General features: G+C 61.1%; 2 long non-coding RNA genes across 2 annotated transcripts; both read right to left on the bottom strand.

Annotated features, from left to right (window-relative positions):
- Positions 1 to 47,429: 47,429 nt before the first annotated feature.
- On the bottom strand, positions 47,430 to 49,367 carry LOC125159054 (uncharacterized). Its single transcript, XR_007149670.1, has 3 exons — positions 49,316 to 49,367; positions 48,825 to 49,218; positions 47,430 to 47,535 (listed from the first exon to the last, which is right to left on the bottom strand). It is a non-coding gene; the product is annotated as an uncharacterized LOC125159054 (long non-coding RNA).
- A 3,628-nt stretch (positions 49,368 to 52,995) lies between these two features.
- LOC125159097 (uncharacterized) lies at positions 52,996 to 58,029 on the bottom strand. The gene is made up of 3 exons (XR_007149692.1): positions 56,286 to 58,029; positions 55,217 to 55,324; positions 52,996 to 53,485 (listed from the first exon to the last, which is right to left on the bottom strand). It is a non-coding gene; the product is annotated as an uncharacterized LOC125159097 (long non-coding RNA).
- Between the last annotated feature and the right edge of the window lie 11,430 nt (positions 58,030 to 69,459).

The raw sequence follows: 69,459 nt of genomic DNA, 5'->3' as shown, positions 1-69,459 counted from the left end.
TGCGCGGGGACTCACACCCCGGCCTTTGCGGACCCCTGTGTGCCCCAGGCGCTCCCTCAGGTGAAATCTGCTGTGACTGGTCTGTTCTCACGTTGGATTCCGCATACTTTTCACATTCTAAAATTTTTTTTTTTAACGTTTATTTATTTTTGAGAGAGAAACCGAGGGTGAGCTGGGGAGGGGCAGAGAGAGAAGGAGGCACAGAATCCGAAGCAGGCTCCAGGTTCTGAGCTGTCAGCACAGAGCCCGACGCGGGGCTCGAACCCACGAACCGCGAGATCATGACCTGAGCCGAAGTTGGACGCTCAGCCGACTGAGTCCCCCAGGCGCCCCCCACATTCTAACTTCACTGAAGCTGGGGAGCTTCTTACAACAGACACGCCGCCTTGCCTCCTCTGCCCCCACCCCCACCCAGTAACTGGTTTTAACACTGATGGCTCATGTCACCCTGCTGGTGGCTTGGGACCGCGGGGGCAGAGCACCATTGTTTGTAGGCGCGGTTACCGCAGACCCTTTCCCCCATTTCCGCCCCCCACACCAGCTCTCCAGAGAGCGGTCACCAGAGAGCAGGATGGGATGGCTGGTGCCATAGCAGCCATCTTGCATCAGCGAGGCGAAGCTCTAGAAAACTACAGAGACTTTGGTGATGAGGGCATTGACCTGTTAAACCCCAGACAGCGACCGTCTATCTCCGGATTCTCACGATGTGACTTTTTATAAAAACTCTATTTGTTTAAGCACCTCCAGGTTGCTCCCCACCGCTAACTTGCAGCGGAGCACATTTCTTTCTGATACTTGTGGAAACCAGATAGGAGGTGGCTCGATTTCATCGGCTCCTCTGGAGGAGATCATTGCACATTTCAGAGCCGGTCTTATTTTCACGACTTCGCATGAGTCCCCAACTGCAAACACGTTTTCTAAGACAAGGGCAGCCTGGCCGGGTCCTAGAGTCCCAGGGCACAGAGACTCAACCCCGACAGGTGCCAATGCCCTCCAGACGTTGGAGATGGCGCAGTGTGGCCAGGACCGCACAAGCTGGGTGCGAGGGGGAAGTGAGGAGTGGCCACGGACTCTGGCAGGAGCCCCTCCTGGCCTTGGTTCCATGCGTCCCTCAGTGCTGCAGGCACGGCCCGGGCCCCAGGCCAGGAACCAGCATGGAGGTCTTGTATTGTTGACAGCTGGCAGGCTCTTGGAGAACATCTGGTCCAGCGTCTCCCTCTTCTCTAGAAAGTGAGGCCCAGAGAGGTCCAGGAGACAAAGCTGGCGAATGGAAGGCTGTGACCTTTTCAACACCTCCCCCTCTGGCCCCTCAGGGAGCCAGCAGACTCTGGGCTGAGACATTCTGTGCCATTCCAGAAGCCACCGGAGCCGGGATCCTGTTGGGGGAAACGCCTGTGACAGCAGGGATGGGGTGGGAGCGGGGGGGAAGCCGGGAGAGCCATGCGGTGCCCCTGCAGACCTGAGTCCAAGTGAAGGGGTTGGGGACAGCAAGGGGAAGCTTCGGCCAGGCCCCAGGAAGGCCACCAGGCATGCTTGGCTGGCTTAAGAATGCTGGGTCACTCAGGGATGTGCCTGCCTCCGTATCCCCTCCATGCTCCTGCGTGGGGCCCCGGGGAACCCACAGGAAGTGCGTGTGTTCTTGCACAGGGTCTCGGCGAGGCCGGCGCGGCCGGTGGCCCCTTGGCTCCCGGAGACAGAGGCTGACATCACAGCCGCAGGCAGCGCCTTACAACCCCCGGTGCCAGCCCTGCTCCCGGGGTTCGTGGCTCGGTGGCCTTGCTCGCACAGCGTGTGAACACAGCTCTGTCCGCAGAGTAGACGTGTGTACCCGTGTGCTTTCTCTCCACAAGCGCCCTGTCCTTTCACTGCCTTGCCGGGTCCAGGAGCCAAGCCCTTGACGGGACTGCATGTCCCCGTCACCTGTCTTGCACTAGCTGCTGTTTTTTTCATGTGCTGTGCCCGCGCTGGCTTGCGTCACTGCCCGGCTCCCGCGGCTGTCTCTGCAGTCCCTGCTCTGACTGCAAGGTGCGTGGGGGCGGGGACTTGGCTGGTTCTCTGCTGTGTCCCTGGAACTTTGGACAGCGCCTGGCACACAGAAAGTGCGCACGGAACGCATGACGGACGAATGAATGAGTGAATACATGAACGAAGGAATGGACAACGGAGGAAGGGAAAGCAGCCGAGGGCGGGAGGGGTTCTCAGAAACTTCCACCAAGAGGACGGGACCCTGGAGACAATACGGGTCACCCGCTTTCTCCTCGGACTGTGACCTGTCTTCCGCTGTGACTCAGGCCCCTCTGCTCCCGGCCCTGCAGGCGCTAAACGTCCAGTCCTGTGCCGCGGCTCGCCAACAAGGACACGAGACCGGGGTGTCCTGCCAGGGATCGTGCGTCCTGCCTCGCCTCCCGTCTGGCCCTCCCGCCCCGGGCTGTGGGCAAATACCTCCATACCGCTTTTTAATGGCCTGCTTTGTTCGCCTGGCTTTGCCCTTGCAGCCAGCCGGCCAGGCCGCTAAGCGGCCACATGTCGGTCATTAAGGCAGCAGGTCACCCGTGGAGCTGGACGGCCTCCGGCCACCCTGGGGGAGGCCCGCCTGACACCGGCGCGGGCCCGTTTCCGGGAGGAGGCGGTGCTGGGGGCACAGGAGCGTCCCGTCGCCGCATTTCCCGCTGCAAGTTCACTCAACCGTGGCACCGCCCAGGAGTGCCACGAGGAGCCCCACGGGTGCTGTTGTGCTTGTGAGGCGGGGCCCGGACGGAGCTGGAGGGAAGGGAGCTGAGGGGTGCCTGCTCCCCCTCCGCAGCCGTCCTGACCGTCACTCCGGGCAGCGTCACCGGGAGGCGCAGGCAGGTGCCCGCACGGCCACGGGCCAGGCCTGCCCCTGCATCCACTGGCATCGCGCGGGGATGGTGACCCTGGAATGCCGACCTACTTGGGGCAGGAGGCGGGTCTGCCCACACACCAGGGTCAGGCAGGAGCTGCCCAGCACCCAGATTCCGGGGCCACATCCCATGACCCTGCAGAGGCCCGGGGGGCGGGGGGGGGGCTGCACCTTCCCCGTTATTTTCTGTAACTTCCCGGGACTGACCTGTAGTGGGGCTGGGAGAGGGGCAGCTCCAGGCAGGGGTGCGGCGGTACTCGCGCCTCACTCTGGGCAAGGGTCCCTGCTGCTGGTGCCCTTCTGAGCTCCTCAGCTGTCTAAGCCGCTTTGAGGAGCGGGGGACCACTGCAATCCAGAGGCACAGGGAAGTTAGGCAACTTTTCCGAGGTCACACAGGAGCTGGATTAGAGGCCCAGAGCCCTGGCCCCAGAGTGCATCCCTCGTCACTACACGCACTGCCTGTGCAGCAAGCACGGCGATATGACGGGCAGTGACAGGTGCAGCTCTAGATGGGAAGGTCAGGGAGGACTGCTCGGAGGGGGCGACAGAGCACAGAAGCCTCCAGCCCCTAAGCCCCTCTCTAGCCAGAGAACCTGGGCGCCCGCTACTCAACAGCAGACAGGCCCACAGAGAGCCCCCACGGCGACAGCACCACGGGGAAAGGACAAGCTTCGGGGAGGGGGGCGCCCCGGGAGGCTGCCCTGGGATGAACCCTGGGCCGTGAGCTCAGCCTGGGGCTCGATCCTGGACATCCTCTTCCCGAGGACAAGTTGACCACATCCGTTGTTGGCACTGGCCGGGCCGTGCGTGCTGTCCCAGGCTGCCCCCCCCCCAAAAAAAGATCTGCACACTGGGGGGAGGGACAGGGGGCCCTGCTAAGCCACCCAAACAAACAGAATAAAACAAACTCTGATCGTCCCCTTCTCCCACCTGGAGTGACCACTGTCCGTGCCCCTTGTGCCTGGACACAAATCTTTCAAGCCACGGAGCCTCCAGCCCCTAGTTTGTGTGAATGTCCTGATTTGGCCACGGCCAAGTGCCACCCACTAGGGGCTTAAACCGGAATCTATTCGGTGACAGTCTGGAGGCCGGAAGTCAGATCAAAGCGTCAGGCCTGCTCTCCCCGCTGAGGCTCAGACAGACGGTCTTCTCTGCCTCTGTTGGAGCCTGGTGGCTGTCAGCGTTCCTGGCCGGGGGGGCCTCACAGACCACGTGGCCCCTCCCTCTGTCTCCGTATAAGGGCACGTGGGAGGGGCAGTGCCAGGAGCCCCAGCCGTCATGGAGCTGAGACCCTGACCTGTGTCCCCCCAGCCCCTGCTGCCTCCCAGGGAAGGGCAGACCCTCCCCCACCCGGTGAGCTGGGGCTGAGACAGAGCGTTTGGTCCCCAGCAGCGTCCCCGGATGTCCCTGTCTGGCTACAGGCTCCAGGGCACTCAGTCAGCAGTCAGGGTCCCTCCCGGCACAGGGACACGGCACGCTGCCTCTGGTCAGGCCACGAATTCAACGGGAAGCAAGCTGAGGGGTCACAGGTCCCCATTCCCACAGCTCGGCGGGCCTCAGGGCACTCCCACCTGTGTCCCCATGGCCCCTGTGCTCCAAGCCTGTGAGCCGGGCCCCATCTCACTTGGGTGCCTCCCCTCCCTCTCGGCACGACCGTGTGTGCACGTGTATGCATGTTTCTGCACGTGTGTGTGGGCAGGTACCCAAGGCCCAACCATCCCCTCCTCCACGGGTGGACCTGCCCTCTCCCCCAGGCGGGGCTCTGAGGTTCCAGATACTTCCTTGTACACCCTGGGAGGGAGGGTGCACCCACGGTTACACAGGCATGCACACACGTGGACACACACACACACACACACACTTGGCCGGGCGATCGGAGCCACCGGCTCTCCTTGACCGCAGTCCCAGGCTCAGACAGGGGTCCGGCCGTCCGTGCCGCGTGCTCCTCTGGACAGGCACCTGGGACGCGAACGTGCGGGACTCTGCAAAGTGTTAGGAGGTCTCTGCACCCCCTTGGGGCTTCCCCGCCCCGTGCCTGCACCTTGTGGACAGTGCTGAGTATCGCCGCGGTCTCCGAGTCTGGGGGGCCCGGGAGGGGCCCTCAGAGCCCCTCTCAGCCCCTTCACCCAGGGCTTTTGTACCAAAGGGGCCTCGTTCTGGACTCGCCGCTGCCTCCGCGTGGGCCGGGAGAGTGTGAGTCCCCACGCACGCTGACGTCAGCCTGGCTTTCCGGACAGGAAGCCTGGAGCCGGCATTGGGAGAGTGTGTCACAGGCCCGGCCACTGCTGGTACCTGGAGCCCACAGCGCTGAGCGGGGGGTGGCCGGCGTTGCCCCTTTGCCCAACGGAACTCTCGGGGCCGCCGCCCTGCCCTCCCCTGGCGGGCAGCACGCGTTCTGGTTCAGCCAGAGCCGGGGTGACCTGGGTGACCGGCCCCTCCCTCTCCCCAGGGACCAAGATGGGGTCAGCATCGGGCCACGCAGGGCAGGGAGCTACCCTGTCCACCCCCCGATGGCGAGTCTGGCTTCAAGTAGGCGCTCAACTAAGATCCTGGGCCCCGAGGAACCTTCTGGAACCACCAACTGGGTGTGTGGCCTGTCTCCTACACGCTGCTCCATTATTCTTGGGAACTCACAGGACGTTGCTGTGGACAGACCTGTGTTCAGATCCCACCCTGTTCTCTTGGGAAGTCCCCACTTTGAGGGCCCAGGAGTCGGTGGGGTGAACGTCCTCAGCAGGGCAGTTTCTAAGCCCAGATACCAAGGAGAGGGAGCAGGCACTTATTGGAGTGAGTTTGGGGTGGTGGGTGGGTTTCAGGCCCTGGGCGTTCTAGCTCCCAGTGGCCGTCTCCCTGCAACCACAGGCTCTGGGAACTCTGGGCCCCTCTGACCTTGAGGTTAACCGGAAGCCCGTCGCCCAGGGGCCGGTCCATGCGGATTCCTGGGCTCTGCCCAGGCAGATCTGGGGGCAGGGCCCAGCCAGCTGCATTTTTAATAAGATGCCGGGTTTTGCGGGGCCTCTGGGGCCTGTGTCTCGGTCTCAGGCTTGGACCCCGGCCGCTGCGCACCAGCTCGTCAGCTCAGTGTTGCTGAGCTCGTTTCCTTTCTGCAAAGTGTCGTTTATGTCCACACTCACGCGTAGAGCTCTGGCTAGAATGCTGGGGCTGTGGCGGGTATCAGACAAATCCCACTAACAGCCACACAGCCAATGTGGGAAACCATGCAGAGCACAAGTAAAAATTACCCTCAGTTCTACCCTCCGCTGTGTTTTCTTCCAGCTAACATGATATAATAGAACATCACATCACATAATTACAAATTGGGATCACACTAACGTCCTTTGTCACTGTCCTTTAGGAAATTTGGATCATTCTCAATTTTCTCCTCTCCCACATTTAGAACCATGGTAGTTATTACGGTGTGAAAGAGTCTGTGCATTTGCAAGATAATTTCCTGAGGCTAAATTTCCAGTCGAGCTCCGCGGATGTCTTCGGGTCCCCCTGCTGCTTTCCAGCACTGTCTGTCCCCTCTCCCAGGCCCGCTGTGTGGCGTCCCAGTCACCGTAGAGCGGGGCACTGAGCCAGGAAGGGTCAAGCTCCGGGAATTCTTTTGGAGTGGCTGTCCGCCTCCAAAGCCGGCTTGTGGAGTCACCGAGCCGCCTGCCTGCTGTGCCGTCCTTGCTGGGAGAAGCCGCATGGGACCCGGGACAGAACACAGGAGCCAGCGGGCAGTGACAGAGGGGGCTGGGAGTGCGGAGTCCGCTGGTCCCGGGCACAGGCTGGTCCTTGGCCTGCGCGGCTCGAGTCGGGATAAAAGGAGGGTGTTTGTGGCCCAGGCATCCGGAAGCCCCGGCCACTGCTCCTCCGGGCCGCACCGTCTCTGTGTGAAGTCTCCACCTCGTGACCTCTGCCCCGGGTTTACCCGGGTCCTTCTGGGTCAGGAAGTCGTCCCCGGAGCTGTGAGCAGCTGGCGGCCTGCGGAGCAGGGATGCAAACGGGGGCAGTGGCTTCGTGTGCGCAAACCGAGGAGAGAGCCCCGGGGACCAGGCCTTCCTACTGTGCTCACCAAAACCGCCCAGGACCACCAGCCGCCGGAGAGGCAGCGCCCTCCCCGCGCCCAGCGCTCCCCCTCGTTCCACCGCGAGAATGTTCACACGTACAGGAAGTAGGAGAACGTAAAACTCCTCGTCTCCATCAAGAGATGAACAATTCCTGCTCTTTTTCTGGGTTTGCTCTATTGTTTGAGTTGTATGTGAAATACGTTCCAGGCATTGTGCCCATCACAGCATCTCTGCACGGATGTTTCGGACACACCTCTGACGGGAGCACACGGCCCCTTCCGCGGCCTCTGCCCGGTCGGTGGGCACACCAGCCACACGGCAGTTTCCCGGACGCCGTCCGGACCAGCTCCTCCATGGTTTGTCAGAGCGACGATACAATTCCCCACTCGGCATTTGCTTGTTGGGTCTTTTCCATTTCTTTCTTTCTTCTTTAAATTATTTCTTTAATGCTTATTTATTTTGAGAGAGAGAGAGAGACAGAGACAGAGACAGAGACAGAGAGACAGAGCACGAATGGGGCAGGGGCAGAGAGAGAGACACACACACACAGGCAGAATCAGAAGCAGGCTCCAGGCTCTGAGCTGTCAGCACAGAGCCCGATGCGGGGTTCGAACTCATGAACCAGGACATCATGACCCGAGCCGAAGTCGCATGTTTAACTGAGCCACCCAGGCGCCCCAGGTCTGTTCCATTTCTTGTCATCTGGAACGGCCTCCCTCTGCTTCTCCCGGGCCGAGGCCTGCTCGAGAAAGTCCACCCCAGAGTCCCTTGCTCAGATGTCTCTTCTTGTCCTTGATGACATTTCACTGTCCTCCCCCTCCCTTTCCCTGTGATTCCCCGTAATTGAGGACTTAGATCTGAAGGCTCCATTGCCTCCAGGCTCACCTGGCTTGGGCCAAAACTTCCCCAGCAGGGCTGTGTGGCCCGGAGGCCGCGGGACGCCCTGCCCCGAGCAGGGGTGGAGCCGGGTCTCTCCCCGGCAGAGCCGCAGCCCGCAGCATTCATGTAATTACTTGTTGGCATTATCTTAGAAAATACAAAAAAAATCTCAAATAACGATGTCAGAGTTAGTATTAACAGTAAGACTTACCGAATGATATTTATAATTTCTTTATCATCTTTTGTCCTTAAAAAAATCCCATTGAAAACAATCTAAATACTGTAATACAATCTAAAGAACATAAATTTATATAAATTGGTTGTTTTCTTTTTGTAAGGATACTTTCTTTTTCAGTTTAAGCTTTTGAATACGAAAACATTTACATAGTTCTCTTTCTTTCTTTCTCTATTTATTTTTGAGAGAGAGAGAGAGAGAGAGAGAGCATAATAAGCCAAGCAGGGGCAGAGAGAGACACACGAAATCTGAAGTAGGTTCCAGGCTCCCAGCTGTCAGCACAGAGCCCGAGGCGGGGCTCAAACTCATGAACCGTGAGATCATGACCTGAGCTCAAGTCAGACACTTAACTGACTGAGCCACCCAGGAGCCCACAACATTTACATAGTTCTGAAGTCAAACACTGTGAGATCATGGGAAACATTTGTACCGGTCTCTGCCCCCATCCCCGGCACAGAGCTCCCGAGGGCCCTGTAATTTTCTAGGTCACAAGGGCACTGGGAGCATCTTTTGGGCTAATGAGGTGACTCAGTGGGCTCCTGAATCGGCCCTGGGTCTTTCCGGGGACCTGAAGCTTGGGACTGGAAGCTCGGAACTTTCAGCCCCGACCCCCAATTCTCCGGGGAGGGGGAGGGGCCGGGTATGGAGGTGATGAGCCGCCTCACTTCTGCGTGAGGCAGCCCCGCAAATCCCAGCAGGTGGGGCCCAGAGAGCTGCCGGGCGGGTGCACACGTCCCCGCCGAGAGGGTGACGCACCCCGAGTCTGCGGGACAGAAGGTCCTGTGCTCAGGACCCTCCGGGACCCGCCGTACCCACCCCTCCATCCGACTGCTCATCTGCAACTTTGTCCCCTCCTTTATCACACGATGACCCGGTGACCGTGTTTCCTGGAGATCTGGGAGCCGCTCTAGCAAACTGATGGAAGCCCAGGAGGGTCGTGGGAACCCTGGTTGCAGCCCGTGGTCAGAAGCGGTGGGTCCGCTGGGCCCTGCTGGTCGTGATTGGCACCTGAAGGGGGGGTGTCGGGGGTGACAGGGGTAGGGTGTCGTGGGACTCAGCCCCTAACCTGCGGGATCCGGCGCTGTCTCTGGGTGGATGGTGCCAGAATTAAATTGTAGGACACCCGGCTGGTGTTGTGGAGGATTGCTTGCGGTGGGGACCAAAGCCCCCACGTGCGGTGACAGAAGCATCAGGGCCAAGTGTTCTGAGCGGTAAGGGAGACAGGAGGAGGGCTGGGTGGGTTTTCTAACGCACACCCTATCGCAAAGTTTCACTGCCCTGCTTCACTCCGCTTACCCCGCGATCACCATTTTTATTGGTTTCTGATCGATCACTCCAGTGCTCGTATCTTTTGCAAATGTAAATAAACACGCACATATTCCTATTTTTACCTTTTATTGCACCAAAGACAGCACACTGCCTACTGCACCCAGCTTTATCCACTTGACAGTGTGTCTGGAGATGGCTCCTCACCGCTCCCTGGAGGGGGGAGGATGGGCCCAGGACGGGGGAGCCCAGCCGGCTGGAAGGGGGCCAAGCGCTGAAGGCCCAGAGCTTCTAGGGGAGCTGGTCGTTGGAAGGCAGGGCCGGGAAGGATATAGGCTGTGCTCCAAGGTCGATCCCAGCCGGCCTGAAACATCTCACGGTTCAGATGCGGTTTCCTCATCTGTGTGGGACTGTGGGACGATGGAGTGGGTTGAATAGGGTTCCCCCAAACTCACATCCGCCTGGAACATCGCAATGTGACCTTATAGGGAAATAAGGTCTTTGCAGACGTAATCAAGCGGAGGTGAGGTCCTAGCGGTGAGTGTGGGCCCTAACTCCGACGGCTGGTGTCTTTATAAGAGGAGGACTCACAGACACACAGGGAAGAGGCCAGGTGGCGATGGAGGCAGGGACTGAGGTGATGTGACCCAAGCCTGAGAACATCACGGCTGACGTGTGGGGCCCACACTCCAGCCTCCAGAACGCTGAGTGAGGGTGTCCCTTGTTGGCTCACTTAGGTCCTGCGGCCCAGCCCCGTGACAGAGACGGGCTCGTCTCTGAGGTCACTTTCTGCTCTGGACCCAGAGGACTATTCCAAATTAAGTGGCACTTGAATCCCAGAAACAGGCATCCGGAGCCCTGCGCCCACGGAGGCCGCCCGGCACAATCCTCTCCCTCAACGCTGCTAATCAGTCAGGCAAGAACAGCGACTGTAAACAGACATTAAAATATTCCCAATTACGTATGCATCTCCCGGGCAAAATTACATTTCCATAAACGCTGCAGAAACGGCTCAGAGAATGTGACCAGAGGGGCCAGCCTGGGAAGCAGGGTGGGGGCACCCACCAGACCCAGGCCCGCCCGGCCAGCCCCAGCCCCTCCCAGACCCTCGGTACCTCTGTGCTGGTGGGATGGACATTCCGTCCCGGGGTCCCCGTCACCCCAGACTCAGCCGTTCAAGGCCGGACTCACCTTGTCTCCCCGGAGCCTCACGCACTCTTCCCAACGGTGGGCCAAAGTCCCCTCCGTGTGCGCGTTCCTCTGGGTCAGCCCCGAGGCCGCCTCGGACACCCGCCTTCGGCTCGTTGAGCCACCAACACCACTACTGCCGTGGGAAGGTTGCTCACCGCCCCGCCCTCGCCCTGCTTGATCGCACACCTGCCCCCTGCGTCCACTGGCTCTGGACACCCTGGGGATTCAGCCCCGGGCCTGCAGGCGTGTGCTGTCACCCAGGCATGCGTGGCCCTCTGTCCACGGGAGTCACGGAACTAGCCTGGACAGGGTCCGTGTCAGCAGCCGGCCCAGCGCATCTGGTCGCTGCCAATGGAGGAGCTGGAGAGAGGAAAGGCCCTTCTCCCGCGCTGGACGCTGCCTGGTGCATCACGGTCCCTGAGTGGAGCCGGAGGAGGCGAGCTGCCGGGGGGGGGGGGTTCTGCCCCCCCACCCCCAGGCGCAGAAACCTAGGAGCGCTATTTCCCGCCAGCAGGATGGGCCCTGGCCGGCGAGGGACACCGGCCACCTACTCCATTTGCCCACACACGTTCGGTCTGCTCGCCTGTGGCTGGCTCCCTCCTAGATGTCCCCAGAGGCGCGTGGCTGGGTGAGTTGGGGGAGGGGAGACACGTGGGGGTGTGCGTCTAGAGGACGAGCGGTCCCCTTCCCTGCAGGGGCTCGCAGACCTGCCCAGGTCGTCACCACTCTCACGGGAATTCTTGGGACTCGTGGTTTGGACATATTTTATGCTGCTGTTGGTTCTAGTTATTGATTCTTTGATAGCGGTCCGTTCTGGTTGCTTGCAAGGATTCTCTAGGAACCCGCTCAGCGGGGCCAGGGGAAGTGGCAGTCTGTCCACGCTCAGGGCCCCACGTGGCCGCAGCGAAGGAGGGAGCGGAAAGACTCTGGGTGTAGAGAAGGCGCCAGCAAAACCCACTTCTCCCCCAGGATGGCCAGACGTTGGGAGCCTGCCCTGCCCCTTCTCAGAGCCCACCCTCCACCCAGTTCACCCTGCACTGGGCTCAGTTGACAGCTTCTTCCCCCGATGCAGCTTCTGCAAATCAGTCCGTGAGGTCTTTTCCAGGCCCTAGAGATCTCCCCAGAGAGTTCCAGAGAGTTCTAGGGCCCCAGCATTCCCCACATGGCCCCAGCATTCCCCACATGGTCGGGTTCAAGGTGAAAACTCAGGGTACAGCAGACAGTCCCCTTGGGTTTTTTGCTTGAACGCTTTCTCTTTTCAGAATCCCCGTTCTCTGGGCCTTGAACCCAGACCTTTCTTTTCAGAGAGAGTGTTTTTGCCCTCTACGATCTGGGCCTGGGTTTGCCTTTGCCACATGCCTCCCCCAGGCCATGCTGCCTCCCCAGGCCACGCTGCCCCCCCCAGGCCACGCTGCCCCCCCCAGGCTGCGCTGTCCCCCCAGGCCGTGCTGCCCCCCCCCAGGCCACATTGCCCCCCCCCACCAGGCTGCCTCCCCCAGGTGACCACAGGCTGGGTCCGGCCTCTCCCATCTCACACCATGTGTGGGCAGGTATGAAGCTCTGGGGGTCATGTGTTTACCTCTAGTAAGGTGAGGGCATGATGAGATGGGCGGTGGTTCATCTCTCTGCAGCCGAAGCCTGACTTCTTTGTTGCTCTCTGACGTCACCAGGACCCGCCCCTGTGCTGTCTGCTGTATGCTCTGCAGGCTCTCCCCAGACCCATTGCTGGCCCGCCGGCCTGACCCTCGGGGAGATGTGGCAGGTGCTGGGGGTGGGGAGAGGGAAGCCGGGAGGCTCAGACTGAGACTGCCCTGACGACGCGGCGATCTGTCTACCAAGCTCTGTGATGGGCAGTGGCGGGGGATGGGGAGACAGCTGCGGAGGAAAGAAAACTCATCCTCTGCCTCTGCCGGGGTCCCATCTAGCAGGGAGGTGAGATGATCACTCAGGGGGCGATGATGCCAGTGCCATAAACACAGCTGCCCCAGTGGTGGAGCCTGTCAGCAGCAGGGTTCGGATTTTTGGAGGCCAGGCCAGTGTGGGCAGTTCCAGAAGGAGCCCAGGGAGGAGGTGAGTTTGCACATGTATGTGCCCAAACCCGAGATCCCCTTCCCCGCTTTTAAGAGCCAGGAAGGCTCTATCTTCCCGGTACCTTACCGTTGCTTTGCTCCCCGTAAGCGTCTAGAGAACCCCGTTTCAATACATTGAGAATTACACTGTTCAGTTGCACAGAGGATTCCTTTGGTTACAAGGGACGGGCCCCAGGCGAAACTCGTTTCAGGAACGAAGAGTTTTCTGGTTCACTCGACAGGAGAGTGTACAAGGCAGCTAACTTTTAGGCACGGCCACAGCTCAAAGACACCACCGGGCAGCATCTTACTCAGACTCTAACCTTGATTTCACTTGCCTTTGCTCTCGGGTGAAGGTGGCCCCAGAGCTCTAGGCCTAGGGGGTCCTCAGGACTCCCCACTTGGAGGACCAGGGTCATTTTGCCTTCACCATTCCAGCAAAACCCTGAGCGTCGTTTTGATTGTTTGGACTTGGGTCACCACGGGCGTCCCTTAACTGGTTTCTGGGGGTAGGGGCGTGCAGTTCTCTCTTTGGCTGGCCTTGGGTCGCGTGACTGCGGCCAGCCCATGTGACCACCCTGGGGATGGCGAGGCTGTAAGCCAGCAACAGAAGCCATCATGAGGGTAAAGCTTGGGCAAGGAAATTTCGCTAAAGGGAAGCAAAGGGATTTTGTTCCCAAGACGAAGAGGAAATTGTATCTGGGAAGTTGAAAGCACCAGTGCTTGGCAGTCCGGGGAGAGATTTCCTGCCTCCACTCCCAGCTGATAGTGCCCCTCGGGGCCCTTACACCTCATGTCGGGAGCACCCCGACTTTCTCATGCCTGGTGGGGCGGGGGTCACCCAGAGGTCACAGTGCTAGGGACACAGTAGGTTCTCCACAAACGTGTGGGGCGCAGAAGCATCCAGTAGGCACTTGCAACCAGGCAAATCACGAATCCTCCTGTCTCGTAGCATCCGGGTCGCGTCCCTCACTTTGCGGAGGGTCCCTGTGTGGGCGTGAGACAGGTGGACGGAGGCAGAGGGGCGTGAGCAGGTCAGCCCTCAAAGGGCCATTCCCGCCCCTCCTGCGGGGGTGCGGTGCCCTCTGGGGGCCTAGCCCCGGAGACCCCCAGGATGCGAGTTATCTAAAACACTTCCCCCTCTCCGCTCACATCAGTTGCAGGTCAGGATCCGTCTGACGCTAATGGAAAATCTGCTGTGTGACTTGTGGAGCAGCCCGGGCCATCGGGCGTGTGACAGTGAACAGGCCAGGCTGAGCTGCGACTCCCCAGAGAGGGCTGGGAGGGGGCACACTCGGGCCCGTCACTCCCACGAGGTTGGCCTTCGGGCTCCGGGACGAGGGCCACGGCTCTCTCGGGAGAACACGGAAGGCGGTGGCAGGCAGGCCCTCCTGGCTTGGAGGGGGTCAGCCCTCGGCTGGCCCGGGCTTGGCCTGGCCGGTGGGAATGATCCCAGAATTCCAGGCATTTGCCCCGGGAACAGCTGCAGGGACAGCCTGGGGCCTCAGTGCTCCGCCCCCACCCCAGACCCCCCTCCCCTCCCCCAGCCTGTCCACGCTCAGCTGCTCGGGGAAACCTGGCAGCAGGAGGTGCTGGGAGATGTGAGATCCGAGGAGGGAAAAACCTGTTTCTCAGCCAGCCCTTCAAACGGAAACCAGTCCTCAAACCCTGAGAGCTGGGGCTTTCTTCTTTGCAGAGCTGTCTGCTTTCTGGGTTGCCAGGGGCCTGGCTGGGGCTGGAAATAGAAATGCATTCCGTGCATTCATTCACTTAGCAAATATTTACTAAGCACCTCCCATGGGCCGGGCCTGGGCCAGGCGCTGCGTCCTCTCCTCCCCCTCATCGTATGTCGGCGAGCAAAACAGACAGACCTGGGCCTGTATGGAATTAGTGCCCGCGTGTGGGACGACAGGAAAAAAGCAAAAAAGAGAACACGGCCTAAAGTAGTAGATTCAAAGGCGCTAAGTGCTGAGGAAAAAGCAGGGCAGGCCGAGCGGGGCGGCCTGGGGCCCGTGGTCGCACTTCCGCTCAGGCTGGTGCAGCGAGGCCGCGCGGGGGCTGTGAGCGGAGGGGAGACCCCTCGGCGCGTGTTCTCAGGCTCCGTCGGCTGCCGCGTGGACGACAGATGGTGGCGGGGGCGGCAGGGAACCCAGTGGGAGGGTGTTGCGTGATCCAGGGGTGATCCGGCGAGGCGGTCGAGGGGGCAGACGCCGGTGCGGGGTTTCCCGCGAACGAGCAGACCTTGGATCGGGTCCGCGACAACGTCCGTGGGGGATGCTGTAGGGGTGGGAGGCGGGAAGGGCCATCGCTCAGCCTACCAGAGGCTGGAGAGGCAGGTCCACCCGTCCGGGGTGTTGGGGGCAGGCATCGGGAGTCCCGGGGACGCTTCGCGGTTGGGACGGACACGTGTAGGTCTGAGACCTCCGCCACAGTCATGCAGCGCCACACTCTGTCCCTAGAGAGCCGGCCCCCAGGCGTGGGACAGGGCGCGACACCTTCTCTGGGCCGGGCCTGGCCCCTCCAAGCCCCTTCAAGAGCCCCCCACTGCCACGTGGGGACAGGGTCTCAGAGCGATGTTGCTTCTGTGGTCTGTGCGTGCGGGCGCGTGTTTGGGTTGGTTTAAAAAGTGACCGAGGGAGCTCATGTGGAAAGAACCCAAGGTCAGGAAGGGCTCTGCCATGTGGACTTGGAGTGTGAGAGCCCAGCGCCCGGGGCCTCAGCGGTGGTGGGGGGGAGCAGCGTGCCGCAGCAGGGGGAAGGCTTGGACGCCCAGCCGGTGGCTGGCACGCTCTTCCCCGCGACTCACAGACCCACGTCCCTGCCGTGGGCGGAGAAGCTACTCATTGACCAGGAGGAGGGTGGAGGAGGGAGGCCGGAGGGGGTGGAGGGCGCGAAGAGGAAGTCAACATTGTCCGAGTGGGTGGGCATCTGGGGCGGGAGGAACCCTGTGGGGAGGACGGCATCCCCACCCCGGGAGACCGCTTCCTGCGAACGGCCTGCGGGAACCTTGGGAAGTAAGTAACCCGAATAAGAGGGCACAGGGGCCTCCACAGGTGTGACCGGTGCTCAGTGGCTCAGGGAGGGTCAAGGATGCGTCGATGGCCACCGTGAACGGGGGCTAGGTGGTGGGTTCACGGCCAACAGGACTATCCTGGCCAGGTGGTCGGGCCGGGCGGCCCTCACTCTGCCCGGGCGACCCGCCTGTACGGCCGCGGACGGGACGCGAGGTGACCGGTGTGGGGCTTCGAAAGGAAATCGACGCCGGACTCGTGACCTGACCGCAGCTAGCAACGTGCCGTGAGATGGCCCCGGACTCTAGAGGGGGGCTTACCTCGTCTCCGGCGCTGGGAACGTCATCATCACCGCCGTCGGCACAACCTCCGCGTCCTCCATCGTCACCTTCACCACCACCACATTAACGTCGTCAAATGTCTCCCGTTTGGGGGGTAATGACCGGCTATTTGCTCCCCCCGGGTACCCTCTTATCCGAGACAGGAACCCCCGTTCTTTCCACCCCAAGCTCTGCCCCGGGGAGCTGCCCGGCGGGTGGGTGACTTTGCCCACCTGACTCCCTCACCCTCTAGCTTCCGGCCGGGACTTTCGGCCAAGCAGGAAGAGTAGAGGACGTCATACAAAGGAAAGCGTGTGGGGAGGGCTACGTTTTCTCCTTCACCCCCCGTGAGGAGAGGAGCTGCCATCAGGCCTGAGGCCCTGGCCCTCGCTCGGTAACAAACATCCTTCCCAGACCCCTTCGGCCTGGGGGTGGTCACAGCTGCCGCCCTCACAGGTCCACTGATGCTGCGGCGGCTCTGGTGGTTTCCCTCAACCCTGGCAGCACCTCCCAAAATGCTCTTTTCATGAACAAGCCTCTTTTCTCCCATAAGCGGGCCATCTGTTTCCTGCCTATTCTGAGAGACGCCCGCCTCGTGGCGTGCCAGGCGCCTCACATGCCGTCCCAGCGGCACCTGTACAAAGCCCCCAGCAAAGCATCTGGCAGCACCCGTGCCTGGGGCATCTGGGCTGAGTTCAGGGACACGGCCTGCCCCAGGGGGCCCCGGGGGCCTGGGAGACAGGCAGGGCCTCAGCCAGACGGAGCAGAGTCCAATTCCAGAAGCTGAGGTGGCGAGCAGGTGGGAGGGAGCCTGTTGGAATCAGGCCTGGGTGCAACGGGAATTTGCCCACGCCTGGGGGAGATCCAGAGTGGCCCCTGGAGCCTGGCCCGGCTGCCCCCGGGGTGCTGGGAGGCCCTGCTGGGCCGGTGGGGGGGGGGAGGTGGTGGCGGGAAAGACAGACCCCTCTCGGTGGGGATACCGCGCCTCCCGCAACAGCGCTGGGTGGGGAGGTGCCAAGCCGCTCCTCTCTCCTCTGGGCTAAGGCCTCTGGCTCCCGGAGGAGGTGCGGTCTCAGGAAAGGCTGAAAACTGGCCTCACCAAACAGGTGAGGCCGTGGAGCCCATGCAGGCGGGAGAGGGGCTGACCTGGGGTCAGGACTCTGTTCCCCTTCCTCTGGGCTCCAGGCCTCTTCCCCGGCCACCAGGCCCTGTTGGTTTCCTTCCAGGTCTGACCCTCGATGTAATTGTTACCTTCCCCAAGGCCCCTGACACCAAGCCTCCCCTCCCCCTCCTTCCTCTTTCTCTCCTTGGTGACGATAGTGACAGCACTAACCGAGAGCCCTGGCACCTGCTGGCCACCAGACCCGTGTAGCATTTGGGGGTGGCTCCCTTTCCTCGAGCACACCCCCCCCACCGTGGAGGTCATGAATTAATGCCCCAGAGGGAGAGGTCCCAAGTACCCACGACAAAGTCACCGTGTCCCCAGAATCTCATGTTTTTACTTAAAGCAAAATTCATTCACATATGGTTTTCTCCTCGGTACAGATTGACGCTTTACGATAAGTGCTCCCAGAAGGCTTTGCTCACCCCGCCCCAGAGCCTCCTGAGCTGAGCTTCCTGCTCTCAGAAGTTGCTGATGGCTCAAGGCATCGATGTCAGGGTGACCGAGTGACAGCGTGTCACCCGGCGGGCAGGCAGGGGAGCCAGACTCCGAGTCTGGTCTTGGCCAGCACAGGGCAGGGTGGGGACCCGGCTGCCCGAACAAAGGCCTGTTTACCAGGGCAGGAGGATGCCGGCCTCGGGCAAGCCAGGCCCTGCGGGATCCACCCACGGACTCACAATGGGCAGCTTGTGTCCCAGCCATCCGATCCTCCCGGGGCTACCCTGGGCCTGGCGCCGTGGACAAGGCAAGCGGGGGGTCAGGACGTGCAAGGAGGAACCTCTGTGTCCTTGGCCAGGCCAGATGCACGTGTGTGCCTGTGGGTCAGCTGAGACAGCATGGGCAGAGTAGTGGCCCCAAAGCTGTCCATGTCCTGATTCTGGAAACTGGGAATGTGTTACCTTCTGTGGCCAAGGAGGGTCTGTGTCAGAGAGAGGCTGGCTGTGAATGGAGCGGGGGGGCCACAGGCCAAGGGGTGCGGAGACCTCTAGAAGCTGGAAAAGACCAGGAAACTGATTCTCCCCTGCAGCCTCCAGAAGGAACCAGTGCCACCCACACCTTGCCTTTAGCTCAGTGAGACCCTGTAGGACCTCGGGCCCAGGAGACCGTACGGGACTAAATCCGTGTGGGTGATCTTTGTTACAGCAGTGACAGGAGCCCCGTGCTTATCGGGACCCGCTCCCCACCGTGAGTCACCGGAGGCCGTTACACCTGGCAGAGCCTGGAACTCCCCACCTGAATCTCAGGGAGAACCCCTTCCACGAGGGGCCGGGGGATCAGGTGAGATGGGGCACACAGGGCCCAGCACAGCGGGATGGTGTCCGTGTGGCCAGGGCCAGCTCCTTCTTTGTGGACAGGTGCACAGCCCTGTGACACGTGCTGGGGACACCTTCAAGGACAGTCCCCCACCCCCTCTCAAAGTGCAAAGGTCAGCCACTGGACAGAAGCCTGGTCACGGGGTGCGGCAGCCACTGCGGGAGCAGTGTCCAGCTACGTGGAGCTTGACCGAGCGTCCGCGGGCTGAGTGAGGCCAGAGGAGTTTCCGGAGCGAAGGGCGGCGTCTGAGGGAGCTGTGGAGGCCGTGCGACCCTCCCACACAGAGCCGGGTCCCGTGCAGCCGGCCTGCCACTCGCTCCCTGGCCGGTGATTTTGGACATGCGTGATGGCCACAGCAGGCCGGAGCCTGTACCCGGTGGCCCTCACCGCCTGTCCAGCCAACCCCACGGGGCGAGGCTTCTGCTCCTTTCCACCGAAGCAACACGACCCTACCAGCTGGAGCTTCATAAGGAGCTGTCCCTGGAGACAGGGGGGATCTGGGAGTAGTCCCGGATGAGGCCCGTGGCCGTGGCAGAGCCCCCATGGATGGGTTTAACCTCCTGCCAGAGTTAAAGGCCCGGTGGTTCTGTCTCTGGCCCGGGAGTTCTCTGGGAAAGTCGTCTCAGAACTCAGCCAGCAGCAGCCAGAAGGCAGAGAACAACTCCCCACAGAGACCGCCCAGGCCCCTCAGCCCCCGGTGTCCCACAGGTACCCCTGAGAACGAGCAGTCACAGAGTGTGCTGGGTGTCCCAGGGGCCACCAGGCGCTCCCCTACACGACAAACTGGTGAGCCCGAGACCGCTGCCCGAGAGGCCCCCCCCACCCCTGCTCACCAGCAACTAGAAACGTGGCCTTTGGGGAAGGAAGGGCTACCCCTCCCCGAGCCAGAAACTCAGATACTGTCCACCTGGGAATCTGGGGTGTCTGCTCCGGTTTCCCTCTGCTCTCCTGGGGGTGCCTGGGGGCTCCTGTTGCTGAGATCTGCTCCCCAGACTCCCCAGAGGCCTGGGGAGAGCGTGTGTCCATCTGTCCCCAGGGACAGCCCTGCCTGTCTTGCCAATGGCACCAAGACCGGGGCGGGAGGCCTCCTTCTCACACCGGGAGGGAGAGAGGACCACATCCGGGCCCCTCCTGGGTGGCGGGCGTCCCGGTCTGCTCTTTCACAGCCAGCCCGGGCACCCCCTGCCGAGCCAGGCACCCCACTGGTTCCAGGGTGTGGGCACCGACCCCAAGGCCTTCCCCACCCACTCCATTGTAGGGCTGCAAGCTTAGCACGTGTGCAAGTATTTGTGGCCAGATGCCTCCCGTCAGCCCTCCCGGGAGGCCTCCACCATGAGTCACCGGCTCTGGTCTGGGGTCAGGCAGCAGCGGCCTCGCCCGTTCAGACTTTGGAGGCCTCACCCTGGAGAAGTGGGGCACCGACCCGGCTAGCAGCCTAGAGGGGCTTGGCGGGAAGGGCAATCGGTCCTGCTCCTGGGCCCTGCCCCTGCCCTGAGTCGCCCGGACTGTGACCCTCAGCGTGGCGGACGAGCTCACGGGCTCTCCATCCTCGGTTCCTGCCCGCCGTAGATGAGTCACGGTGACAGCGGATGGTCCCACCAGGCCTCATGATGTGTGGTTCTGTCCTGAGTGGCTCAGCTGTCAGTTTCCATGCCCGGGGTGGCCAGTCCCGTGGCCAGGAAGAGCCAGGGCGGCTGCTGTCCTTTACCAAGGCAGACCTTCGTGAGGTAGAGCTACCCACAGGTCACAGGGCAAGTGGGGGGAGGGCAGCAGGGAGAGGAAAGGACTCTTAGGGTCTGAGGTGCTTGATGGGGCCAGGACAGCCCCCCCCCCATCATACATGAGCCCCCAGGAGTGGGGGGAACAGCCGCCCAGGTTCTTGTCCTGGCCCTGCCCCAACCGAGCTTGCCCTGGGCCAGCCACCATCCCCTGGCCTCGGTGTCTTGATCTGGTCCCGAGACACCAGCTTGGGCCAGTTAGGTGAGCTCATAATCAGGACAGGGGACTTGTTCCTCCTGCTCACCTGGCCTTGTGGGCTGAACCGTGGCCCCAGGAGAGATGTCCACCCAGCCCTGTGAATGTCACCTTCGTGTGACAAGAGCCTTGGTGGGCGTGATTAGGGTCAAGATGAGACCATCCTGGCCGGTGGGGAGGGGACATAACCCAGCGACAGAAAAAAGCACACACAGACTCACCGGGAAAAGGCAGAGGTCGGAGAGATGTGTGGGAGCACCGAGGGCTGTCAGCAAGGCCTCGAGGCTGGGAGAGGACCCCCTCCCCGGAACCCTCAGAAGGAACCGGCCCTGCCCACGCGTGATTTTAGCCTCCCAGTGCGTTGATCTGTTACGGCTGCCCCAGAAACAGGTACAAGCACAGAGCCCGACACGGGGCTCAAACTCACAAAACCACGAGATCATGACCAGAGTTGAAACCAAGAGTTGGACGCTTAACCGACTGAGATGCCCAGATTCTTGGATTTTCAGAGGAGAGCAGACTGTGACCAGTGCTCCTTGTAAGCAAGGACAAGGCCGCGGGGACCCACGTGATAAGGAAGACTTGTGTCCTTGTGCTCGGGACCCAGCCCCGCAGTCTGTGTCACGGACAGCGCACGGGGTCTGGCCTCCAGGCAGCCGCGGCATGGCTGGGGGGACAAGATCTCCCACCTGGGGCCGAGGGCAGCACAGGACAGCATGCGCTGGAAAAAGTGGTGGCCCTGAGGCCAGTGGGTGAGCTCTGGGTGAACATGGGTCCTTCCTGGTCTGGTGCTCAGAGGAGAAAGCTTTCTGGGCAGGTAAACTGAGGCACATGCCCAGGCCGTTGGGCTGAGGAAAAGAGAGTGTGGGCAGGCCAGAGCTGTGGGAAGGGGGATTCGAGCTGCCGCGGGTGGTCCCTCGTGGGAGGCTTGTGGGGGGGGGGCACCTTCCAGGGAGCGCCCTGGAAGGTGACAGGAGGCCACAGGGTTTTAGCTCTGAGGGGGACGTCGGGGGACACCTTTGCAGCAGGCCCTTTGCAAGGATACAGTGTCGGATCTGTGAGGTGACTCACACTTTCCTGCCCCAGAGCGGCAGGGGTGGTGATAAGGAAGGGCTGGGAAGGTCACACGGGGGAGGCGCGAGAGGCAGTGGGGTCACATAGCTCAATCTGAACCCGGCTCGGGCTGGAGCCTCCACGGGACACCAAAGAGAAGCTATTGGGAAGCGGACGTTTCCTCCACGAGCTTTAGTCCCTGTGTTTTTCAGGGGGGTCTTCGGGGGAGGCTTTCATCTCCGTGAAATTGCAGGTTCGCCGTGGCGGCCGGGGCTCCTGCCAAGTCCCTCAATTAGCTAGAGGCCTCTGGTGGCTGTGGGGAGCCCGCTGCGGGAGAGAATGCGCTTCTGCTCCCTCCTCCTGGGGCCCGACCCCGGGATGCTTGCATCATGGAAACTGCTTCTAGAAACCCCATGGCCTGAGCCGCCCCACTCCTGGGGAGACCGGAATGCCAGCTCAGCGGGCAGCACCCGGGCGAGCGTGCCTCCTGCCTCTCCCCCGGGACTCCCCTGGCTCCGCAGGGCTGGTGACCAAGAGCTGTGATGTCACCGTCACCCTATGAGGCTGCCAGGCGCCCGGCGTGAAGGCTCCTCCTGGCCAGCTCGGCACTGACGCAAATCAAAAGCTTCCAGCTCTCTGAGCGGCGGCCACCGTCCTCAGCCGGCAGCTCTGTGGTCCAGCACGGGGGTGGCAGGGGGGAGGGTGGCGGGCAGAGGGCTCCAGCGGGCCTGGCATCTGAGATAATCAGCTGCTTTTTAAAGGGCGGCCAGCGTGGCATGTGGGGCTCCCCGGAGGTCAAGAGGGGCCAGCCCCGCCCCCCCGCAGCCCCTGGCAAGGTCAGCCGCGCGCCGCAGGGCCTCAGGCGTCGCCTGCCAGGCCACCTCCTGCCCCACGTCCCCAGCCGGAGGGTGCCTGGGGTCCTTGGGCTCCGGGCAGGGCTATTTGCCTGGAGTGGCGCTGGCAGCGTGGGAGGAAGTCAGGCCAGATGGACCCACCCCAGGGCGAATGGGGGCAGGGGACAGGGCAGCCTCCGCACGGCATCCCGCAGGGCTGCGGCGGGACCCCCCCTCCCCTCCGCGCACTGGCCTCTGCCTGGAGCCGCACCACCCGGACCTCCTTGGCTTCCCGGGGAGGTTCGCGGACACGGGACACGTGTCCAGGGCTCCTCCCGGGAGTGTGGGGAGCTGGGCTCGGAGGTCACGAGGACCCGGGGTGCCCTTCCAGACGCCTGTGGATGAGAGCCACCATGGGACCCTGACTGCCCTGGAAGAGGCCAGCCTGCCGGGATGTTCTGTTCTTCCTTAAAGACACGCACGTGAACACGCTCCCACACCCACACGTGCACGCAGAAATGCAGGTGAGTGTGAGCACGTGTGCACACGCTTACACTCACACGTGGGCACACACGCACCGTGGGTGTGGTTGCTTTCCACGCTCGGATCAGCACTGGCTTCAATCGACAGGGCACTTGGCACAGCACGAGGACCCTCTCCTCTCTTCCTGCCCCCCCGACCCCGTGCAGTCAGAACCGCAGCGCTCTGGCCTGGACTTGATGGCCACGGAAGAACAGAATATCCAGGGGCCACGAGTAGCCACCCGGGAGGGTGACAGGGAGACAGCAGTGGGGGGTCCGGGTGGAAGGACGCGTCAGGAGCTGAGGACAACGATGCCAGGGCCTACCTCCCGGCCACGTTTGCCCTCAACCGGCACCCGGGCCGGGAAGTGCACAGTCCCGACGCTTTGGACCGGCCACTGGCAAACAACCCCGGGACGCGGCAGGTGCGGGCTGGGGGGGACGGAGGCAAGCTGGGGGGCATATGGAGAAAAACCCTGTCGCACAGCCCGAGCTCACCCTGGGGGTCACACTGTGGGGTGTGGGACACAGCAGCCCCTCTCCTCTTGGGCCACTGCGATGTCACCCTTGTGGGCGGCCCTTGGAGCGGGGAGCCCCTCCCCGTGGAAGGGCCTGTGGGGCGTTCTGCCTTGCGGCAGGACCACCTGGGTGGCTGGGAGGCCGGCTCTCTCCCTTCCCGTCCAAGGGCTCCGCCCAAGGGAGAGACACCTGCTGCTGCGCTGTGGGGACATGGGTCCGGGGTGTCTGCAGCCCGGGGACACCCTCCAGCACCGTCTCGGAATCACGGCCTCAGGAAACAGGGTCACTCACGAGGTCAAGGGCTGGTGAGGACTGACTCTGGACACTAAATCTGTCTGTCGCTGCCGCCGCTCTCCTTCCTGACCTGCACTACAATCCTGCCGCGCTGTTCTGGATGTTTCCAGCAGCCGTCCCACGCAGCTCTGGGCCTTTCTCCACGCAGACGGTCGAGAGGCAGGCACAGAGCTGATGGGGACTGCCGGCAGAAGCGTCCAGAACAGTGCAGCGGGATTGCAGCGGGCTCGGAACGGAAGACAGCCTGAGCTCTGGGCAGAAGGACCTACGGGGCAGGTCGGGCCTTGCGGGAGACCTCCAGGCTAGCCGGCGCTCCTGGAGTTCGGCCCCTGAACCGGATCCTCCGCTCGGGAGTGGGCCGACCCCCCGACCCGCACACTCGCCGGCAGCCCTGTGTCCTCAGGCCAGCAGGGCAGAGCCTCCCGGGCCCCGCAGCCCACCTGGCCCCCGGCGCCCCGGGCTCGTCGGGAGGAAGCCGTTCTCTGCAGGCAGGGCGTCCCCGCCCACAGCCTCCCTTCCGCTGCCCTCTTTCTGCTCTCCGGGCTGAAGTTGGCCTTTGTGTTGTTTTGTTCTAGTAACCAGTCCGCATCGGCCGGCGGGCAGTCGGCCGATGGTCACGCTGTCCACGTGGCCGGGCTGTCGGCTGTCATGTGCAAGTGGGGACGGGGCTGAGTGGGAGAGAGGAGCCTAGCAGGGGCTCCCCCAGGCCCAGCAAAGGCACCCCAGGAATGGGAGGACGCCCCTCCCCACCCCACTTCTGGTTTTCCAGACGGAAAAGCCGGCAGGAGGGGCTGAGCGGACCAGCCGCCCGCCCCTCCCCTCCCCTCCCTTTGGAGACCGGGGCGCCCAGCCCTGCGCCCCCAACCGAGGGGGCATTTCTTCCGGTCCTTCTGGCCCAGCGGCCAAGCCGCCAGCATCTGTTTTCCCGCCGGCTCCCCGCGGAGCCGCAGTGGCAGCGCCCCAAAGTCGGTATCCGCACACACTCCAGCCTGCCCTTCAGTTTATAAGACGTCAATATTTGCTCTTCCATTGAGAAAATAGTCAGAGGTTTTCCTTTAAGTGCTCTGTACACATCAGTGCCCTTCAAAGCCCATGTTGTGCTCTCTCTACACCGTGGAGGGAGGAAGCCTGGCCTGTGGCTCCCGGCACAAAGCAGCCCTCCCATATTGTCCCCGCCGGCCTGAATGCTCTAGAAGCCAGGGCACCTGGGGAAAGGAGGACAGCAGGAGCCCCTGGCCCGACACCAACGCCAGGAGGAGGCAGGCGTGGTCATTCTGAGCCACGGGCATCCCAGCCGGGCCCCAGTCCTGGCCCGCAGGCTGACCACCAGCCCACATGGGAGGTTTGGTCTGAAAGGGAGCGTTTCTGGGCTCCAGGTTCTCACAGGGCCTTTGCCGGAGAAGCGGTCATCGGTGAGACAGAGAGAGAGAGAGAGAGAGAGAGAGAGAGAGGCCCTGCCTGGGCGCGGAAGGTCTGCATTTTACACTCAGCCTCTCACTAGACGCCTGACCCCCTGCTTACCCTCTCCAGGCCCCGGTTCTCTTACGTGTGGAAGGGGGGGCGCGTGGAGCCCACGGTATGCGCCTCTCCACAGCGAGGCGTGGCCACAGCAGGGGTAGTTTTGCCGTGAGGATTGGCAGGTGTTCCACACCTGGTGACTGGTGCCGGCTCATCGTTGGCTCTGGGCTCCAGAACCTCTCTCGAGCCTGAGCCGAATCGAGGCCTAGAAGGACCTCATGTGACATGCCAGCGCACAGTAGGCCCTCTCTAACAGCTTTGCCCGAATCCACACGACAAACAGACGAACGGTGACACAAATCGCTGTGGCAGTGCTCTCTGGCTGCCCCCCGGCCCCCTTGCCCTGAGCGCAGACACCCGCGGGAAGGCCATGCGGGCACCGGCAGGCTGGCCTCCCTTCTGGTGACATTTACACCACAGCCTCCCGCACGTGTGGGCCCCCGGCGGTCCTGAAAGTGGCTACACGGGCACGGACAGCTTGCTTCCTAATTGCTGGACGCCCGGGGTCCCTCAGACCTGGACGGACACGCTCCTGGGCCCCAGCCCCCACCAGAACCTCCCCTGCTTGTGAGCCCTCGTCCTCTTCAAAGTGGCTCCTGTAGCGATCAGGCCACCTTCTGGCTGGGGGGCTGCGGGATGTGGGACTGAACCCACGAGGACCCCCGTAGGTCCCAGGTCCAGCGGCAGGGGAAGGTGCTGGGCCGCCCGGGCCCCTGGGACCTCATTCAGGCCATTGGCTCACCCTGCTGGGTCCACGTCCCCTGTTTCTGGGAGACGATTCTGCGAGTTGCCTAGGATGACATCGGTAAAAAAGCTTGCTTCTGCCTGGGGCTCTGAGGACCACATCTGCCGTCACACCTATGACAGAGTTCTGCGGGCCCTCTGGAGTTGACATGAGCTGTCTGGGGCTGGCTGGGGGAAGGTGGTTCCTTGTTTCTTTTTCCACAGCAGGAGCAGAAGTTTAAGTAACAGATGGCCTGAGTGGTGGTTGGTGGGGGGGGGTGGGGCACAGGTGGTCAACCCCGTGGGCCCATGGGAACCAAGTGGTGGCCATGCGGGTAACTGGGGCATTTAAATAAGGAAACACTCAGGTCTGATCACAAGCCTGTGAGTGTGTGGGGGGCTTTCCCTTTCTTTCTCCTGCTAGAAAGCTCTCCTCCGCCTGGAGCCCCTCCAGGCCAGGCTCTCCCTTCTTATATCTGCCCCCTTCCTCTTTTAGGAAGCAGCCCTGACCCTCACCCTCCTGCTTGCTCCCCTTGGGTCTCCAGCCTCCAGGGGACCCCTCTCGAGGGTCTGCTGACATCCTGCCATCCCAGTCTGCCCGGACTCCTCTCCACCTGTCTGGAAGACAGGTGCCGCTTCCTGACAGGTGTTCCTCTGCCTTCCACATCCTGGAAGCTTCCCCAGGGCTGAAAATGCCTGGTGAGTGGCGGGCCAGCCTCAGGTGGACTATGTGGGGCCTCCACGGTCCAGAGGTTTCCAGCTGGTGTCCCGCTCAGTCGTCTGATGGCCAGTCGCCCGTGTCCACCTTGGAGCTGAGTTGGGCCGGGAGATAGCAGAGTGGGAAGCCCAGAGAACGTTCTAGGCGGGACTGCCAGGGACAGGGAGTGAGCGCCTCTGTCTGGGAGGCCCGTGGGAGGCTCTTGGTCCAACGGCACTGCCAGAGGACGTGTGTGAATCCCAACTCCCGACGCAGACGGCTTCGGAGGTGTGGGCCACCGCCTGCCTCTGACGCGGCTCGTTCTGTTCGCCTCTGCTTCCTGGCCCGCTGCAGGTGGAGTCCCCTGCCAGGAACGATGGTGCCACCTGGCTCCGTCCTCGACGGTCTGACGTCTGCACTCCGCCGTCTGGGCCAAGATGGAAACCAAGCGGAATGTTCCTGACGTGGGATCTCCTCGTCCCACGGTCCCGTGGCACCCGGGCCACGTCAAGTGCGAAGGAGAGCCGTCCCTCCCCGGGTCATCCTTCCCCTCTGGGAGCATCGTCCACTGTTGGTTTTGGGGGAAAGTGGAGTCTGCAGAACTCTCTGGCCCCTTATGACAGACAGGCAGGCGTGGTGAGACCAGGGCTCAGGTGGTCTGAGTCCTAGCGGGGGCTGAGGACCACACACGGATCCCCCACCACCTCCACGTGGCTCACACCCACCCCAGCCATCTCCCACCAAAGCACTTCCGGCACCCCGCCCCCCCGCCCCCCCACCGGCTCTATGGCTGGGACCACGGGCCGCCCCCTGCCCCCAGGACCCAGCTGGGAAGTTGGAAAAGTCTGGCCCCACACCAACCGAAACATGACCCCAGAAGCCCAGGCTCGGCCCCACTGATTCATCGGCGGAGCAAACTTCCTGCCCCCACCTGCCCCCACGCGGCTCACGCTCCCGTCAGCCAGAGCTTGGGGAAGAGGGTGAGGCCCTCTTGCTTGCACAGCGTCCCGGCTCCGACCCCACGAGGCTGGACATCTGCTAGGCCGATGACGGATGTGACCACAGGCAGACGGTGGGCATCAGGGCCACAGAAGCCCAGGATCCGGCGCAAGAGGCCTTAAGATCAGCGGGCCATGGGGCGCCGTGTGGGGCGGCAGGGATAGGACGCAGCGTCAGCTTTTCAAGTCCTGTGTGGATCTTCCTGCACACTAGCAAAAAGCGTAGAGCATCAAAACCTCGACGGAAGGATGTCATCTCTTGTGGCCGAGACTGGTGAGGAGGGCCGTTAGCCCCGGGCTGGCTGAACAGAAAGCGCCAGGCGCGTCGTGGACCGGCCTGGCTGAAATTCTGCCGTGGCCGGTGGGTGACGGAGGCGTGGGGAGCATCGATCTAGCCCAGGGCTCTGCGAACTGTTTCTGGAAAGGGCCAGAGAGTAAATATTTAGGCTCTGTGGCCGGCGGTCTCTGCTGCATCCTCTCTGTTGCAAAAGTCACAGGAGACACGATGTGGACAAGTGGGCGTGGCCGTGCCACAATGAAACTTTATTTATGGACCTGAAATTTGACTTTGGTGCGACCTCCACAGGTCGTCTTCCCCTCCCCCCACCCCAGGCACTTACGAATATTAAAACCGGGGCACCCGCGTGGCTCTGTCGGTTGAGCATCTGACTTTGGCTCAGCTCATGATCTCACGGTTGGTGGGTCGGAGCCCCGCGTCGGGCTCTGTGCTGACAGCTCGGAGCCTGCTTTGGATTCTGTGTCTCCCTCCCTCTCTCTGCCCTCTCAAAATAAATAAATAAACTTTAAAAATAACTAAATAAATAAAATGTTAAAACCCTTCTTGGCCAGGGGTCAGACACAAACAGGCCAGACTTGGGCCGTGGCAGCACAGCCTGTGGGCAGAGTGCAGACTTCAGAGTTTAACGCTCTCGGCTAGGACGAGGTGACAGTCTCAGAGGCGGGAGACTTGCCCAGTCCACAACTGCAGTGGCAGAGACTGGTCCGAGGTCCAGCCCTGCACTCAGATGCACTTACTGCTTCTGTTTTCTGGGGCTGTCGATGGGGGCGGGGGGAGCTGGTAGTGGCTGTTGGATCTGTGTGACACCCTCCTGACCTCAGCAGCACCCTCTGTTCCTTCAGGAGCAGGAGTGGTCCGACTCTGGGTGGTTCTGGAGGCAGCCCGTCTCAGAACCAGCCCCCAAGGACCCCAGAGACCCACACGGCAACCCCAGGTTGGCCAAAGTAGCACCATCTCCCGGCAGGTGCACTGGCCCAGGGGGCGGCTGACCAGCAGGAGCCTCGGGGCCATCCCTGGACATGGGGAGGAAGGGGCTGTAGTTCCTCTGGGGTCTTGAAGCTGGACCACCTTGCAGGCATTGGGGGGCCGCGGCCAGGACCCCCTCCTCCAGGCAGCTGAAGGAGTCCCATCTGCAGAAGAGAGAAAGAGGCCCCACCGGGACAGGAATGTGGACCCTGCCCTAGAGTGCCTCCAGCGGAGCCCAAAACACGCACTAGCCTTGCTCCTGCATGTGGCCTGCGCCTCACAGACGCCCTGCCACTCACACCCGAGGCCCTCCCCTCGGTGCCTCTCTGGGTCAAGGCCCTGATCGGCCCTCAACCCCTCCAGAGGGTCCCAGAACCACACACGGCAACAGACGAGCCTTAGGACCTGGCAGCCGTGCCGGAATATTCCAAAGGCCCCGGAGGCTGTCAGAGGCTGGGAGTGTGATCAAAATCCCCAAATGTTCCAGGACAGGAAACCAGTTTCACCCTCAGTGCTTCCCCCGCTGACAGCCACTTCAAACCCGGCCGCCGCACAACCACAGACTCGCCGCCGTTCCGAAAACTGCCGCACGTCGTCCCGGGCACACGGCAGCTGGCAGAGGCCCGAGTAAAAGATCGGTCTTCTAGATTAAAGCATGTGTCCTCTGAGGCGGTGCCTTGTTCTGCCCCCGAGGGGAGCGGGCAAGACTGAAGAGAGAGGAGGTCCAGCCGGCACCGTGCGGACGCCGCAGCCCCTTCGACGGGTGGGGACCGCAGCCTGGCAGGGGGTGGGGGCTCCCCCCAGGAGCCGAGCCTGCGCCCGCCTGCTCGGCACCGTGGGTTACGGGGCTCCTGTCGGGAAGGGCTGGCTGAGTCGGGAGCCGGCTGTGCAGGTGGTGTCGCCGGGACCCGGTGGCCTTGATGAAAGCAGCCGTTGCCTGCGGACAAAGAGGATGAGAGGGTAGCCTATCTCACCCTCTCTGGGGAAACTGAGGCCGCAGGGCAAGGGCCTGGGCGCCACGTGGCACTGTTGGGACCCAGCTCCGGCCTCTGGGCTGCCAGGAGGTGTTCTTCCTGTGCCCCGAGGAAGGCGGGGAACATGGTCATTTTGGAATGTGAGCCGTGGGGGCCCCCCCTTTTCCTTTTAAAGTTTATTTATTTATTTAGAGAGAACCAAGGGGGGAGGGGCAGAGAGAGAGAGAAGGGGACAGAAGATCCAAAGCAGGCTCTGCGCTAACAGCGCCCGGCCCGACGCGGGGCTCGAACTCACAAACTGTGAGACCGTGACCTGTGCCACAGTCGGAGGCTCAGCCTGCGCACCCACCCGACATGCACACACAAAGGCCAGGTCCCAAGAGGCAGAGCCTAAAAGCCGATTCCGGGAGAAGTAGGAGGCGCCATCGGGAACTGTCGGGCACAGGCCCTGAAGTCTGGCTTGGCGGGCTCCTCCTTCCCACATCCCTGTTTAAGTGTGGAACATTCCGGAGAGCACTTGGTCAGGCAGGGAGCCATCAGCCCCGCGACAGCTGAGCCTGTGTGCAGGTGAGGCTGGCCCGCACCGAGCCATCCCCGAAATGCCTCGAGGCGAAGGGGGTCGTTGAGATGTCTGGTTCTCTCAGTTCTGCGTGAAAAATTGTCTAGCCTCATAGTTTTTATTACATGTTTGCCTATGTGTGTAGACCTTGCATAGATGCAGTGAATCAAATCGATTAGCCAAAGTGTATTCCGCCATAATTGCTAAAGCTCCCCCGCGTAATGACTGTGGTTTAAAGTACCTGAAAAAATGTTAAAAGAAGGTTTGACTCCTCTGCACATGAACTGACCTCTTGAAGGTCACAGCTGAATGGAGGCAGGGTCTGGAAACGGGAGGCACCTGGGTCACCTCAGGACATCCTCCCAGAGTGACTGTCTTCACCCCCAAACTCACCTCTGCCCCTCTTCCCCTCCCCTTCTCCCCCCTTCCCTTCCCCCCCTGCTCTCAGGGCTCGGGACCCTGAGGGGAGGGTTGGGCCCCTGGGAGTCCGTGACTAGCCATCCCTGTTCGTCCAGGACGGAGGGGACGCAGGGCTTTAATGCTGAAACCAGGACTCCTGGTCACCCAAGCTGGGGGACAGTCACACCCTGGGACCATCAGAGGATGTGGCCACTCTGGTTGGGATTCTGACAAAGGGGCTTGGACTCTGGGGTCCTGGCTTCCCTGACTGTGCCCCGAACTCTCTGGCCAAGGGTGGTGGCCAACCCCTGGCCAGATCCTCACGCCCCAAGGGCAGGAGAGGGACCAGGTGGCACCTGTCCCCTGTGAGCGTGGAGCGTGCTGTCCCGGGCGCTCGCTCTGCAGGGCCCGCGACATTATATACAGAAGAGCTGATAATTAGTCACCAGCACGATCCAGGCGTGGTTCCTCCTTCCCATTTCACGGCTCACATCTCGCCCTCCACTCCTGTGCTTCCTTCCCTCCTGGGGGCTGAGATGCCAGCACGCTGAGTCACAGCTGCTTGAGCGAGGACCGCGCGGGGCGGAGGGGGTGGGGGGGAGGAGGGGGGCGGGGGAGGTCTGGTGGCCGGAGGGGAGGCTCGGGGCCCGTGCTCAGAGGCCCACTGAGGCCATGGAGGGCGCAGCCACGAAAGTGCCTTCAACCCTTTTAGCCTGACTTTAAGAACAATGCAGAGTCATTCACACGGAATTTGAAAATAAAGAAAATTATAAGAAGCCGAAGGAAGAAAATACACTCAACTCACCACACGGTGAACACTATCAACGCTTTTGGAATGTTTCCTTCCAGTCCTACCTGTTTCTGCACATTGTAAAAACAGAATTAAGGCTGCGCGCGCGCGTGCGCGTGTATGTGTGTGTGTGCATGTGTGGATGTGTGCATATGCGTGCATGTATGCGTGTGAGTGTGTGCACACGTGCGTGTGTGTGCACGAGTGTGTCTTCTTTGAGTGTGGGTTTCTGCTCGCTTGGGGTTTAGCTCTGTCTACAGGGCCGACGGTTTTAACTACACTTCTGTGTTTTCTGCAATCTTGCTGTCCTGGTGTCTGTGGCCTCCCTGGCTGGGGACAGGCGGCCCTCCCCGGGTTAGCCAGCTGCCAGAGACGGCCAGGGCTCCCACACACCAGGCGCCCCTGATGCCCCCACCTGGGATCGACCCCGGGGCACGTACCGGGCAACAAGAGACCGCCTCTGCGGCTCAGAACCTGCCAGAATGGCTCAAACTGGCCCCTCCTAGGCTGGCTCCCCTGCCTTGTCTTTCCTGCAGAAAACCCAGCCTTCCCCTTGCTTCTGCCTCCCGACCTGGGCCTGGTGCTTCCCCATGTGGCCCCACGTGGTGTCGTGCCCCTTTCTCTAGTACGGGATAAAATATCTTCTTCCAACAACATGGGTCCCTCTTGTTCTCACCTCTGTAAATGAAACCTTGGGTGCAATTCTTTTTTTTTTTTTTTTTTTTTTTTTAATTTTTTTTTCAACGTTTATTTATTTTGGGGACAGAGAGAGACAGAGCATGAACGGGGGAGGGGCAGAGAGAGAGGGCGACACAGAATCGGAAACAGGCTCCAGGCTCTGAGCCATCAGCCCTGAGCCTGACGCGGGGCTCGAACTCACGGACCGCGAGATCGTGACCTGGCTGAAGTCGGACGCTTAACCGACTGCGCCACCCAGGCGCCCCCTTTGGGTGCAATTCTGATACAGTACGTGCGTGTGCAGCTTGCTCCCATCACTTAACATTGTCACGTGGGTATTTCCCAAGGCCACTGATGTTCTTTTTCAATGTGATTTGTAATGAGCGTATAATACCCTCTCCCATGAGTATACCAAAATCCCTTTTGCTATCTTTGGTTTGCTTCTATTTATTTTTAATTACCCTGAGAGGAACATTTTTGTGCATCGATACTTCCCCATGTTTTGGGATCTTTCCCTAAGTCAGGTGACCAGAAATAGACATGCTGGATCAAAGGGACATTTTCAGGGGGGACATTCATGCTGACAATGACCTCTGACGTAGCCTGCGTGTCGGCTGGAAGCGTGGCCAGCCCTGAGGACTGTCCGCTATATGAAGCTCACCAGTTCGACAGGGAGAGCATGGTGTGGAGGTGTCGTGGTTTGTATTTAACCACTGGTCAGGTAGGGCCGTCCTCCCTGTGTTTTGTGATCACAAGCATTTGTTTTCTAGAGAATTCCTTATGCCCGTTCTTGGCCTGTCTTTCACATCATGGTCACCGAACCTGTTTTTGTTTTTACTCGGAGACACTCCTTGTGGACGAAGGGGGTTGGTTGCAGTTTTTGAATTGCTTCTCCCCTAAAGCCTTCGTGTGTTGAAGACTTGGCCTTTTGTATCTCAGAATGTGACCTTGTCTGGAAACCGGGTCGTTGCAGATGTAATGAGTTAAGAGGGGTCATATTGGAGAGGGGTGGCCCTGATCCAATACGACCACTGGGAAATTTGGACACAGACACGTACAAGAACACCACGTGAAGATTCAGGCAGAGATTGGGGTGGGGCGTCACCTACCAGCCCCAGAACTCCAAAGAAGCCAGCGAACCAGCAGGAGCCAGGGGGAGGGCCGGGGACAGATCTCCCTCCCCACCCTCGGAAAGAACCAGCTTCGCCGGCCCCTTGGCTTTGGCCGTCCAGCCCCTCCAGAACTGAAACGACGACGTTCTGTTGTCCGTACTGCTCTGTGGCGCCTCGGTACAGCAGCCCCAGCAAAGTAATGCAGGGGTCAGCCCCGCATCTACAGGGCCAGCCAACACGTTCTCCGACGTTCCCACGTGGAGGAAGAAAGTCACTTCCGGGGCCCTGGGGAGCTTCTCTGGGGCTGGCCCTGCGTGCCTTGTCACAGAGGTGCTGGGCTGCCCCGTCCCCTTTCCTCCCCGAGAGGAGCCCGAGATGGCCTGACACCTGCTGGCCCCTCGTCCCCATTCCCTCTCCCACGGCCCCTGCTGCATTGGCACCCTGGTGACTGCAGGGGACTTCCAGCTACAGCATTGGTCCCCACCGTCCCCAGAAATGAATCTGGGGTAAAGGGCTGCATACGCCCGGTCCTAGCAAAGCGTCAAAGATCGAACTGCTCTTGCCCACTAGGTTGGCCAAGTCACTGGATGTTGACTAAGGGCCCCGGAACAAGGAGTGGCTGACTCAGCGCAGATGATGATGCCAGAGGAGCCTGGTGGGGGCAGGCGGCAGAGGAAGGCAGGGGGCGGGGGTGGCGTGTTCAGGCCTGCACAGGCCCAGTAGCCTCGGGGGATTGGAACGTGCAGGATCGGAGCCTACGGGACCATCCGCACTCACGCCAAGGTCAACAGTGTAGCAAGGATGTGGTTTCCACGCCCCGGCACATTCTCTCCCTCCCCGCTTCTCGCCCACGTGATTTCTAGGGGTCAGTGGCTGCAAACTCACTTCCCAAGCGCACTGCCGGCCAGCTGCGTGGGACAGCCTGCAGGGAGGGAGAGGGGAGAGGACCAGCTCGTCCCGCTTGAGTTGAGTCAGCGGCCACTAGGAGCGCGTCCCTGTCCTGCTCAGGTGGCCCCTCCGTGGCACTTCCAGGACCAATGGCATCCCAGCCCTAACGACCGGGCAGGGGCACAGGCTCCGTGGCCGAGAGCAGCTCCTGCTGCTGGGATCGCCTGGCCTGCCTGTCCCTCCAAGCCACCTGCCTCTGTGGCCCCAGCACCCGGGTGGCCGGTTCCCAGCACTAACGTCCCTCTGTCGGAACGCCCGCACCGGCCGCTTTTCCTGCAGGGCCCTCAGCACCGTCCCAGACCACGGGGCCAGGGACAGTCAGAGCCCGGGCCATGCCGTCACGCCCGAACCTTGCCACCGCATCTGCCTGCAAAGACACATGTGAGCGGCCCCTCCCGCACCGCCCCCCCCTCCCCCGCAGGTCCACGTGCCCACGTGCACGGCGACATTGTGTTCAGTGGTGGCTCCCGGGCCCGACCTGTATACCTATGACTGTTATGAGCCACTGTGTGATGGGGAGGGAATCTCCTGAGCTCGGTGTTGCCCGAAAAACAGAAGCGCACGAATAAAGGGGGTGAGACCACAGGTGTGCCCCTTCACGCTCGTTTGCCTTTTTTCCTATTTGCTCATTAATGCCAGGGTTACACGTGCACAAGGGCCACACTGCTGGCTCTGCGGGGTGGGGAAGGGGAGGGGAAGACCTTCACTGAGTACGCGTCCCGTCGTGCCTTCAGAATTTTAAAGCACCGCACTAAGTATGCATAAAAGATGCTGTTTGTTTGAAGAGTTCAATTTGAGGCGGGTCGAGGTGGGCAGGCCGGTGCCCCGGGAGGGCCCGCACCGGTCCCGGGCAGCATGGGGTGTCGGGACAAGCCCTGGCCCACGGCAGGCCCCTGTAAACACGGGGAGCCGGGCCCCAAGCACCACCCCCACCCCCAGCCTGCATCCTGGGCCCATGGCCTTGCTGCTCTTAAGGGCGCTGGCTCTCGCCACCCCCGAGGCCCCAGGAAGGTCGACCGGGGACCGGCAAGGGCACCTGCTTCTTTGTTGTAACCAGTGGCTGCTGCTGGGCGTGTGTGCCTCACGACAAGCCGGAGGGGACCCACTTCACACCCACGCGCTGGCAGCGAGGGACTCCGGTGATGGTGGCCGTCTGCATTGCTACTCCCTGGCGGGTTCACGCCAGGCCCCCAAGCCAGCCGGGGAGTCTGAGCTATGTGAAGACGTCCCCACGGGACAGGCCACACGGCCCGCAGGGAGGGGCTGTGCCCACACCGTCCGTCGCCAGCGGGAGGGGGCTGCCGGGGAGGGGGCACCGCTGGGCCCCGAGCAGACGTTGGTGCCAGGGACCAAGGGTGGGTGGGTTCCTGGACCCTGCGCGGGCTCCCGGCTGAGGTTCGGACCGGGCCTTAAAGAACTAAGACTTGATATTTTCCATTTCGGAAGCATCGTGCCTCTTGACAGTGGATTATCCACCGGGAGCTGGTTTCAGTGCTTCTTGGCCGAAACCTTTGGCCGAAGCCTTGTTGATGGCCCGGCTTTCATGCCGCTCCAGACACCTCTCCCTGTTGGTTCTGACCTCAGTGGTCGTTCCTGCCCCTGACCCCTGCCCCCTGCAGCCAGCACAGCGGGCGGGACCCCGTCTTCCCAGGCCCTCTGTGACGGCTGGTCGATGGCCTCCTCCGTGGGCACAGACAGATCCTACAGTGGACTCTGGCCGCCAGAGGCCCGGCCTTGGGTGCTGACCACCCCTCCCCCGCCCCTGGGCACATGCTTCGAAGGGCCGGCCGGAGAGGATACCGCCTCCGGGAGCCAATCAGCCGCCCTTGAGCCCGGAGAGCGTCCTGCCTAGACTGCAGCTCAGCGGTGCTTGGGTCTGGGAGCGAACCCGTCGGCTCTGCGCCGTGGACACAGCAAACCGAGGACCTTGAATCCTGAGATTCATCCTCCAGAAGTTTCTTCAGCTGCACCTGTCTTTCCTGGCCTGAATAATCAAGTGGCAGGAGCAGGGCCCCTCACACAATCTCGAGTCTATCCCCAAATAAGTGAGTTGCCACTCTAGCTAGTCACTGCTGAGCACATAGACAAGCTACTCCTTTAAGAAAGAAGCCGCCTCGAAGGGAAGGAGCAAGGCGATGACCGCAGGCCGGCAGGCGGGGGGCTTGTCCCCGCAACACCCTCCCGCCCCCAGGAGTGAACAACTTGGGACTGATGGAAACAGCTCTGGGAGGCCCCAGGCTGCCATCAAGAAGCTGCAGAAACCCAGAGGGCACAGGAGCCCGGGACAGCCTGTAGTGGAGCAAGCTTTCGCCTCCACCCCCGGGGCCCCCAGCCTGGCGCACCGCAGCCCCGAGAGGGATCCCCTTGGCACGACCTCCCGTGGAAGAAGGGCAGCCCTCGTCACCCCACAGACTCCGTGGGCTCAGCCAGTGCAGCACCCGGGCCACAGGGCTGCCGGCCCGGCCCCACCGCGGAGAGGGAATGAGCCACCCCCCGGGCCGGAGCCCCCACCCACGCCCCCACCCCTGCTCCAGAGCCACCCTACCCTACACACGCCCACGCCTCAGACTCGGGCCCTGTCGCCACCACGTGCAGCCGGAGGGGCCCCCTGGCCACCGCGTCCGTCCGCGGGTAACGGGAGTACAGGGACCCCGGCGGCCTTCAGCACTGTGCACCCGGACAGCCCCCGCCTCCACCGCGGACGCCTGCAGCCTCGGCTGACGGGGCCGCACAGAGACGCTGCCCCACGACCGCAGCCCGCTGCGACCCGCCACCCGCCGGAGCTGGGTCCGCCACACCTCACTCAGCGCCCTCCTGCTCACCCGTGGGCATCACTCCTCACGGGTTAGAACGCCTATTACTGGCAAGACAACAGACAACGTGTTGCCGAGGACCTGGAGAAAACAGAAGCCTTTGCTGCTGGTGGGAATGTAACTTCTGGAAACCAGCGTGGAGGTTCCTCAAAGAATTAAAAATACAACGACTTGATGAGCCAGCCATCTCACGGCTGGGTACATAGCCAGAGGAAAAGGAAACCATGGGGCTCCTGGGTGGCTCAGTCGGTTAAACATCCGACTTCAGCTCAGGTCATGATCTCACGGTTTGTGAGTTCGAGCCCCGCATCGGGCTCTGGGCTGACAGCTCAGAGCCTGGAGCCTGCTTCCGATTCTGTGTCTCCCTCTCTCTCTGCCCCTCCCTCGCTCATGATCTCTCTATGTCTCTCAGAAATGAATAAACATAAAAAAAAAAAGACAGTGAAATCAGGACTTCAGAGAGCAATCTACGTCTCCCTATTTATTGCAGCTTTATTCACAATAGCCGAGATCCGGAAACAACCTGAGTGCTCGCTGAAGGATGAATGGATAAAGATGTGGTTTATGCATATGCTGGCGTATCATCCAGCCTGGCGAGGAAGGAAAGCCTGCCATTTCTGAGAGTGTGGATGAACCTCGAGGTCAGTGTTCTCCCTGAGATGAGCAGGTGCAGACAGGCCAATATGCGTGTGGACCCTGCATAGCAAAGAGCACCACGGTGGCTCCCGGGGCTGGGCTGCAGGGAGGCAGATACGAGCAGGTGTTGGCCAAGGGTACTGAGTTTCAGTTAGGCAACATGAGTGAGTTCTGGAGACTTTTTAAAAAACGTTAATTTATATATTTTGAGGGAGGGGGGAGATAGAGCTTGTGTATGCGAGCAGGGGAGGGGGAGGGAGGGGGAGAGAGAGAGGATCCCAAGCAGGCTCCGTGCTGTCAGTGTAGAGCCCAACGTGGGGCTTGATCTCATGAACTGTGAGATCACGAGCTGAGCTGAAATCAAGAGTTGGGCGCTTAACCGACTGAGCCACCCCGGTGCCCTGAGTTCTGGAGACATAATGTATGACAACGTAATTACAGAGGACAATGCTGTATACTTGAAATTTGTTAAGAAGGTAAGTTTCAAGTGTTCTCACAAGGAAGAAGAGAAGGAGAGTTATTTGAGGTGACAGATCGGTTCGTTGGCTCAACTGTGACTTTTTATTTCACAGCGTATATGACTATCAAAATAAAATCGTATGCCTTAGCCATATATAGTTTTTATTTGTCAAAGATTCCTTGATTTATTTTTATTTGATGTTTATTTATTTTTGAGAGAGAGAGAGAGAAAGAGAAAGAGAGAGACACAGCATGGGCAGGGGTGGGGCAGAGAGAGAGGGAGACACAGAATCCGAAGCAGGCTCCGGGCTCCGAGCTGTCAGCACAGATCCCGACGTGGGGCTCGAACCCAGAACTGAAAGATCATGACCTGAGCCGAAGTCGGATGCTTAACCTACTGAGCCACCCAGATGCCCCCAAATATTCCTTAATTAAGAAAAATTAGCAGTGGCTTGGTCTTAGATGTGAAGCTGGATCCCACCTGAGCCCCTCCTGCCTTTAAGAAGAAGACGCCCCTAAAGAAGCAGGACAACAGGGGCACCTGGGGGGCTCAGTCGGTTAAGCGTCCGACTTCGGCTCAGGTCACGATCTCGCGGTCCGTGAGTTCGAGCCCCGCATCGGGCTCTGGGCTGACAGCTCAGAGCCTGGAGCCTGCTTCCGATTCTGTGTCTCCCTCTCTCTCTGCCCCTCCCCCGTTCATGCTCTGTCTCTCTTTGTCTCAAAAATAAATAAACTTAAAAAAAATATAAAGTTTCTTTAAAAAAAAAAAAGCAGGACAACAAACACAGCAGGACACGAGTCTAAGCCATCGCTTTGGGGATGGGGTGGTGCCCGCACAGAGTCTGCTCCGTGTAGGGAAGCAGCATGTGGCTCTCTAACACTCGGGCACGTGGTTTCCATCCAGTGCGTCCTCCCACCGGGGCCGTGGCCCAAGGGACAAGGGGAGACATGCCGATTGCCCCTGCAGGTCTGAGCTGTCTCCTTTCTCGCTCAGCATGACGACTGAGCACTGGCATTTCCCACCCCAGGCGCGGAGAGTTTTCAAACACAGATGCACCTGTCTTCGTGGCCTCCGGTGGCGAGCGTTCTGAGCTCTGCTTCACAGATGGGAAAGCCGTGAGGTTAATTAAACCATTTGTTGCCCCACGTGTCGTCGGCTGTGGGCTGGGAGCCACCCGGAGACCCGCTCCCGTCGACCTTGGCTGAGCAGCACACAGCCGGAGAGCCCCCCACCCCCACCCCCCTGCAGAGCCGTCCCCCAGCCGGCCCGAGGAAGAGGCCGGGGTTAGAGCTGCACAGCAGTTTCTGTCCATTCTCGCATTTTATGATCACTCCGTTCCTCTGGGTCCCCAGGAATAAGAAACTGTGCCTGTCAACCAAATGTACGTGCAGACCGTGTTTCTTGTTAGATGGCCCCGATTATCTGAGAAAATCTGATGCTCCGATTAAGAAAAGGACACATGGGCATGTTGTGGACAGAGGTTATTTTTTTTAATGTTTTATTTATTTATTTGTAGGAAATTTACTGTCAAATTGGTTTCCATAGGACAATGATCATTTTGAAATAGTCGAAAGAACGGGTCAGGCCCGTCCGGGGCCCACACGCCTGTTCCAGCTCAGCCTCCGGGGTGCCAGCGGCTTAGAGCCCGTTCCGCGTGAGGCCGCCTGTGAGCGGACGGTACACCTGTCCCACCTTCTGACTTGGAGGAGCGGGACGCTGGCTGGGCCCTGTCTCAGGCTGGGTTCCCCAGAAGCACAGCCCGAGGCGGAGTTTGTGAAGGTGATTGGTGGGGAGACGAATCACCGAGCATTAGGAGGTGAGTTACGTTCCCCAAACTCACGTGCTGAAGTCTCAAATCCCAGGACTTCAGCATGTGACCGTATCTGGAGACAAGGTCTTGAAAGAGGTGATTAGGGCACAATGAAAACATTAGGGTGGCCCTACTCCAACCTGACCAGTGTGCTTATAGGAAGACGATTAGGACGCCCAGAGAAACGGCCGTGTGAGGACACAGCGGGAAGGCAGCCATCTGCGAGCCAAGGGGGAGGCCTTCTCAGAAGCCAATCCCATCAGCACCCGAGCTCGGACTTCAGCCTCTAGATGGTGTGGAAAAGGTGTTCTGTTGTTTAAGCCCCTGGTCTGGGTTGTGTCGTGGCAACCTTACTCATTCCCATGGGAATGGGGGAGAGGGAGACGGGACAAGGGAGGTGGCTAAGCTAGGATGTTGGCTGCAGAGGAACATTAACCTGTCCCACGGGGGTCCAGACTTTGAGCTGTCCCGCAGGGAGGACCCAGCCCGCGGGACTTCGGGTGTGAGCTGTCCTGCACAGAGGACCTGTCCTGCGGGGGCTCCAGGCCTGAGCTGTACCCCAGAGCCCTGAACCCCTTCCAGAGCCGTAGCAGCCTCTGGGCCCCTAGCAGCTCACGGCCAGGGGTGGTGCCGAGGCCTGGAGAGGGGGGTTGGGTGGGGCAGCAACAGCACCCACTGCCTCGCACGGGGAGCTCCGGCCGGCCTGAGCGCCTCAGGAATTCATCGATCGCCGCCCCGAGCGGGATGAGATTAGCATTCGGACACCGGTGCCCAGAGGGACAGCCACCGGTGAGGGAAGAAAAGTGCCCTTAGCACATAGGACCTTGTGGGACCTCGGGGCGCTGGGTAGCCTTTGCACGCGGCTTGGACAGAGGGCAGCCCCAGGGGATCTAGAACTGCGGCCTCCGGGAAGGGGTCCGGGGAAGCCACCCCCGGGGGCGCGGCCCAGGCCCCGCTGGCCTCACTGCGCATTGCCCGCACCTCCCGACCTTCCAATGCCCCCGAAGTGAGTTGCGCACCTGGCTGTGCCCCGTCCCCCAAACCTTCCCCGTCGCTCGCTGCTGGCGGGGGTCCACTCACCCCTCCTCGTGCCCGCTGAGGCGCGTCTGGGGGCCCCACAAGCGGTCGCTGTAGGCGCTGGCTGGCAGGCCGTGTGAGATCACTTGCCTTTTTCCCCGTGATGGCAGGACACGGGGCCGGGTGGTGCCGCGTAACCCTTGAGATCCCCCCTAGAGGAAAGAAAAGATGCTCACGAGGGAGCCTGGCGACAGCCCTGCTCCCTGCTCACCTCCTGCGGTGCGCGTGCACACGCACGGGCACATGCGTGTGCCGGGCGAGGGGGGGGGGGGTCCGACCGAACGTTCCATCAGTCCCAGGCACCGTGCCCAGATGGCATTCCCTGCGTCGGGTCCCCCTCTCGTCCACTCGATATCGTGCAGATTTATTCATCGCTTTCTACCTCTGTTTACTCATCTATAAAATGGGACACCTGCTGCCTGCCCGGTTGCCATGACGATTAAATGGACTTTCTGCCCGACCCCGGTGGGGAGCCCCGGATGGCTGCCAGCTGACCTCCGTCCACATTCTTCACACGCAGGGGCTCGAGCACCCGGGGGACCCACCACCTGGGCTCCCCGGACCCACCACTCGCCGTGGCTCTCCGTCACCGGGAGTCAGACGCGGCAGGGCGGGTGCAGAGTAGGCCCAGGTGTCAAAGGTGACGGTGAGAGCTGTGGTGTCCTGCTAGCTGTCCTCTCCCCACGTGGACAAGGCTCCTGGTCGGGCCACGACCAACAAGGACAGCTCCCGCACTCCTGTGGCGTCTTCGGTCCCTCCCGCTTGCTTGCACACCAGGCTGCGAGCCACGTGCCATGTTGGCCAAGGCCCTGGAGCCGTGAGCGTCACCACCCTCCCCGTCTTGCAGGGACGGGGACAGAACCCCAGATGAGAAAACGATTCGGCCGAGGTGGCTTGGCGTCCCTTCTCCTGTTGCGGCCCTCGGGATCCTGCTCTGCACACGTCCCGCCCATGCGCCCCCCAAGCAAAACCCGAGCTCTGATGACACGAACGGCTTCCACCCTGGTTTCACACGCCCAAGGCAGAAGGTGAGAGAGGTTCCGTGTCCCTTTGCGTGAGAAGAAAACAGGAGCAGGACCGTAGCCACCACGTGGGCTTGGGATGTCTGCCCGCAATGCCCAGAACACCCCTTGCAGACACGAAGGGTAGGGTTTATCTTTACCAAGCGGCCTCTTTGGAAAGACCTGGAGCATGTGGGCAAACAGGGCACACGAGGAGCAGCCCGCCCGTGCCAGCCCAGCTGCCCAGGTCGCTGTGTTCAGTGAACGTCCCTAACCTGGTGCGGTGCTGTTGGTCATGGCGGCTTGGGCGGTGGCCCTGCCCGTCGGTGTGGGGCAGCGGAGGGTCTGGCCCTCCTGAGTTCCACTGTCCACACCCAGGAGAGCCGGCCGTGGCTGGGTGAGGTTCCAGGATGGACGCTGTGAGCCCGGTCTGGCCCCGAGGGTCGGTTCCCTGCAGCCTCTTTGTTTATAACGGCCTGGGTTAAGTCCCACGTGCATTCCGGTGACAATATACATATACACGAGTCAGGGAGAACAGGGAGAGGAGCGGGAGGGAAGGTCCAAAAGGTTCGCCACGCCAGAAGGCGGTGCTGATTGGTTTGGCGTTGCATGGAAGGTTTTAAACCCAGCCCGCCAGACAGCTCGCTCCAGGCAGGGAGGACGGTCCAGACAGACGGAGAGTGCGCCTCTCCCCTCTCTGTCCTCCCGGGAGAGCGGAGGACTCTCCGTTCCTGGGCACTGAGCTCCAGAGTCTCCGAAACCACTCTCTGTCCTCCCTGGGGGACACCAGCCCTGCCACGCGGGACCTGGTGGGAGAGGGACACAAAAGACGCGCGGCGAGCAGATGTCACCCGCCCCGGTGAGTGCGTGTCACTGCTTAATTTAGGCTCAGTGTGGAATTCTGAATCACGGCTCAGACACAGCTCAGAGAGGTCGGTTTGTTTTTCAAGGAAAAAACATCCAAGGGGATTTCTCTCAGTGCGTATTTTCTCACGACCCCGGTCCTTCCTCTTGTGTGCCTTTTCACCATGTGTCCCCCTCTGCCGTCACACGTGGCGTCATCCCCCCCCCCCCCCGCCCACCCCGTCGTCAGCTGCTCAGTGAGACTCTACCAGCGTCAAACGCTGCCCCCACCTTCCCCTCCAGGGCACTGGCTCTCCCGCCCGCTGCTTCCTCACGGCCGATGCTCCTTGACCCGAGGGAGCCCGCGGCCCACAGGCGGCCACCTCTGCGCCTCGCTGCCAGCCAGCCACCCGCACCGCCCGTGGGAGCTTTTGGAGTGGCAGAGGTCCTTCAATCGAGGCCCCGGATGTGCTCCTAAAATTCCGTCCCCGTTTGAAAAAACGGATCACACAGTAAAGGCACTCGGGGATGTGGCTATCGGTGCTTCTGGCAAATTCAGGGTGTTCTTTTCTGGAGAAAAAGGTCCTTTGGAGAGCGAATCATCTCTTTCTAATTCCTGGATTTTGCACGCTAGGTCTCTTGAAAGGACGCGTCCCCTTGGGACCGTGTTCGTGACAGAGCAGGAGCCGGACAAAGCAGGACAGAGGAGGACCTCAGAAATAGGCACGCGGGCAGCGGCTGCCGGCCTCCGCGGTCACCCTGAGCACGACGCGTGGTGCTGACCTGGGGGTCCGTGTTTGCCACTATTTTCCAGAAGCACTTCCGGGGTCACAGGCCTGTGGGCCTGCAGTTCTGTCCTCTGGCCGTGGCCCAGGACCTGCCAGGACCTCGTTTCTGATTTGGGAGTGCACCAGCGCAGCAAAGGTGAGGCGCGGGGTCTCCCTGCACTGTTTCCTGGGCAGGGGTTGCAGAAGCAGGGACGGTCACCGCCTTAAAATGACCGATCCAAGCCCGTCTCCCTGCCCCCACCCACCCTCACGCCGCTCAGGTTGAAGCTTCTCCATCAGACAGCAATGGAGAAGAACGGGCATCCCCAGCGGTGGGCCCAGACAGTGGCGGCGGTGAGCCCCGGTGGTGGGAGGGGTGATTCATGAGGACCACAGAGGGATCTGGGTTCCTCTAGTGGCTACACCCGAGAAAGCCCCCCGAGGCTGCCAGCCTGCCCGGGGTCCCCGTGGCAGGGCTGGGGACGGGGTGCCCGTTATGAAGGAGTCAGCAAAGACACGGCACGCAGGCTAACTGGTGATCGATCACCTCCTTCCTCCCCGACATCCGCAGGAGAGAGGCGGGCGGTTGGCTCAGGCCAGCTCTGCTTCCCCCAGCCGGATGGAGCCCTTCCCTGTGATCTGCTTGCAAGACGAACCCGGGAAGCGAGCAGCCCGCCCGGGGGCGTGTCACAGGTGGACGGAGACACTCCGCGTGGTCAAAAGACCTGGTCTGTTTGGGTCAAGGACAAACCCACCTGCATTCCGAGGGTTGTGGAGACTCCTGGGGGCCTGGCTGGGGGATCAAAGAGCTTCAGCCCCCAGCTCACTGCTGGTCCCAGGGAGGGTCAGAGGGCCCAGTACGTCCAGGGGGTCCTGCTGGAACCCCACGTTCCTCGTCTGCCCTCCCCTCGCCCCTATTCTTGGCAGGGCCGGTCGCCCTGGAAGAGGGGTCCGCTTGTAAGGTGGGTGGGACCAGGCTCTTCCTCCTTCCCTGGGGGAGGACTGGGCTTCCGGCCTGCTGGGGGACAGGCGCAGCCACCTGGAGGCTCTGGCTGGTGACAGGGACACAGTCAGAGAGCCCCCACCCCAGCGGAGGCCTCAAGGGCCGTTGCCAGCTCCAGTGAGCTCTGTCCCCTTGGCCGTGACCCTGAGGAGGCTGCCCCGGGCGAGGGCTGGCTGCACCTTTATCCTGGGTCCCGAAGCCAACCCAGCCCGGACGGGCACCTTGCGCAAGAAGGAAAGCTCCTGTGGTCAAGCACCGTGAGTCTGCCGCGGGTCCCTACAGCCTGACCTGCTCGGCTGACCGAGCGAGCACCGCCCTGGAGAAGGAAAGTCAGGTGCCCGTTAGCACCTGCTGCCTTGTTACGCAGGGTCGGGAGCCACTGCAGGCACAGCCAGGGGCCAGGTTCAAGCGGCTCGCACCCCATTGGGTGAGGGCGGTGCACAGCATGCAGGGGGGAGGCGTGCAGCCCTGCAGCCCCCGGCCCCCGCCTGGGGACGCATCCAGTCTCCCTTGGGAGTGGCCTCAACCCTGCAGTGAAGGCCAGGTGGTGCCGTCCTGCTCCTGGGCTCCGGGCCACGTGACCTGCCCTGGCTGAGCAGAGCCCCAGGCCCGCCCTGGACTTTTCCAGAACCCCTGGGAGAAAGGAGCACGCTTTGCCCTTTTGCCGGCTTTGGAGGATGAAGGTCCCGGGAGGAAGGAGCCGGCACGCGGGGGAGGGGCAGCTGCCTAGTGGGTCTTTTCTCCATAAAGGGCAAGGCGTTTCACTCGTTACTTGATGGAGGGTTTGGGGCCACTGGCCGCCTCTGTCACATGTTCTCCTTCGTGGTGCTTTACATCCTCCTGGAGCTGTGCAAACACTGTGAGCTCAGGGCTGTTGTCAAACACGGACGCCTGCCTCCGTGGGTCAGGTCAGGAAGGTGGGGCCGTCCGCGACACCTGAGTGTGGGGACACCGACAGGCCTCCCGGCCGCTGGACACACCCCAGGGCCCTGCTCCCGGCTGCTGGCTGCACGACCCCGCCCGGCTCCGACAGACCCCGACCCACTTCTCGGCACACCCGGAGAGAGACTGCTCAAGGGCACCGGGCGCAAACCCCTTGAAAGATCACCTGGGGGCCGCGGGAAGCTGGCAGAGTCCTCTCAGTCTGTGAATGATTCATGAGGGCCACCAGCTGAAGGCCCGGTAACAGCCGAGGGACAGGGGGGCAGGGAGAAGGGGACGGCGTGGACAATGTCCAAGCAGGACAGCAGGGGCCGGGGGGGCCCGGGTCTGACCTGTCCGGGGGGCTGCTGCACTGGAGGAGCTTCATGGCCACCGGCCAAGGTGCAGCTGGTAAAGAGTGGGGGCCACCAAGGCTGTTCTGGACCCCGTGGGGGAGGAGGGCCGTTCTCCCATGGCCGGGGGGTGGGGGGGCCGGGACCCAGTTCAGTGACTCCGGAATCGGATGCTGTCCTTGTTCGGCGAAGCCTGGTTACATGACCAGCGATTAAGACGCTGCCCTGGGCACTGTGGGGGCTGTGACAGGTGCCAGACCCCTGCCTCGGGGTGTCTGGGTCAGACAGGGGTGGCCCAGGGCTGCACAGCGTGCAGAGAGACCCCACCCCCTCTCCCAGGATTCATTCCAGAGACTGCTGGGTTTCGTTTTCCCTGTTCTTGGCTTCTTTCATCACTTTCCAATCAAAAGCTTCATTTAAAAGCACACTCTGAGCTCTGCAGGGAGCAGAGGGGTCAGTGGCGGGCTGGCGGCTGGCGGGTGGGGGGGCCCGGTGAGCGGGCAGAGTGCAGAGGGCCTGGAGGGCAGTGAAACCGGTCTGCGTGACACTGTGACAGTGGACACAGGTCACCAGCCTTTCGCCTGAACCCGCAGGACTCACACCGGCAAGAGCCTTCCTGGCCTGTGCGCGGTGATGATGTCAGTGTGGGCCCATCCGTCTCCATCACGGCGGATACGCTGCTCGGCCGGCGTGAAGGGGGGGGGGGGCACTGCGGGGTGTGGGGCCCGGGAAACGGGACATCTGTCCTGTGCTCAGTCTGCTGGGGACCTAATGCAGCTCTAAAGAATAAAGTCGGTTTTGTTTTGTTTTTTAAAGCGTATGCCTGAGACCCCTTCAAAATGCATCTTTCCCTAAACACTCAAATGCATGTTCACTATTAAAATCCTGTATATTTATTTTAATCTTTAAATTTTTGCAACGTCCCTGTAGTGTGTGATTTGTCCTCATTCTGTTTGGAGAGAGGAACAAGCGAGGTCCCCTCCCCCCTCCCCCAAGCCCCCACCTGGCTGGGCCTCCTGGAGACTCCCCAATACACTCGTTTCTCATGCTACCTCCCATCCTTCTGGAAGCTTCCCTGACTGCTCTATCACTCAGGGCCTGGGCAGCCGCAGACCCAGGTTTTGTGGGCCTAAAGCTTACACTTCGGGGCATCACTGCAAGAAAAAGAATACAAAATTATAACCACAAAGTGTAGGTGCAAACGTGACTATTTGGAACCAGAAAAGAAACCATGGCGAAAGGATCATATTTTAAATTCCGTATGCATGATAAAGTCAAGGAAATTTATCGATCACTTGACATACCTGTGTAATTCCCTTTTGCCTTTTTTCTTTTTTTAGAGTTTATTTTTGGGAGAGAGAGACAGAGTGCGAGTGGGGGAGGGGCAGACAGAGAGGGAGACACAGAATCTGAAGCAGGTTCCAGGTTCCGAGCTGTCAGCACAGAGCCTGATGCGGGGCTTGAACTCATGTACCGCGAGGTCTTGACCTGAGCCAAAGTCAGATGCTTAACCGCCTGAGCCCCCCAGGTGCCCCGATAATTCTCTTTTTTCTACATTTCAACCGGATACCCTGATTGTCTCTTCATGTGGCCGTGATGTCATAACATTTCCTATAAAGAGAATAAAAAGATAATTCAGGCTTTTCTGTTGCACTGTTGATCAAAATTTGCTTCTAATTATTTATAGGAAAGTTTCTTTATTGATGATGTTGAGCATATTTTCAGGATAATCAAATTTAGGGAACCCTCTGCCGAGGTGTTCTGCTTAGTATTTATACGAGCTGTCAGGTTTGGAGAACGATCCACAGACTTCCCCTGGCTGCATTCCCAAGCTCTCACGATTCCAGGACCAGGACTCACCGGGCGTGCTGGCGTCCTGACCCGACCTGACCTCTGGCCCTGAGGCCAGGGTGGCAGAGGGCAGGAGTTTCCAGATGCCCACGACCCAGGTATGCCGCCCAGAGGTGACCGTGAACCATCAGAATAGACATCCACTCCACCCGAGCTAGACGTGGCCCCGACTCTATGCCTCCCAATGCCTGTGGCTCTTGCAAGTCCCCAGAGGGGACATGCCTGGGGTGGGGAGGGGCCCAGAACCCATGCTCCCAATGCCAGAGGCCCCTGCCCCCTGGGGGGTCTGAGCCCCGCATGCCAGAGGAGGGTCACCCAGAAATGTGCAGCTAGGGAGAGTTCCCGGGGGGTGGGGACAGGCCAATCCGAGGCTGTCTGCAAGGGACAGGGGTCTAGGGGACTTTGCTCCTGGCTCTTCAAGGAAACCCCAGCCCGGGTCTGCGGGTCACGCGTCGTGGGTGTGTCTGGAGCCCCAGCCCAAGTGTGGTCGTGACAACACTGGTCACCCCAGGACGCCCTCGGGAAGGGCCACTCTTGTCCCCTGCTGACATCCCTTGAACAAGGGTGACAGTCACTCACACAGAGCGTGAGAAGCTGCTCCCTGCCCCCAAGAGCTGTGTCCCCCGCCCCTCCCCAGCAGCAAAACGTTACTGGTCCCTAGGGTGAGTCGGGGTGGGGGGGATGGGAGCACGCACTGTGCGGAGAGAAAACTCGGGCGGGGGCTTCACGGGCCTGTCCCCCCAGGCCCAGGCACAGCGTCTGAGCCGGAAAGGGAGGGCCGAGGCAGGCTCCCTGTGGTGGGTAGGAAGGCAGGACTGGCCGGCACTCTGGTTGAGACGCAGCGAGGCAGGTCATGAGGGCAGGCGTGGTGCCCGCGTGAGAGGACCCGTGGTTCCCTCCCTTCCCGCCCCAGCCCTGTCAGCGAGAGCCGTCCCCCCCCCCCCCATCCACGCTGGGGCCTCGCTCTGTGGACACCGCCTGCTGCAAAGGCGGGTCCCGAGCAGGTGACGGCCCCGTCCTCTGTCCCCGCTGCCCCACACAGCACGTACGGGTCGCGTAGGCTCGGTTCTCTCAGCCACTTGGCAGAATGAACACGTGCCGTTTAGGGCATCCTCTTGTGTAGTCAACCAACAAACACTCCTGTGTGAGTCTCCTGCACGGGCACCGGTGGCGAGGCGGTGGGCAGAGCAGACAGCCCACCTCGGAGAGCTCGTCGTCACAGAGCAGATGCCAACCCCCGCGGCTGCTCACACGCACAGGAACACGTCGTTGGCAGCTGGGATGAGTGGCCGCTCCAGGGCGGAGACGGGCCGGGTGTTGGGTGGGGGGATTAGTCACATCTTCCCAGCGACTGACACCTGAGATCTCGGGACGGGAGCTAGAAGGTTGGAGATGTGGCGGAGGCCGCGGGTGAAGGAAGGGGAGCCAGCACTGGCAAAGGCCCTGTGGTTGGGTGGGGGGAAGGGTTTGTCAGGAGCGGAGAGGCCGGTGGCTGGCGGGCAGGGAGAAGCCCCTCGGGCAGGGCCAAGAGGGGCTTTACCGCAAGTGTGGTGGGCAGCCGTCCCCGTCCGTCCGCTCTGACCGCCCTTCAGGACGCTGGCAGAGCTGCTCTGCAGATGTGCTTAGAAGTCAGGGAGTGCCGTCCTGGGCGCCCCAGCTGAGAGAGTGCCCAGAGGCCCAGGGGAGGATGACGAAGGCCTGGCCGGGCGTCGGTGGGGCGGTGGAGGGCACACAGTCCCATGCGTGTGACTTGGTCCGTCCTGGGGGTGGGGTAGGGACGAGAGAGGGGTCCGGATGTGCCTCTGCTTCTATTATTTTGAGTTTTTAAGTTTATGTTTTTAATTGTATTTATTTTTAGAGAGAGAGAGAGTGAGCAGGGGAGGGACAGAGAGAAAGGGAGACAGAATCCCAAGCAGGCTCCACACTCAGTGCACAGCTGGACACAGGGCTCCAACTCATGAACCGTGAGATCATGACCTGAGCCGAAATCAGGAGTCAGATGCTTAACCGACTGAGCCACCCAGGCGCCCCAGGTTCTGCCTCTGCTTCTGGAACAGCAGGCAGGGAAACCCTCAGCAGTCACAACAGGTAAAGTCATGCTAAGGCAACAAGTAGCCCCAAGCCCCCCAAGGCTTAGGCCCCAGATGTATCTGTCACTCGTGGGACATGCCCATCACGAGGGAACTTCCCGAAGCCCACGAGTCGCCCGGCTCACCCCCATTGGCTAGATGAGTCACCGTGACAGGAGGGGACAGAGAGTAGGAGATTTGTGCGAACCGCTCCCGGGGCTGTGGGGTGTGGGCGGACACAACCCCCGCCTGTTTGGGACACTCAGGCGAGGAGCCCTAAGTGGACCGACCCCAAGGAGGCTGGTCAGAGCTGGGGAACCCCGGGCCCCGACAGGCACAGCCGGGGCTGAGGACCGAGACCCCAGGTTCGGAAATGGAGAAGGATCTGAGTGAGCAGAAGGCAGAGAACGTGGGAGCCAAGCAGCAGAAGGGAGGCCAGCTGGAGAGATTTGGGGGTTTCCTCTTCTGTTGTTGAAGTTGCCTTATTGTTTCCAAGATAAAGAAAGCCCCTACCTCCTGAGTGGGCCAAAGTGATCAGCCCCCCATTTAGCCGCCTAACAGAGGAAAGAGTGCCTGCCTCTGGGTGGGGGGAAGTGATACTCACCCCCCGGTTGCCTTTCTTTAACCATGATGCCCAGAAGACAGTAAAAGGTTATGAGACACGAGAAGTAGGAAAATGTGACCCTGAATCAGGAGGGAAAATTTGGCATGAGAGGCCGACTCACAAATGACCCAGATGTTAGAGTCATTGAACGAGGACTTGAGAATAACTATGACAAAGATGCTAAAGAATTTGGAGAAACATATAGAATGAGTTAAAGGAAGGAGAGTTTCAACAGAGACATGGAATCTCTGAGAGAAGGCGCCATACGTCTGGAAGCTCGGTGTTTGCACCCCAGGATTTGTCGTGTGGGCAAAACGGCAGCAGAGGGAAGAGTGAGATGCATTCCCGGATGAGCTTGAGTGCGAGGGGCTGGCTGTGCACATGGGGCATCACACCGTAGATGCGTTTAGTTTGTGGGGGCTGATAATACAGTTTGGGCAAACACAAGCCAATAGAAATTATCCAGGGTGAGGCATGGGGAGAAAAGAAATAGGGGCAAAAGGGACAGAATTTAGGGGCATATGAGATCACCGCAAATAGTCTATCATACATGCTTTCATGTAACTGGCATCCCAGAAAGAGAAGAGATCGAGAAGGGGCAGAAGAGATATTTGATGAGGTGGTGGCTGAGGATTTTGTAGAGTTGATAAAAGACATCATTCTACAGATTTAAGATGCCTCGTAAACCCCAAAGAGGATAAAGGCAAAGGAAGCCACACCCAGGTACATTAGAGTGAACCTGCTAAGAACTAAAGATACGGACAAAATCTTGGAAGCTTCCAGAGAAAATGATACTTTGCCACCCAGGGAACAGCAATGAGAATGATGAGCATCTTCCAATTAAGAACAATGAGGGGCGCCTGGGTGGCTCTGTCGGTTAAGCGTCTGACTTTGGCTCAGGTCATGATCTCGCGGTTCGTGACTTTCATGAGTTTGAGCCCCATGGTGGGCTCTGTGCTGACAGCTCGGAGCCTGGAGCCTGCTTCAGATTCTGTGTTTCCCCCTCTCTCTGCCCCTCTGTCTCTGTCTCTGCTCTGTCTCTCTGTGTCTCTCTGTCTCTCAATAACAGATAAACATTAAAAAAAAAAGAACAACGAAAGCCAGAGGCAACTTAATACACTTTCAAAATGGTGATGGAAAGAACTTTCAACCTAGAATTCCATACCCAGTGCAAACATCCTTCTAAAATGAATACGAAAACGAGGACATTTTCAGACAAATAAAGAATTTATCAGCAGCAGACCTACAGAACAGAAATAATACCAGAGGAAAGTGATCCCAGATGTGAGCCTAAGTCTGTGGAAAGGCAGAGACAGAGCACAAGGAAAGTCTGGAAAGGAAGAACAAAGGAGGAAAGAGCAGGTGGCAATAGCAAGACTGAAGGTCTGAACCCAGCCATATCACTAATTACATTAAATGTAAATGGACTAAACACTCCAGTGAAAAGACAGAGCTTATCAGATTGCATAAGAACATCAAGACTGAACTGTATGCTATTGGCAAGAGACACAGTTTAAATATCAGAACACAAAGAGATTGAAAGTATTGGGTAGGGAAAGGCACAGTGTCACACTCTAACCATAGAAAGTGGGTGAGGGGAGCCTGGGTGGCTCAGTCAGTTAAGTGTCCAAATTCGCTCAGGTCGTAATCTCACGGTCCATGAGTTCGAGCCCCGCGTCGGGCCCTGTGCTGACAGCTCGGAGCCTGGATCCTGCTTGGGATTCTGTGTCTCCCTCTCTCTCTGCCCCTCCCCTGCTCACATTCTGTCTCCTTCAAAATAAATAAACATTAAAAAAATAAAAAAAAAGAAAGTGGATGAGACTATATTAATATCAGACAAGTTGACTTCAGGACAAGAGCATCACCTGAAGTTTCTACCTAAACAAGGTGTTGGCTCATCAAGAAGGTGAGGGAGTGGAAGAGCTCAGGATGTTTGCAGGGATGTTTACAGATGTGGGCATTTTGCAGACCAAAGACAGAATGAGTGATGTGGTTCAGAGTCCCAGGGAAGAGGGAGGCTTAGAAGGGAGTGAGAGAGAGACACAGAGAATGACCAGCAGGCGAGGAAGTGTGGCTGAAGGCAGAGAATGGGTCAGCAGACTGCGGTCTCGTTAACAAAGTACATGCCAAAGCTGTTTTCTGGGAGAGTGAGGTAGGTGGTCCACGGGGTCCTTCGTCCGTGGGCATAAATGGGAATAAGGAGGGAGGGTGCCAGGACACGATCCAATAGCCCCTCTGTAAATACTTCCTGGTACCCACTATCAGCAGAGGGCTGGGGGCCAGGACCAGGTGGAAAACTGGATGTGGGCACCAAGCTGATTCACAGGCTGAGTCCCTCCACCCCCAGGCTACATGCAGGAAGGAGCCTAGCTGTGCTGTGTGACCTTGGGCGAGCCGTGGTCTCTCTGGGCTTTGGTTTCCTCGGCCAAGTACGGGGGTACTTCCCCTGGCTGGAATGGTGCCCCGGTGGCTCTCTCTGCCCAACAGCACTTGACCCCATCAGGAAAGCAAGCAGGTCTGGTCACTGGCCCACACCTCGCGGGACAGCCATGGTCAGGCAGTGAGGCAAGGTGAGGCTCACCTGTGCCGAGGTGGGTAGGCCTTGTGGCAAACGGAGTAGATTGGATACGGCACAGAGTGAGAGCCAGAAACACAGCTCTGGCTGATTGGAGACCCAGGAGTTTGTGCTTGTTGTGCAAGAGGAAAGCCTAGTTCTGTGTGTGTTGGTGTGTGAGGGGCATGTGGGGGCGTGTTCATGGTGTGCATGTCACGTGTGTGTGTAACACACATGTGCACAGGCTCTACCTGCACACAGACCTCTCTTTCCGACCCCCTTCCTTCTCTCAGCCCTGCCAGCGGCTTTCTGGGCTTCCAGGTCCTTCTCTGAGAGGGTGTGCTCACTGCAGAAACCGGGCAGGCAGAGGCGGGCTTCTGTCGTCAGGATGGGGCTCCTCCCAGCGCCCTGGCCGCTGGCCCTCGGGCCCCACCGGGCTGCCTGCTGCCAGGCGGGGCGGGTGCTCTCTGGTCGGCCGTGAGCCTAGTTGGGCGGGTGCAGGGACAGACAGACAGTGGACGGCTTGGAGGGGTCCTGCGGGGCAGCCGGGACAGTTGCTATTTCGGCCCACCTCGCCTGCCCCCTTCCCTTCTGTTGGCTGCCTGGACCGTCCCAGGGCTCGGCTGCAGGGCCCTGGACCAGGCCAACGGAGAAGCTTCAGAAGGCGCGGCACGCGCAGGGACGCGCCAACCCCACGTGCGGCCCACCCCTTCTTCCCTTTCCAGGGGACTCGATCTCAGCAAAGTGGGGAGCCCCACGCTCCAGGGTAGCCCAGGGGGCAGGCGCTGGGCAACCCCACACAGGTCACTTAACACGCTGAGCCCCAACCACACAACAGGGGCCCGGCGGGTGGGGGTGGCCCACGGCATGAAGCCCCCAGCACAGCACCAGGTCAAGGAGCATTTGCTGCCCCTTCCATGTATCAGACGGAGTGACAGGGGCCCCAGGGCTGGGGGACCTGGCAGAGGAGACGGGGGAGGGGCCCTGCACTCTGCATATCTGGGATCATGCTGTTCACAGGCCTGCATCTGTTCACGGTGCATCTGAAACGCGGTGTTCAGGTTGATGTTCCAAGAGGGGTTCAGAGAAACATCGGCGGGAGAATGGGGCGGAGCCGCGCTGATTGCCGGGGAGGGAGCGTCTAAACCAGGCAGGGCTGGTGTGATCCCGGGGAGTCTGGGCCCAGGGCTGGGCGGCGGGCGGCCTCATCCATCTGGGATGAGGGGCCACTGTGGCCACTGCTGCAGCCGCCGGGACCCCCAGACCCCTTCTGTGAGGACCCACACCAACCCTTTGGTCCCTCAGAAGCCGCCGGGCATCCACAGCACTGCCCGGTCACTGCCCTGGGGCGGAGGCCAGCGTGGGGCCGGCAGACGGGCAGTGGCCGCTCTTTGTCCCTCAGGACTGCCCTCCTGCTGTGCCGGGGGCCCTGCCGCCGTCCGTGCGGGGTCCTGGCCCGGGAGGGTCAGGCCCCTTCCGTGTACTGGTGTTTATCGGGCTTCTGTCGGCGTCTGCCAGGTGCTGGCACATGGCTGCGTGGGGTTCGGGCTCCGCGGGAGACGCCCCGTGCAGATGACCACGCACACCCAGTGTGTGATGTGTGTCCTGTCCCTCGAGGGCAGAAACCAGACCTCAGGGCACAGCGAGGGAGATGCTTGTCTTGGTGCGAAATCCAAGTGGGAGTCGCTAAAAAAACCCACTGATCAAGATGAGCACCATTTTAGCCCAACCCTCTCCGAAGCCAGAGTTAATTCAAAATTCCTGATGAACGAAACATCAAACGCCTAAACACAGGCAGGGTCCCCGGAGCTGGTGCTGCCCCTCGTGGCTCTGGACCCGCCCCTCCCGCGGCCGCCCGGCCACCAGCCCACGACCTGTGGGCAGCGGCGTCTCAGGGGTGGGGGCACCGGAGGGGAATCCCTGGCAGGAAGAGACTCCTGCACCCAGGCTTCCTCCGGAGGGAAAACAACATTCCAGGGATGCGGTGAGGAAGTCCCTCCTCCCGGGACTTTCCCGAAGAGCCTGGGCAAGTCGGCCTCCGCAGGTGGCACGGGGACAGGGACACGGGGACGGAGCCCTCCGCCCTCTCTCCCTGGTGGAAGGCGGCTCCCGGGGCCCCGGAGGCCATGCTGCCCACACACACAGAGGAGGCGAAGCGGGTGACGGTGGAACCGAGTAGTGTCCTCTCACACGCTGCCCCCTCTCCACAACTACCTGCGGAGGTTGACGGTCAGCAATGAGAAAGCGGAACGTCGTTCCAGCGCGTCCGATTGCATTTTCTTTATTACGGGTCCTCAGCCGTCGCTGCTGCTGCGGGTGGATCTGAGGAAAAGGTCAAAGTTGCTTCCAGATTTCTCCAGCTGGGAAAGGCCCGGAAAGTCCCTTCCAGTGGCAGTTGGTTGGGTCTTGACTGGGGGTGGGGGTGGGGTGGCTTTGCCAAGCGTGGGCCTGACAAGAAATGGCTGTTGCGTGCAAACCGGCTCGTTTGAGAAGCGTTTAACCAAGGAACTGTGGGCAGGAGTGTAGACAGACCTGCAGAAGCAAGGCGGGGACTGGGGGCTGGGGGGTGGGTGGCCTGAGTGTGTGCCGGGACGGGCAGGGCTCTCCAGGAGAACAGAACTGACGTGGAAACGTGGGGTTCGGAGCGAACAGCCAAGGAGGAATTCCCGAGACGTCTTCCGTGCAAAGAAAGAGGTGATTTTATTAAAGCAGGGGGACGGACCCATGCACAGAAAGAGCTGCACTGGGGTTGCGAGGAGGGGTTCAGGACAGCACAGGCCTCCCGGGAGTTTTGGAAACAAGGCTTCCAGGACCCGGAGGGGCTTGCTGTTGTTGGGAAAAGGTCATTTATTACTGTTTAGTCAAAACCCCGTCATGAGACCCTTCAGAGGGAGATCAGGGGGCCACATGCTTGGAGCATGATTGCCAGCATATATCTTGGGGTGGGGGGTGTTGAGACAAAGGAAGTTTCCAAAGGAATCTTTATTTGTTAAAGGAGACCCACAGGACCCTGGAGAGCGGGACAGTGTCAGGCTAAGATCGACTTTTGCCCCGAGCAAAGTGTCCTCATCCAGGCCGCTGAGCTCCCGGGGGAAGGTCACCCTGCCTGTCCCAAGGACTTGTCAATGGGCTGTACGTTGTAAGGAAATTTGATTTGTTTCTTCGCCTTTGTTTCCCACAGCAAGAACCAGTAGGTGTGGGCGCACGCAGGGGAGAGGAGTTACCCGGGTCTCTGTAACAACTGCCCCCAAACTAGCCGTTTTAAACAACAAGCGTTTATTACCTTGTGGTTTCTGTGGCTCAGGGATTTGGGGGGTCTGACTCAGGGTTTATCACGAGGCTGCAGCTAAGATGTCAGACAGGGTGGCATCACGTGAGGGTGTCACCGGGGCCGGAGGGTCTGTTTTCGAGAAGGTGAGTTCACACGGCCGTTGGCAGGGCCCTCGGTGCCCGGCCACTTGGCATCTCCGAAGAGCCACGCGGACGTCCTCACGGCGTGGCGGCCGGGGTCCACCAGGGTCAGTGATCCGAAAGGGGGTAAGGTGGAAACCACAATGTCGCCTGTGACCTCGTCCCGGATGCCACTCACCTTGGCACAGAGCAGCCCAGACTCCACAAGGGCACGGACACCAGGAGCCGGGGACCGCGGGGTGGCATCTGGGGAGCTAGCGAGGGCACGGTGAGAACGGATTGAGAGGGAGGTGCTCACCAGAGCCCCGGAGTCGGTGACTGAGGTTGTAAATGGCAGTGGAGCTAAGCAGCCCCTGACACTCCCACTCCCCCTTCACCCCACTCCGATCCTGAGAGGCCCTTCGGGGACGGAAACCTCCCTGCCGGGCTTTATGCGTGATGACTCGCGAGGGCAGGCCACGAGGCTGGGGGCATCAGACCTGGTGGCACCTGGGCCGGGGGCAGCCGGAGCCCCGTGTGACACAGTCCGGCTCCGGCCAGGGGGGCCATGGGCGGGATGAGAAGCTGCTTTAGACAGAGGACGGCACCCCGACCACCCAAAGTGACCGGGTGTGGCGGGGCCCGCACAGGGGAGGAGGCCGCAAAGCATGATCGGGAGGGGCTGTTGGCCCCAACAAAACCGCTCTGTGTTCACCCCGAGCTGAGGCTCTGAGAACCGTCCTGCAGAGAGAGAACACGTGCGCTGTGGCCTCGCCGCCTTTTCTGCGGTGGCGTTCCTCACCCTCGAGACTCCAGAGAACCCGTTACGGTGGGTGGGGGGTGCACTTGTCTGCGTTTTTAGCCTGGGGAAGGAAAGGAGAGGCTGAGGGCACAGGGAGCTGCAGACCTGCGTGAACGTCACGCACGGAGGTTCCAGGCTCCCCGGGATCAGAGGACGTCAGGACCCGATGCATCCCTGCCCTGGGGGTGGGCTCAGCAGAGGGAGAGCCTTGGAAGCAGCCAGCCCCAGCGATGGCCGTGGGGAGTGTTGGGGGATGCTGAGGAGACACACGGCTCGTCCAGAACCGAATCCACCAGCTCCTTACCCGCCTCTGAAAGCAGGGAGGTTCTGTTGACAACGGGGCAGCTTCAGGCATGGCTAGATCCAGGACCCCACATCATGGCCTCGAGGCTCTGATTCTCTGCCAAGGCTGGCATTGGGTGTCTGGGATGACCCCAGCAGACAGCCTCCAGCATCTATGTGGCATTTTCCACCCCACTGTAGGCCGTGGGTTTTGATTTGGAGCTGAACACTGTGATAATTGTGGGAAGGGCCTCAGGGGCCAGGAAAGCCTGCCCACCCCTGCCCCCTGTCCATTCTGCTGCAGCTTAATCCTTCATCTTGAGGCCATCAGAGGAGGAAGAGCCACACCTGGGCAGCCGAGAGGTTTCCCAAAGATGACCTTTGTCACTTTATAATTTCCCCAGAGCCCATGTGCCCCACTCTCTAAAGCCAAGAAGCCCCTACGTGGGAGAGGGGCAGTTGCTAGTCAAGAAAGACCGTACCGGGGCGCCTGGGTGGCGCAGTCGGTTAAGCGTCCGACTTCAGCCAGGTCACGATCTCGAGGTCCGTGAGTTCGAGCCCCGCGTCAGGCTCTGGGCTGATGGCTCGGAGCCTGGAGCCTGTTTCTGATTCTGTGTCTCCCTCTCTCTCTGCCCCTCCCCCGTTCATGCTCTGTCTCTCTCTGTCCCCAAAATAAATAAAAAACATTGAAAAAAAAATTAAAAAAAAAAAAGAAAGACCGTACCCATCCATGTGCCAGGCATTGTGCAGGGGGCCACGGGTGCAGAGACACTTAAAATGCACAACCTTCTCGTGAAGAACTCACCCGGCCCGCTGGGGAGACTGCCCAGCCTCCCTCTCCCCTTGGCCAGGCAGCAAACCTCTCCTTCCTGCGGGGCTGCCCTTACCCAGTATAAGGACAGACATGTACCTCGTCCGCCAGCCACAGCGGTTGGTTCTGCGATGCTCACGTGACCCAAATCACAACATGAGAACCCCCTCTGGGACTTGTTCCCAGATTGACCGGAAAATCGGGGCTGCTCACTTGGTAGGAGGCAACTGTGGGATTGTCAGAGGCCACCTCCACCCCGCGGGGAGAGAGCTGACACCCACAATGAAGTCAATAAAAGACAAGCAGAACCAAGACAGGGAGAGAGAGGCCGAGACTCAAGGCCATGACCGGGGCTCCTGGATCCAGCCAAGCCTGAAGCTGCTCCTGGGAGATGTAGTTAATGTAAGCCAATAAATTTCCTATTTACTTAAGTTCATTGAATGGAGATTCTGAGCCAAGAGAGTTCTAGCAATATAAAGAGACCAACACTCATGCGGGAATGCCAGGTCCATACCTAGGCGCTCAGGCAGGGGGGTGCAGAGGTACCGTGGAAACTAGAGGAAAGGCAGGCTGGGTCTCGGAGGATGTGTGCAGCTACCCAGGCAAAGGCTCTCAGAGAGGCTGGGGGCGGGGGCGGGCCGACGCAGGAAGGGCTGAGGGCGACGAGCAGCGAGTGGCGGAGTGGAGGCCACGTGCGGCAAAGCAGTGAGGTGGGCATTGTGCGGGCGGTCCCGCCTCTCGCCACCCTGGAGCGCCAGGTGGTCAAACATGCAGGTACACACTCATGGGGACCAAACGTAATTGGCAAATCAATCCTTGGCCTGCATTGTCTGCCAGCAGCGTGATGGAATTGACCGACCACGGCATCTCTGCCTAGAATCCCTGCACCCCTCCCACGTGCTGACCCCACCTTCCTGTCCCAGTCTCCCCACTTAGCCACGAGGTGGATCTCTCTTCCCCTCTCCTCCCGTCTCTCTGTCCGATCCGTGGGTCCATCAAAACCCTGAGCAGCACCCCCAGCCTCCACTGGGAACCCCAGGCCCCACCTGTTTCCAGGGGCCGGTTGGCACCCTGGGATGGGGGAGGGTCGAGCCCCGGAGCCCGGGGTAGGCTGCAGAGGGCTCCTGGCAGCACAGAGCCAGGCAGGGGGCCTGTCGGGACTCCTGAAAGCCACTCCGGCCTCCACGTAGCGTGGATTCGATGCCCAGCGTGGGCCCTGCCTGGGCAAGCTCACGGGTGCCTCAACCCCGGGTCACGAGAAGTCACTGGTCTCCACGCCTTCCCAAACCAAGCGCAGCCAGGGTGAGCAGCGAAGCCTGTCGTGGCTCCGCACCCGGATGAGTCACCCTGAGAGCGTCTGCCCGGGGTGGAGGTGCCTCCCTCCCGCCCTCCGTCCGTCCCCACCAGGGTCAGGTCCTCAGGAGAGAAGCCTGGGGGTACGATCCTGTTGTCTGAGTTCGACTCCGGTGTCCGGTCTCACCAGAGCTGTTCCCCGATGGGCCCGGAAGCCAGAGCCAGAATGGAGCCCAGTGACGGAGCCCAGCAGGGGCCGGGGGGAGGGTGGGCGCGTCCTCGTGGGGAGGAGGCCTCCAGCCAGGCGGAGCTTCCCCGGGCACGGTGCCCAGGAGGATCCTGGCCGGTCCTCGGGAACTTGGAGTCCAGCCTGCGGGACTCTATCCCCCAGAGAGAAAGTCACCTGAGTCTCAAAGTCAAGGACGAGATGCCACCTGAAAGGACTCCTGTTTGCACAAAAACGCAGCATAACGTCTGTGCAGAGTCAGCCGGGCTCGCGCCGGGCAGGCCGCGACTCTGCACGGAGCCCCACGGCCACAGAGCTGTCCGCTCGAGGCGGGCCCCGCGGGCCCAGGAGCTCGCGCAGGGAGCTGGGGGCCCAGCCCCTCGGCCTTAGAGGAGGCCGGAGCCCGGAGCCCGGAGCCCGGAGCCGGGGCAGAGCCGCCCTCCATGTCAGCTGCAGGTGTGCCTGCCAGTGGGCACCTCTCCCCACAGGCCCTGGTCTCCAGCAGGTCTTTGTGATATTTGACCATAAACGAAGGCTACGGGGAGCCCTGTTTACAGTAAACTCTCACTTCCTCCTGCCTGGATGAGCAGGATTGCACCGGCCCAGGAAGGAAAACCCGCGTGCGTCTGGTTTCTGGAGCAGAAATGACTTCAGGCTTCACACCCCCCCCCCCCCATCCCCACCCCCACCCCTGGCCTCCTCAGGTCTCGCTCCGCACAGACCCTCGGCTTCTGGCCTCCTTCGGGACAACTTGCACGGTGGCGACCACGGCACATTTTTCCCCGTGGCAACGGAGGTCTCGGGCTCGGGAACGCACGCGCATGTGCCCATGCACACGCACACACGCGCAGGCTGAGCCCTGTACACGCCGGCACTCCCTCACGGCAGGGCTAGCACAGCCCAGCATACCTGGCCTGCACACCTAGCCCACACACCCGGTGCACGCTTGGTGCACACCCAGCCTGCACGCCCGGCCTGTGCTGACGCCATCGGCTTGGCTCTCGAGAGCTCCAGGATCCCTGGAACACAGCGGCCTGATGATCAGGCACAAACGGGGCCCCAGGGGGCGGAAGACCCTGCTGAGGGCGAGAGCCTGTCCTAGCGACAGAGCGCCCAAGGCACTAGGGACCGTGAGCTACGGAATCCGGTCAGCCCAGGCCATCCTGCAGCCCCAGAGGGGACAAAGACCTGCTGTCCCTGGTCCTCCCCGAACACGGGGCACAGGGTAAGTGCCCTCCTCTTCCTCCGATGAAGGCCAGCTCCCTCCCTCATCCTGCACTGCAGGGGTGAAGTCACCTCCCCGTGGTCACCTCTCCCGCTGTGGTCCCATCCACCGACAGGAGACACCCTTCTCCTGCCGTGAGCTCACCCACTTGGCCCTGTTGGTCGACAGCGCTGTCCCCAGGCTCGCGGGCACCTGACCGGGAGTCACACAGGCCAACACCAGCTGATGAGCTGGACGTCCTGAGTCACCGACTCTCTCAGGCTTCCTCCTCTGCAGCTTGGGGACACAACCTTTGCTTTTTAAGCCTGTGGTGGTGACCCAGTCCGAACAAGCAGGGCGATGGTTTTCTGCACCCCGGCCCACGTGCGTGCACGTGCAAACACATCACCGAGCAGCCTCCTCCAGCTTAAATTCTGCCCAGCCTCCGGGCCAGCCCCTCCTGTCCCCTGGCCCCTCTCGAGAATGTGCATCCCACTTGGGGTGGAGCAGCAGGAGGGGGGTGCCGGGGCCCCGGGGAGGGCTTGGGGTGCAGGCACAGCACCGGTGCCCTCTCTCGTGCTTCCTGCAGGCTGAGTCCTGGGGTTCAGCTTCCTCATCCGGGCACCGGAGACATGATGCCTGCCACCGAGTGGGTGTGAGGGTGAGTCACCAAGTGTGACAGCCAGCATATCACCAGAGGGCATCTGGGGGAGAGAGCACGGGGGTCTTGCCCCCCCCCCCCAGTCACTGGGGCTGCTGACCCTGGCTGGTGGGGGCTTTGCCGACCTCAGTTTCCCTGCAGCTCCCTAGGCCTTTCCCGGGGAATCTCCTGCTGTCCCGACCTGTGGGCACCTCCTGAGAGCTGTCTCCGGCCACCCTGGGCTCAGGGAAGTCCTGGAAGAAGGCCTTCCTTTTGGAGTGACAATAATGAGTGTGCTCCCAGGAGCCGACGGCGTCCCCCCCCCCCCCATGTCACTTCTCTGGGCACCCCTGTCACCTCTGCCCCAACTCCCACCGCGGGTGAACCACAGATGAACAGTCTTCCTGGGGCCAGGGCCGCCTGGACGCCGGGGTGTGATGTGATGAGGGGGTGTCGCCCCGAGGCGCCCCGACGGCTCTCCTCGGCGGAGGGGGGGGGCTCCGTGTGCGTCCAGGGATCTGGCTGCCCGTGGGCTGGGGGCCCGCTGCTCCTCCCCAGGGTCCCGAGGCAACAGCAGCACAGGGCCCACTGCCTCCGCTGCCACCGTCCCCGCGCTGGGCACTTGTGACCTTCTGCCGCTCAGGGAAACCACTTCCCTCTCCTGTTTTCATTTCTCTTTTTCCCAAGGAAGGGAGGCCACCTGCCCCTGGCCCAGCGCAAGCCCTCAGCAAGGGCAGCCGCATCCCCAGGCCTGGTGTGCTCGGCTCCGAGGGGGCCTGGCGCCCAGGGCCAGCAGGGAGCTTTTGGGACTCAGGGTCCTTACCCACAAGTCGGGCGAGCTGTCACCTTCCCTCACAGAGGAAGGGACTCAGAGCCAGGAAGCGCCCATTGAGTCTGGCTGTAGGAGTCCCACAGGCCTGGAGCAGGGCAGGCGGGAGGCGTGGGGTAGCCTCCCCCCTCCGTGGCCTTCCTACCACGCCTGCACCAGGAGGCTGCCCTCCCCTCACCGCCCCCAGGTCACCCCAGCACAGCCGTGGGGTCCCACTGCAGACCAGGGCAGACACCCCCACCTCAGGCCCCCACTGAGGCCGGGAGGTGGCCCTGGGTGGGTGGCCGGTCTGCTGGCTGAGCTCCCGCCCAGCCCCTGCTTGCTGGCCCCACACGGGGCTCTCTGTAGCCACTGGGGACCGTGCTGGCCCCAACGCAGGCTGCCCACCCCCCACCTCCTTGCCAGGCCCCTTCTGTGGCTGCGGTCTCCACTCCTCCCGGGCCGGCCCTGCGTGGCCAGCTCTCCAAGCTCTGGCCTCCAGTGACCCCTCCACGTGCCGGCCCGGAACACCTGCACCCACCCCGCCGAGCCTGAGCCTGCCTAGTTGGTGGCTGCCTCAGCCCCTCAGCCCCGGGGCCTGGGGGCAAGGCGGCCAGTGGCTGAGGTCCTGCAAAGCCCAGGGGGAGACCCCCAGAGCCATTCCACAGATAAAGCCCGGGCCTCTGTTTACCCAACAGCTCCACAAGGATGAACAGTGTTGGCTGGCCCGGCAGGGAGGGGCGCCCCACGTCCCCCGCTGGGGTTCAGCCTTCCAACCCCAAGCTCGGGCACCCCTTGACCCTCCCACGGGAAAGCACGGGACTATCAGGCCCGACTGTCAGGCTGGAGGGAGGGGGAGGGGTCCACAGGGAATGGGGGGCTGCGGTGCCTCTCTAAAGATGCCTCTGTTCCCTGCACAGGGGAGGAGGAGGGAGTCGTTCCATCGGGAAGGTGCATCAATACTTGTAGACGGCACGGTCACGGAGCATGGAGAGGGCGGGAAGCGAGGGCACAGAGGGGCTGCCTGCCCAGGAGTCCCTGGGACTCGATGCCGGGGCCTCTGCCCTTTGCAGGTGGGCACTTGCCTGTTTCGTCCTCCGTGTCAATTTCCCGGGGCCACTGGATCACAGGCCACAGACCAGGGGGATTTAACTCCACAGAAGTTTATTCTCTCACAGGTCTGGAGGCTGGAGGTCCAAGATCAAGGTGTCAGCAGAGCTGAACCAGCTCCAGAGGCTCTGGGAAGGGTCCCTCCTGCCTCGGCCAGCTCTGGTAGCATCTGCTGGCCCCCGTGTTCCTTGGCTTGTGGCCACACCTGTGTCCACCTGTCCCTCCATATGTGCCCAAACTCCCCTCCTCTATGACACCGGTCCTATCAGGTCGGATAGGAGCTTATGGCCCAGCTCAACTTGATTAACCTGCAAAGACCCCGTTTCCAAATAAGGTCACATCCACAGGTTGGGGGGCTTGGGACATCAACATATTCTGGGGGACACAATGCAACCCACAATACCCTCTTCTTAAAAGGGAGGGAAGAATGGAAAGCATCACAAATAGGGACCCTAGCCATTGGGCCCTGCCTCCAGGCAGGGTCTCTTGGTGGTGGGGAGGGGGTCCACAGGGCTGTGAGAGCAAAGAAAATGGGGAGTCTCTCTTGGGGAGGGCCCGGAGAGTCCCATCACATCACCATCACCGTGTGGCTCTGGGGTCTGGCTGTCAGGTAAGCTGATGTGCCCATCACCACTGCTGGCCTGGGAGGAGGGACCTGTGACCCTGTGGGGACAAAGTCTCCGTGCTTCCAGCCTGCCCTGTGCACGAGGATGAGGCTCTGGCCCCCTGAGCTGCAGGAGAAGCCGCAGGAATGGGAGGGAGAAGGGGGCCCGGCTCTGAAGGGGTCGCAGCCTGAGAAACAGCAGCCCGGCCCCCACGCACCGGCTGCTCCCCCACCAGCTGCCCCCAACCGAGGCGAGGGGAGCAGTGACCCCACAACACCAGAGAGCCTCAGATGACAGCTTTCCCCCAGCACCCCTCCCCTGTCCTGCTCTGACCCCTCGCCACTGACCACGGGCAGCCCAGGGCGATGACCAGCCTCGACATCACCAGACCCCAGGGGCCTTCTCTTGATGGGGCTGGCGTCGGTAGGGTGCGTGTTGGGTGCACCCCTTCTCCCACGGCAGGACCTGGCTGTGCACCCCATCCAGAGGCATTTCCGCTGCCCCGCCCAAGCTTTACCGCCCCCAACACACTCTGGCCACCAGCCCGCGTGACCAGCCACGTTCTCTTGGCCCCGTGGCCTCTGGGTGGGGTGGCTGTGGCGGGCAGTACCTCCCTGACCCCTGGCTCTCCCCTGCACCACCCAGCAGGTCCAGGGCGCTTCGAGCACTCGGGGCTCCCCGGTGGCTGAGGCCACGGCACACCTGCGGGAGGCGATAATCACCGCCCAACTCAGACAGGCAGACGACTTGGCCGCCGTGCCTGTTCGGGAAAATTAACTGGACCCCATACGGAGACCCATACAGAGAGGGAACTTGCCCAGTAAGTGTCTTAAATGCACGGGCCCAGAATGCTGCAGCACAACCTGCCTGCAACTTGGGGCCCAAGGGAGGTGGGCAGTGTCCCTAGGAGCTCGAGGTCTGGAGGGCTCCCGGGTGCTGGCCAGTGGGACTCCAGCCCCTCCAGCTGGACTCCTATCCCCTCCATCTATCTATAATCTTCCACCCGGGGAGTCCCACCCTGCTGTCAGGAGGGGCCCCGGCCGGGGCTGACCGGAGAAACTGACTGGCCCTGTTGTGCCCTTGTGTGGCCCTGCACCTCGAGGCCAGCGATGGCCGGAGCTTGGAAGTCTGCCCAATGCCCGCTTGGGGGGTTGGACCCACCGCAGAAGCCTTTTCTTTTCCCCACTCGCTCTTTGGGGTCTTCTGATTGCCCAGTGAGAGGAGACAGACAGCCGGGGCACCAAGGGACCAGGGCCAGAAGCCAGGCTCCGCTGACCTGGGGCTGAAACCCCAGCCTCAAGGCCTCCCTGCCTGCCCAGCGGGAGCTGAGACCTCGGCAGCCAGGCTGCAGATGTGAGGAAGAAGCTTCCCAGGGACGAATCACAGCGGCTCACGTTGGCCCGGTGTCCTCTGTGTCCTCTGAGAGCCTGGGGCACGTGCTGCTGTTGGCCGAGGGGCAGGAGGAAGGAGAGGCCACGGGCACAGCTGCATAGCAGGGAGGTACTGGCTCCACAGTCCCGTCAGAACAAGGGAAGTCCTACGGACAGACAGGGCCCGACTTTCGTGCCAGGCGTGGAGCTTATGGAAAAGCGGACTCTCCTGTCCTCGAGAACACTTTATCTCCGTACCCGCCGGGTAGAGAAGTTGTGCTTTTCACACTCCTGTCGTCGTCATCATAGAAATAAGTGCTATACGAACACAGTTCTGCAAAACACAATGAAACTGGGCAGCTTCGTGGGAGCCCACAGCCTCCCAGACGCGAGGCGTGGCCGTGTGTCCACAGCGTGACCCGCGGGAGGTGGGCAGGGTGGAGGTGTGCCGCACCCCTTCTCCTTGCGGAGACAAAAGGGAGCAATCAAAAGGCAGCCCCGCAGAAGACATGACAAGCCACAAAGGAGAGACAGCCCGGAAATGCGGAGCAAGACGGCCGACTGGGACCCGACACGTTAGTTATGTGCGCGGTTAAAGGGGCGAACACACCATGTAAAGAGCAGAGATGGCGGACTGGGCTCCCATCCGAGACCCCAGGTTGGACCATCTACAGGAAACCCACCGGAAATAGAAAGACAGGCCGCACGTGTGTAAGCGGTAGATAAAGCATCGCGCCCACGCGGCGCTGACCGTACGGAAGCCAGACAGCGGCGAAAACACCAGAACAGACCTCGGAACAAGGGGGATCCACGGCGAGGAATCGCCCGCAACGGAAGCACGGTCAGCTCGTCCAGGAGGCACAGCAGTCCTAAAAAGTAGGCAGAGGGTAAGGGAGAGCTTCAGAGTGCGCGCGGCTAAGACGGACAGGGCGGAAGAAATGAACTCGCAGGTGTAACTGGTCGTCTCCACACCCGTCCCGCAAAAGCAAATAAAAAAGGAAGACAAAATCAGGAGGATGTGGAGAGCACAAACATCGGTCTCACCCAGCTTGGCTTCCCTGGTGGTTATGTTTACAGAGCATAAACAGCAGCGCACCGGAGGGTCACCCAGCGAACCTCGCGCCCGTCCGCAGAACAAGCCTCCGTGACACAGAGGACACGGCCGCAGATCCCGCAGACGATAAGAGGGGCCCGAGAGAATACGACGGACCTTGGAGAACTAAATCCGACAGCCCAGAAGAAATGCGCAAATGCCTTGGAAAACAAACATCTGAAGCTCGCTTGAAAGTGGAATGGGGAATGTGTGTCGCTCTAAATGCAGTAATGAGATCGCATGTGTGATTTACGGCCCCCCCCACCCCCCAACGCGGCTCCCGCCCCAAGCGCTCTCACTGACGAATTCCACCCAACGCTTAGCAGAGAGAGAATTCCGACTGTACACAAATATACAGACTCCATACAACTTGTAGAGAATGACAGGCTGACTCGAAAATTTATACGGAAATGCAAAGGACCCAGAAAAGCAAAACTCTTAGAGACACAAGAACAAAATGACAAGACTTACACTACCCGACTCATCAAGACTTCAGAAATCACTTGATTTCTGACAAATGTTTCAAATTAATCCAGCAGGGGCAAGGGAGCGTCTTGGCAATAAATGGTGCCGGGACAACGGGCCATCCACAGAGGAAAAATAAGCCTCAACCGTTGTCCCAAAGCGCAGGCAACATTCATCCCAAAGTGGGTTGCAGATGTGGACCAAAAGCTAAAAGTGTGAGAAGCCTCCAGAAGGGAGCACAGGAGAATCCCTCCACACCAGGAGCGGGGGTGGAGATCGCTTAGGACACAGGAAGCACCAGAAAAGAGAAGGTGTGTTGGATGTCATAAAATTTAAAACTTTGAACTCCTCTCTTCCAACGAAACGCAGGCCACAGGTGGGAGAAATATTCTGTGTGTGTGCACAAACATGTGTGTATGTGCACACGCACATGGGTAGATCTGTATGTATACCTGTGTGCAGATATGTATACATGTATGTGTATATACACACACACGACGAAGAAACTCCTATCAAAACATATAAGGAATTCCTACAACTCAATACTAAGAATTCAAACAACCAATTAAAAATTGACAAAGACACGGGCGCCTGGGTGGCTCAGTTAAGCGTCTGACTCTTGGTTTCGGCTCAGGTCATGGTCTCAAAGTTCATGGGATCGAGCCCCGTATCGGGCTCTGTGCTGACAACGCAGAGCCTGCTTGGGATTCTCTCTTTCCCTCTCTCTCTGCCTGTGCCCCCCGCCCCCAATAAATAAATAAACTTTTTTTTTTTTAAACTGGCAAAGACTTAAGTAAACTTGAAACCTAGAATGGCCCATAAGCACGTGAAAAGAGGTTGGCCATCACTAGCCATCAGGAAAATGCAAAATAAAACCACAATGAGGGAGCCCTGCAGGCCTATCAGGGTAGCTAACCGGGCCCTGTGAGTGCTGGTGAGGACGAGGGGCAGCCAGCGTGCTCTCCCGCTGCAGGGGGGACTCGCGTCACAGCTCGGCAGCTTTTACGACGTTGACAGCCATCGTGCCATGGGACACGGCCGCTGTGCCCGTATCCCCACTACCCGAGAGAAAAGAAGGACGCGCGCACAGACACTCGGACGCGAAGATTCCCAGCGGTGGCACCCGCGGCAGCTCACACCGGCAACGGCCCGACTGTCCGCCGACTGCGGAGGGACCACAGACGCTGGCCCAGCGAGCGCGGCTCCGCAGCGAGAGAGGCTGAGGCCCCAGCGGGCGACCTCTGCACGAGCCACCACGCGATCGGAGGCGCACGCGGCAAGGACTGTCTGCAGGAAATTCTAGAAAGTGCAGAACTAGTCCACGGTGATGGAGAGCAGTCCACGGCCGCCTGAGGCCCGGGGAACGGGAAGGGCCCCCGCAAAGGACCCAGGGGCTTTCTGGGAGGCCGCGGTGACGGCGGGCTGCGTTTGGCGGCGGCGGCTGGCAGAGCTTCTCGAGCCACACGCTCAGTCCGGATGGGTGAGTCCCGCTGTGTGTCCCCTGCAGCTCAGCAGAGCTGGCTTGTTCTGGGGACGCGCCGTTCCGTGGGAGGCTCCCACCCCGTGCTCCCCACAGTCTTCGATCCGTGGTCCAGTGGGACCTACGAGCCCCCCGCTTTCCTTGAGCCCTCGTGGCCGGAATGGACACCCTTGGTGAAGGCAGGAAGACGCCCGGGTCCACGTTTCCGACTCCCTTGAGAGGAACGGCGGTGCCTCGAGCGAGCTGGGTCCACCGACGCCTCCTCCCTCCCGGGCGCCCCGCCGCTCCTGGCTGTGGCGACGTCGCAGGCGCCGCTGTGCTCACGGAGCGCCCGCCGTGTGCCGGGCGCTGTGCGAAGCGGTTCTCGCAGTAGGTGGTGTTTGCTCAACCCCGAGAAGTACACTGTGTGGTCACGCACGCCGTCTTGACCAGGAGAAAGCCAGGCACGGCTCGGCCCTGTCCGCCGCCACAGGCCTGGAAAACTGCCGCGCGGATCACATCCAGGCGCATCCGACAGCAGAGGCCACCTTCTGGGGCCCCCGTGCTCCTCTGCGCGCTGGGCTCAGCTGCCCCTGGGTCTGCCGCGGTCACGGCCCCGGGCAGTACCCGGACCCCCGCCAGAGCGACCAGGAGGCAGAAACTCTGAACCCCCGGCGTGCCCGGCACTCAGGTGTGCCAAAGCACAGGTGAGCCTGGCCACACCCCAACGGAATGGCACGCGCACAACACCACACCCCGGGACCAGCGCCCGAGTGGGCGAGGCCCTCGTGGCCCAGAGCAAGATGCAGACGGTGGGGCCGGGCGAGGGTCCCCAACAGGCTGGCGGGCCTGGGCCAGGCCCATGGCCGCCCTGGCCCTCTCTCCGAGGGGCCGGAATG

The sequence above is a fragment of the Prionailurus viverrinus genome, unplaced genomic scaffold, assembly GCF_022837055.1.
Source record: "Prionailurus viverrinus isolate Anna unplaced genomic scaffold, UM_Priviv_1.0 scaffold_42, whole genome shotgun sequence".
Lineage (NCBI taxonomy): Eukaryota > Metazoa > Chordata > Mammalia > Carnivora > Felidae > Prionailurus > Prionailurus viverrinus.
Note: the sequence above shows the minus strand (reverse complement) of the source record. Positions and strands in the feature narration are given on the sequence as shown.